The sequence below is a fragment of the Musa acuminata genome, chromosome BXJ2-6, assembly GCF_036884655.1.
Source record: "Musa acuminata AAA Group cultivar baxijiao chromosome BXJ2-6, Cavendish_Baxijiao_AAA, whole genome shotgun sequence".
NCBI lineage: Eukaryota > Viridiplantae > Streptophyta > Magnoliopsida > Zingiberales > Musaceae > Musa > Musa acuminata.
The window spans coordinates 39,679,473-39,740,420 of NC_088343.1; the positions used below are offsets into that span (position 1 = coordinate 39,679,473).

General features: G+C 40.0%; 6 protein-coding genes and 1 pseudogene across 11 annotated transcripts in view; 5 read left to right on the forward strand and 2 right to left on the reverse strand.

The window, feature by feature from the left end:
• Window positions 1-4,061, forward strand: part of LOC103989333 (probable E3 ubiquitin-protein ligase ARI8) — a 14,099-nt gene extending 10,038 nt beyond the window's left edge. For both annotated transcript variants that reach the window (XM_009408144.3, XM_065114215.1), the window contains 5 exons: window positions 1,005-1,052; window positions 1,332-1,403; window positions 1,495-1,594; window positions 1,700-1,826; window positions 3,275-4,061. In XM_009408144.3, the coding sequence (XP_009406419.2) occupies window positions 1,005-1,052; window positions 1,332-1,403; window positions 1,495-1,594; window positions 1,700-1,826; window positions 3,275-3,557 (630 nt within the window). In that variant the 3' untranslated portion in view covers window positions 3,558-4,061. The remainder of the gene's footprint in view (window positions 1-1,004; window positions 1,053-1,331; window positions 1,404-1,494; window positions 1,595-1,699; window positions 1,827-3,274) is intronic.
• Window positions 4,062-8,020: 3,959 nt separating this feature from the next.
• LOC103989334 (uncharacterized) lies at window positions 8,021-10,060 on the forward strand. The gene is made up of 3 exons (XM_009408145.3): window positions 8,021-8,252; window positions 8,388-8,454; window positions 9,559-10,060. The coding sequence occupies exons 1-3, from the start codon at window positions 8,169-8,171 to the stop codon at window positions 9,813-9,815; spliced, it is 408 nt and encodes a 135-aa protein (XP_009406420.1). The 5' UTR covers window positions 8,021-8,168; the 3' UTR covers window positions 9,816-10,060.
• A 2,142-nt stretch (window positions 10,061-12,202) lies between these two features.
• On the reverse strand, window positions 12,203-18,688 carry LOC135615560 (FRIGIDA-like protein 3; annotated as a pseudogene).
• Window positions 18,689-29,240: 10,552 nt separating this feature from the next.
• On the forward strand, window positions 29,241-33,058 carry LOC135581108 (probably inactive leucine-rich repeat receptor-like protein kinase At5g48380). Of its 3 annotated transcripts, none has more exons than XM_065114216.1 (3): window positions 29,241-29,456; window positions 30,843-31,708; window positions 31,848-33,058. In XM_065114216.1, exons 1-3 carry the CDS (start codon window positions 29,303-29,305, stop codon window positions 32,844-32,846), a joined length of 2,019 nt encoding a protein of 672 aa, XP_064970288.1. In that variant the 5' UTR covers window positions 29,241-29,302; the 3' UTR covers window positions 32,847-33,058. The 3 variants fall into 3 exon arrangements, with proteins under 3 accessions (XP_064970288.1, XP_064970290.1, XP_064970289.1); XM_065114218.1 differs by having other exon boundaries at window positions 29,316-29,456; window positions 30,777-31,708; XM_065114217.1 differs by having other exon boundaries at window positions 29,317-29,456; window positions 30,771-31,708.
• A 7,212-nt stretch (window positions 33,059-40,270) lies between these two features.
• LOC135615561 (acetolactate synthase small subunit 1, chloroplastic-like) lies at window positions 40,271-51,579 on the reverse strand. Its single transcript, XM_065114219.1, has 12 exons — window positions 51,265-51,579; window positions 50,507-50,720; window positions 50,026-50,109; window positions 49,414-49,482; window positions 49,220-49,303; window positions 48,930-49,085; window positions 46,728-46,814; window positions 45,479-45,583; window positions 45,276-45,398; window positions 45,042-45,194; window positions 41,895-41,960; window positions 40,271-40,602 (listed from the first exon to the last, which is right to left on the reverse strand). Exons 1-12 carry the CDS (start codon window positions 51,501-51,503, stop codon window positions 40,519-40,521), a joined length of 1,464 nt encoding a protein of 487 aa, XP_064970291.1. The 5' UTR covers window positions 51,504-51,579; the 3' UTR covers window positions 40,271-40,518.
• Window positions 51,580-53,431: 1,852 nt separating this feature from the next.
• LOC135615562 (light-regulated protein, chloroplastic-like) lies at window positions 53,432-54,134 on the forward strand. The gene is made up of 3 exons (XM_065114224.1): window positions 53,432-53,642; window positions 53,722-53,886; window positions 53,974-54,134. The coding sequence occupies exons 1-3, from the start codon at window positions 53,479-53,481 to the stop codon at window positions 54,047-54,049; spliced, it is 405 nt and encodes a 134-aa protein (XP_064970296.1). The 5' UTR covers window positions 53,432-53,478; the 3' UTR covers window positions 54,050-54,134.
• A 538-nt stretch (window positions 54,135-54,672) lies between these two features.
• LOC135581113 (uncharacterized) lies at window positions 54,673-60,303 on the forward strand. Of its 3 annotated transcripts, none has more exons than XM_065114220.1 (5): window positions 54,695-55,076; window positions 56,178-56,279; window positions 58,640-58,781; window positions 58,920-58,999; window positions 59,863-60,303. In XM_065114220.1, exons 1-5 carry the CDS (start codon window positions 54,990-54,992, stop codon window positions 60,082-60,084), a joined length of 633 nt encoding a protein of 210 aa, XP_064970292.1. In that variant the 5' UTR covers window positions 54,695-54,989; the 3' UTR covers window positions 60,085-60,303. The 3 variants fall into 3 exon arrangements, with proteins under 3 accessions (XP_064970295.1, XP_064970292.1, XP_064970293.1); XM_065114221.1 differs by having other exon boundaries at window positions 54,696-55,076; window positions 58,953-58,999; XM_065114223.1 differs by lacking the exon at window positions 56,178-56,279 and having other exon boundaries at window positions 54,673-55,076.
• Window positions 60,304-60,948: the final 645 nt, after the last annotated feature.

A 60,948-nucleotide genomic window follows, 5' to 3' on the forward strand; every position in this document is an offset into this window, starting at 1 on the left:
TGTGATGTATCATTTACTTAATATGATAAATTTACTTCAGAATCCATTGCAGTAACTAAGAGTATTACTTGGCTATGACACGTTGTTCCTTTTTTGCTGAATGTTTTTGCAATGGATTGAATTGGTTTGACTTTATTTTCTCCTGTGTTCCAGATGATTCCATATCTTGTTATTGATGGTATCACATAATGAATTCATTGAATGTGGATTTAGTCCAAGAAATCCAGAAGATTACATGCCTTACAAAATGTTTCTGTGGTTTTGTAGTCAATCATTAAATCTCTCTTCAAATGGACCTTTGTTTTTTCAGCTTGATGAAGTTTGATTAACTAATCCCCTTGTACTAGTCCAAGGCCTGAAGTTATTAAAAGCAACTCGAGTTGGGGTTATTGCCTGGAAAAATTTTACACTATTGCTAGAATTTGTTTCTGACTATCTGCATTCTTGATATATGATCGATCATTGGCAACACAACTTCTTGCCTTGATCCATGTCTTTTGGGGAAGTTTAAATCTTGGTTTTGCTTTAAGCAATGAAGGACTTAATGAAACATCACGTTGTAGTTGTATTGCTAGTGTTTGGATCTTGTGTGTATAAGCCTCCAATTTAGGAAGCTTATTATTGAGATAAAAAATGGGATAGTGTTCTTATTTATCTTCTGGTTTGGCTTTTTTTGCATGTCATTGCAACTCTTCATGGTAATGGTATTCTGTGTATAGTTCATCTCATTTGCTTTTCTCCCTATAGATTGGTACCATTTTCTTGTTATTTTTCTTTGAACTTATGATTGTAGTAATTTTGTCTCTTTGTTCTTAATAAAGCATAACTTTATGGCCTATTTGACATAATACATTTTGTTGCACTGACTACCAAATAGGTGCATCCTTGTTCCCTTGTGTTAGTTTATGCATAATTTTTTGTCCACTCTGCTAGTTACATAGGCTGTCCCTTTAGAAAATTGAATTATCTAGATTGGACTTTACATTATGTTTTATAACCTGCAGTCAAGGCAGAAGGCACTTGCAGATTTACACAGCATGCAAACTGAAAAGGTACGGAGCTGTTTCTACTTTCGAGCACTTATATGTCATGTCAACTGTGGTATTGGTAGACTTGTCTGCTTCTAACAATAATAACTGATCTTGTCTGTTTGAAGCTGACCTCAGATCATCTTTTTTCATTTAAGTACACATTCAAAAAAGGCATCACATATCAACTGAATAAGAATGCCAAAGCCACCATCTCCAAGATGGCCCTTAATAAATATAAAACAATCAGTTATAATACATTATAAGAAGTGCACCCAGTGGCTACTTGTTTCAATTGTGCAGCTTGAGAAGCTAAGTGACACACAAAGCCAACCTGAATCCCAGCTCAAGTTCATAATTGAAGCCTGGTTACAGGTTAGCTTTATGCTAGAAACATGATGTAACTCTAATGACAGGATGTGATTCACCTTCCTTTTCCTGATATATTTTTCATTTCATTATACAGATAGTGGAGTGTAGGCGAGTATTGAAGTGGACATATGCCTATGGTTATTACCTGCCAGAACATGAACATGCCAAGAGACAGTTCTTTGAATATTTGCAAGGTTCGTACTTGCTTCTTTATGTAGCTGTCAAATATATGCTTTTTACTATTAATATTATTTTGAATAATTTTTCATTACTAAGAATCATCTTTAATCATTTTTCAGGTGAGGCTGAGTCTGGTTTAGAACGCCTTCATCAATGTGCAGAAAAGGAACTCCAAGTTTACCTTGATGCAGAAGGTCCTATGACAGACTTTAATGACTTCCGTACAAAGTTAGCTGGTCTGACCAGGTAGCTTCATCTCACATTTTACTTGCTAAGATATAGGGAATTAAGAGATTTAAAAAAGCTACATAGGTGGACCAAGTCATCCATGAAAATTTTATGGTTCCACTTCTAGAGGCCCAACACTCAGGTCTGTGTGAGGATGCCATCACCGTAATTCATTCCACTTAAATATTGGTCTTCTTAGGATTTATATCCACTGCCCAGGTAGGTTATTTGTATAGTATGGCGAGGTTAATAAGAAAAGAACCTTCTCTTTGTCTTAGACTGATTTTTAGTCTGTTATTTTGGATTTTCTTTATTTGTTTCAAAAGCCTCTGATTAGGCTTATGGGTTAGTTGGCATTGAGGCTACCAAATTTTTATGGATAAAAATTTTAGCTATGAAGTAGAAGTCGAATCAGACTGGCTTCATGGTGAGAGAATAACAACATTGACCTTTTTCTTGAGGCAGTCTAGTAGGATGGTTATAGTTTACTTTGTTTTACTATTAAGTGTAAATAGTTATATTGATTGTGTATAAAGTTCACCAGGGAATTTTCCAGGTGTTAGTATCCATGAAATAGAGATCTCTAGTCTAGTCGTGCCATTGTGTTTTTAATCTGTGCCCTGGTTTTGTAAGCAGGGGAGATCTAAGAAAGCATAGGTTCTGATTATAAGAGAGCATATCCCTTGTGTGTTTACTGTCCGTTGAAGCTGTATCAAGTTCTAATTGATTTGCAAAAGGTTTGATGATGACTCCAATTTTCAGTTAGGTTTGTGTCTTTGGCTGTTGGGCTACAGGGGTTTTTGGCTCCGAATTACCTTTTATCTTCTTGATTTTGGCATACAAGCTTGATAAATTCTTCCCTTTCAACGGTGTTAATTATACAAGTTGTGTGCACTTAACCTTGTTGAATACATATATAACTTTTTTGCTCTTGGTTACTCCGCTAGAAATTATGCTTGATAACTTATCATGAAACTGACTAATTCAAGTGCTAGACCAGTTTGGGAATCACAGTTATAGTATGACTAGTACGTTTAGCTTGGATTGTTCTCATTTGGTCACTTTCATGTATATTTTCTCTGCTGTGCCCAGTACACTGGTAGCTTGCAATTTACTGCTTGGTTGTCTGGAATACATAACATTTAACTACTTTTGTTTCATGTTCTACTTTATAGCATTTTGAACTTTAGTTTTCTCTCTGATATACTAGATATGGAAGTTTCAATGTGAGTTATTGAGGTAGTTATTTGACTAAAGTAGGAGGCACCAAACATATTAGGGAACATTTTTGACTCCTTAAAGATCATGGTTTCATTTTATTCATGATACCTAGCCACCTTTTTTTCTCTGTATCTACTGAATGCTAGCATTTACTCTTGCTTGCATTTATTGTTGAGAAATCGATACATTTAACTATAATGATTTTGATATTATTTTCATTGATATATGTGTTTGTCCTACATCAGTGTGACTAAGAACTATTTTGAGAATCTTGTTCGAGCCCTGGAGACTGGGTTGAAAGATGTTGGCACTTCCAATAACCAGGCGACATGCAGCAAGAGTTCAAGCTGCAAGAGCTTGGGCAGCAAATCCAAAAGTGGGAAGATCAAAGCAGTGGCTGGGAGCAGCTCCGGATCCGGTGCTCCTAGCCGCAGCTTCGACGACAGCAATCTCTGGTCCTGCGACCGCTGCACCTACGCCAACCCCAGGTCTACTACCACATGCCAGATGTGTGAGCATCACAGGTAGTGGTCCACCGGTGGTAGATCTTCCTCCAGTTTGGGCATCACTTGTGTGTAAAGTTTGCCCTTGAACCTGTTTCAATGGCCTGTGATGCTAGAACCCATTCCTGTGATGCTGGCTGGCTAGAAGGGCTATTTATTCACCTTAGGTTCCAACTTGCCATTTGAAGGAGGGCAATAGCAGACTGAGACAAGAAAAAGATACAGAAAATCTTGATTGCTGCTGCTGCTGCTGCTGCTGAAGCTGCTTCATGTCATGTAGTATTCTGCTTGTTTGTTGTCGTCAAGTTGACATTGTTCGCTGTTTGTATATATTTTTGTACTCGTATATGCTCAATTCAAGCATAGTTCGGAATGTAGAAGTGCTTGTTATTGTTGTAGCACTCTAATGCTCCGTGACAGTATCATGTTTAGTGTCAAAGGTAGTCGTAGTAAGCTCTGTAAAGTAGGATCAAACTACATGGCAAGCTTAGTCCATACTATACACATCTGTCTCACGTGTTCCCCTTCTCGTCGCACAATTCTTGTATTGAGAGGTCTAACAAATAATCTAAAGGATGATCTGAGAAATATGAGATGTAATCATATAAAAATTCTTGATGTAATCATAGAATTTTTGCCTCGTAATAATTGTTGTTTCACTTTTGAAAGTACACCTAAACCCAAAAAAAAAACTATAAAAGTATCATAATTTAATTTAATCCAACTTAGAGCTGGTTTTTACGATAGATAGATTTGGTTGGTTTCGTATCATCAATGTACTTACGAGATTATTTTGAAAAATAAATCAAAAATAGAATATATTAAATTATTAAAAATGGCTTATATCTAAGGATCAGAAAGAATGGTAGTAGAAGAATTAGAACTAATAAATTTCATAAAATCAGGTCTAAGTTTTTTCCAAAGCCTTAAGAAAAAGCCTCCAAGTCCAATTGTGTTTGCCATGCATAGATAGATAAATTCCAATGATCAATGTGACCATACTTAGCCTTGACTATGCTATCCCAAATAGAATCAACATCACTAAAACATATAAAATACGTTTAGCATGTAAAGCAAATTTGGTTAAATAAAGTTTTGTGTACACCCAAACCACCTATAGCTTTTGGGGGGCAGAAATCACCTCCCGAGATGACATATGAAGACCATGACATGAGAGTGGTCAGCTTTATGCTAAAAGTTAGCTTCAAGAATCGAGTCAAACATCCAACAAGCACTTCAAAGTATGCAAAGGAAGCAAATTGAGCACAGAGTTCACAAGAGTAATGATTAGAATGCTTAGAAGTTAGCTTTCCAAGAGCTTAATCTATTTTTAATATTTTGAGTAGAATGCTTAAGTACCCGATTAAGAATCCGACAATGAGCAATGAAGGATCCGTCGAAAAGAAATTTATCTTCCTTGATACTAAAAAAATTATAAATATCTCTTTTAGTATCTTGACAAGTTGTTTTGGGGAAAAAAAAAATCTTAGACTTTTTGAAGATTAACTTACAATTAGCTCCAAAGCATAGAACCATATCATTAGCATAAAACAAAATTGATAAAAGTCTAAAAAGCATGTTTAGAACAAAATGGTGTAATGTGATTCTAAGCACATTCATTTTTCAAGATAAAAGTAAGTAATTGAGTGACCAAAATGAAAAAGATAAGATAACAACAGATGATATACCATTAATAAGGTAGGAAAAAAAATAGGATAGACAATAGATTTGTCAATTCAATTCATGAATACATTCGATGTCAATAAAATAGAATAGAAGCCTAAGAAATGTTTTCAAAAGCTTTTTCAATGTCGATCTTTATGAAAACATAAGGATTTTTACATTTAGAATCAAATAAAAAGTATATAATTTCTTGCATAATTAAAATATTATCATGAATATTATAACCTTAAATAAAAAGTAGATTGTTCCTTAGAAATAAGACGAGGCATAAAATATTTTATGCAATTAGCTAACACATTAGTTAGTTTACATTGCTAAAAGAAATTGGCCTGAAATCCTTAAACCTTAATAGAATTTTTATTGGAGACTAGCAAGATTGTGAAAAGAGTTAGGAGCCTATAACATGAAAACTTTAAGATTGTGAAAAGAGTTAAAAGCTTATAACATGAAAACTTTAAGATTGTGAAAAGTGTTAAAAGATTATAACATGAAAACTTTAAGATTGTGAAAAGAGTTAAAAGCTTATAACATGAAAACTTTAAGACTATGAAAAGAGTTAAAAGCTTATAACATGAAAACTTTAAGATTGTGAAAAGAGTTAAAAGCTCATGAAAACTTTAAGATTGTGAAAAGAGTTAAAAGCTTATAACATGAAAACTTTAAGATTGTGAAAAGAGTTAAAAGCTTATAACATGAAAACTTTAAAATTGTGAAAAGAGTTAAAAGCTCATGAAAACTTTAAGATTCTGAAAAGAGTTAAAAGCTTATAACATGAAAACTTTAAGATTGTGAAAAGAGTTAAAAGCTTATAACATGAAAACTTTAAGATTGTGAAAAGAGTTAAAAGCTTATAACATGAAAACTTTAAGACTATGAAAAGAGTTAAAAGCTTATAACATGAAAACTTTAAGATTGTGAAAAGAGTTAAAAGCTTATAACATGAAAACTTTAAGATTGTGAAAAGAGTTAAAAGCTTATAACATGAAAACTTTAAGACTATGAAAAGAGTTAAAAGCTTATAACATGAAAACTTTAAGATTGTGAAAAGAGTTAAAAGCTTATAACATGAAAACTTTAAGATTGTGAAAAGAGTTAAAAGCTTATAACATGAAAACTTTAAAATTGTGAAAAGAGTTAAAAGCTCATGAAAACTTTAAGATTCTGAAAAGAGTTAAAAGCTTATAACATGAAAACTTTAAGATTGTGAAAAGAGTTAAAAGCTTATAACATGAAAACTTTAAGATTGTGAAAAGAGTTAAAAGCTTATAACATGAAAACTTTAAGACTATGAAAAGAGTTAAAAGCTTATAACATGAAAACTTTAAGATTGTGAAAAGAGTTAAAAGCTTATAACATGAAAACTTTAAGATTGTGAAAAGAGTTAGAAGCCTATAACATGAAAACTTTAAGATTCTGAAAAGAGTTAAAAGCTTATAACATGAAAACTTTAAGACTGAAAAGAGTTAAAAGCTTATAACATAAAAACTTTAAGACTATGAAAAGAGTTAAAAGCTTATAACATGAAAACTTTAAGACTGTGAAAAGAGTTAAAAGCTTATAACATGAAAACTTTAAGATTGTGAAAAGAGTTAAAAACTTATAACATGAAAACTTTAAGATTGTGAAAAGAGTTAAAAGCTTAAAACATGAAAACTTTAAGATTGTGAAAAGAGTTAAAAGCTTATAACATGAAAACTTTAAGACTATGAAAAGAGTTAAAAAGTTTATAATATGAAAACTTTAAGATTGTGAAAAGAGTTAAAAAGCTTATAACATGAAAACTTTAAGATTGTGAAAAGAGTTAAAAGCTTATAACATGAAAACTTTAAGATTGAGTTAAAAGCTTATAACATGAATGGCCCAAGACTCTTACCAAAACCATGAGAATAAACATCTTCAAAAAGATCTCTTTGATTGTGAAATGAGTTGATTGCTCTCTCGAATAGAGATACCTCAACCAATAGGAATAGGCCAAGACAAGGGGGTGACATGATTGGTTGTGATGGCTTAGAGTTGCAAAGTAATGAACTCATAAGTGATAAGATTATATGATCTTGAACATAATTATCATTAATCCAAAGATGGGTGACATGATGGTAGTATTTGGTATTGAGGTCACGCTCACTGATCCATTTGGCTTTTGATTTAGTTCATCATTTGACATTTATTTGTCTAATAAGAGCCTAAGCTTTATTAGGAACCAAGGCATAATAATACATAATCATCCTCCCAAATAATTTTTGGATTCTAACACAGAAATATTATGTTGAATACGAGCTAAAGAATCCTCAAGATCACCAAGCTTGTGTTTATTCCAATAAATAAAGTAAAAGGTGAAGATTGCACAGGTTATTAAGAAGGTTGAAAAGGTGATGAGAAGTCACTTGCAATGGAGTGCTACCCTTTGATACAAAAGTGTGTCTCAAGTAAAAGAGACTTGATAACCAAAACTATGCTTTGTTGAAAAGGTAAAGGGTGGGAGAGACATCACTTGAAATGGAGTACTATTTGGTAGAAATCTACCAACACCAAAGAGAAGCTTTTGGTCGATCTATTGGACACCCAACAAAAATGTTTGCAAGCCATCAACTGCAAGAAAAGATCTCATCATTGTAACCATGTAAGATCATAAACAAGTGCTGACACATGTCTGTCAGCAGCTCCTCCTGTGAACTCATTGGGATGCAACATCAACTTTGCAACAATTGCTGCGGAGGATCCATCTCTAGATTTCCCATATCTGAAGAGGGAAACCAAGAGAACCAAACCTGACCATGACATCCTCTCTCTCTCTCTCTCTCTCTCTCTCTCTCTCTTGTGTCTGTCTGGTAGCAATTATTTTGGCTAAAAATCTCTTTGTATCCACCACCACCACTCCAAGCCAAAGTCAAATAGTGTTTCTTCTCCACTCACAAAGCCTCCTGCCTCTTTCTTCTGAGCTTCCAGATCTAGCATGCAGGCCTTCCAGACCTACTCCCCCTCTGAGATCTCACTCCACACCACTAAGAAAGACTGCTGGTTGTCCATCCATGGCAAGGTGCAAAACTTCTTCTGTTTTCTTCTCTACCTCATATGAACTTTTGGCTGCTCGTTTTGGAGGATCAAGCATTTCTGTTTCTTTTGTTTCTTATGGTTATGCATGCTTTTGTGCTTCGATTTCATTCTGACCCAGGTTTATGATGTGACCACCTTCTTGGAGGATCATCCTGGAGGGGAGGATGTTATCCTTCATGCATCAGGTGCTTCTATTGCTCCATATCCCCATTTTTCTTTTTCTCTTTAATGTTCCTCTTATTTATAGTTTCTTCTATTGATCTTTTTGTGTTCCTACTCTAATTAGAAGATCTCTTCACTCTTGCTAGCAGACTCATGTTTTCCCCTGCTACTTAGCTTTGATATGCAGTGTTGTTGCAGCTTGCAGTTTGATAGGGAAAACTGCCTGGTATTATTTTTTCTTCAATCTGGTACCCATTGATATATCCTGTCTTTTTATTAGGAGGAGGTATTGCCAATTGAAAGAACTGTAGATCTGGAAATGAACAAGTAATGCCGGGATCTTGAGTAGAAACATCATTGAGTCACATTTTTTATTTGGAAGGAAAGAGAGGCTTCATTGAGCAACAGCTACCATGTTACAGTGATTACCAGAGAAAACCTGATCTGAATGGACTGTGGTTGTGTAGGAATAGAGCTATTATGGCCCTTAAATCACCTCTTAATCATGATCTATGGCCTGTAAAACTGTCTATCTTCTGAAAATTTGGTGAGGGCAGCTGCTGTGTCTGAAGTCTTTGCCCCTGCCTCCCGTCGCTTCACCTGCCGACGGTGTGACTCTGATCTCCGGCTACATTACTATAGAAAAGCCATGGCCAGTGTGCCCAAACCCAAAACAGATCAGTGGTGGGTTCTCTTACTCAACACTCGAAAGAATTGGCCATTTACTCCTTGCACCCAAGCATCCTGAGAGGTAGGCTCATCAAATATTATCTCAATTCGAGCGCTGTCTATGTGGTCATGATGCTTCTGAAGTCTCTGATTTTAAGAGGATTGAGAAGCAAATTTCAACTTCTGATACATTCTAAGGTCATTTCTTCCTTCTCAGGATGAAAGTTTGGCTACCATGTAGTATGCAGCATAGACCCCCTAATAGCCTTTTCAAGATTGAATTAGAAAAGAAATACACCCACATGTCCAACATAGTAAAAGTAACTTGTTAATCAATGAAACCATGTCGATATATTTGTATATGATAGACATTTGATTGGAAAATTTTGTCATGGTGTTCTTGAATTGTTTGCTTCTTTGATGTGGAATATGCTTTGACTCTTCATATTGATCCAAAGCTTCTGGAGATGCTACCCAAGCATTTGATGATGTGGGTCACAGCTCCACTGCCACTAGCATGATGGAGAGCTATGTGATCGGCACTGTCGAGGGTTATGTTTCTGGCATCAAACCAACCAGCAGACACTGGCTTTCGAAGCAGGAGCAGCCACCCCCTTCCTACAGCTTCACGGACTACCTCCTTCCACTGCTGGTCCTTGGTATCGCCTTTGCAGCTTGGTATTACCTCACCTTCTATTCAAAGGCCAAAGCCTGATCAACATACAAAAGCTCTTCTTGTTGTTGAGAATAATCGAGAGCCATATGGAGTAAGGGGGTGCTCAGTGATGATGCATACTTTTTGTAAGAGTGAGGAAGAGTGCTATAATTCCTACTGGATCACAAACCACCCAAATGTTCTGTTTCTGAGAAACTATTTGAAGAATTGCATGATTAAGAACCGATCGAGCTGATTTAATAATCTGGGCAAGCTTATTAAAAAATATCATCCTTGGTACTTCATTTTGTCAGAAGTTTTGATTACAAAATGTTCATGAAGCCTGCTGATGTTTGAGCTATATTCAAATGATTTAAATGTGCTAAAAGCTATTGTTAGAGCTTAGAAGAGTGCTTTATGGTGGTAAAACTTGCAGATCTTTCACTAGATTTCATTAATGGATGGTTTCTCTCCTGTTGAGTCTGTTCATGTATTTAATGATGGTGCCATTTTCATTAGATCTTTGGGTCAGTGTTGTGAAAAGTTAAAGACACATTCAAACTGGAATATCTCCATATCTAGTCATCATGATAGCCATATCCAGTAAGTTTAAACTAGATTGTTGACTGCATCATAATGACATTGTATTCTATCTTGTATGGTCACAGCATTGAGTTATTTACCATGTTGAGTGAAGTCATGGAAGATTTGAATGCTGAGTGAACTCTCATGCTTTTTTAGATCAGACTGTTTCTTTGCAAATTGTGACCAAATATATCCTATATTATTTGCAGAATTGTGATAACTTAACCTTCTTCACCTCCCAGTCTTTCTTTATAATATTCTCTGTAGCCTTTTTTTCGGACTTAAAAGTTTTACCGTAAGCATCTTCGAAGGGAAAAGGTAAATAAAAAGATCTCAATCAAACAATAATCTTACTATTATTTATAAATCTTTTGATTAGAAATAGGTTATGGGGTCTCTAAACAAGTTTATAGCTGATTTAAGATTTGTGAATGGAGGGAGGATCCAACTGTTGCTTAGAACAAGTCAAAAAAGCATGTAGGGAAAAAGTCAATTGGATGTTGTGTTTGTCAACTACTGTCTCCATCCTTGTAGTTGAACTAATCCAATGGCTGACTAATTCTAGCTTTTTTTTCCTTTGTTTTCCTTTTGGAAAAGAGTTGTGGTAGTTATACATAATTGTCATATGAAGTAGGAGGGCTTGGACCCTTAAGGATGCACATCATAGAATAATGTCACATTGTTGCTTCCAAATGGATTAGTTGACATATAAATCCTAGAAACAAAAGTAGTTCCTTAGACCACTGAATCAACAAGCATCATCCAAATTAAATCAGTAATTGTCATGGTGGCAGACAACTTTGGTTTTTTTCGATTCCGCGATTAATGTGAGACTAAATATGAAATATAACGAAAGAACGGTTTAGTATGATCTTAAGGAAATGTTCGATCAAATTATTTGTAGAATGTTGAATCAGTATAACATTGCTTCCACTTTTTTTTTCTGAGTTAATTGTATGATGAACAAGCTAATTATCAATGGAACAATGATAAATTTATGGTTCTACTTGTTTGGACAGATATGAAATAGAACCTAAAAATGCAAAACCACAAGTAAATATAAGCAGAAGATGTTGACCCAAACATGTTCAAAAGCGACCACCCACCCACTCTCACTGACGACTCCACCTGCAAATCCAATCCGATCCACCTACTAATCTTTGGACCATTTCAAACCCACTATTTCTTCTTTTCAAACAAAAATAGAAATTAATTACCCACTGCACCAATTATAAACATTAAAAAAAATATTTATATTTATTTATTCTAACGTTATCAGTTTTATTAACGAAAACACGAAAACAAAAAGTAAAAGATCATCTTAATGTTCTAGTTAATGGTAAAGGACAACGATACTACTGGAGGCTATGAATGACTATTGTGAATGAGAAGAGTAATAGTAAAAAGTGAGGGTCGTATTTGTATTAACGCCAACGCAGTTGCCAAGCAATATTTTTGTCACTTTATATTTATATCAGCGTCGACATAATTGCCAAGCAATAAAAGGACTACTAACGCAGATGCCAAGCGCCACCGCTCTACATATGTGTCAGTGTCGACGTAATTGCCGACGACGCCACTTGGCATCTGCATTGATGACCATTTCATCACTTTACACGACGTCGACACAATTGCTAAGCGACGAAAGAGTCGCCAATACAGATGCAAAGCCACAATATCCACTTATTACCTCCAACGACATTACCATCTGCCACCACCGTCATCGTTCATCACCACCAATTGGAATGGTAAAATTATTTTTTTTTATTTTTTTTTATTTTTTATTTTTATTAATAAAATTGATGGTATTAGAATAAATAAATATAAATATTTCAGGAATATCAATGTAATCTTTTAAAATATAACATCAAAATATTAAAGATAGTTGACTATAAGAATAATCAGTCATTAGCCCAACAAATATCCCACCTCTCGTTTCAAACCCGCTTTTGCTGAGCATGTCTTCTTCTTCCCTTGGTCAAGGATAACATCTACAGGGCTTCTTCCCCCTTCCCCTTCTCCATGCAAGGATGGAGGGACTGCTTCCTTTGATCTACCGAACCATCAAGAGAAAGAAGAGCAGGCGTTACTACAGGTGCCTCTCATCAGGTGATGCAGCAGCAGCGTTCGGCGTCGCTGAGTCGGGCTCCGACGGCAGCACGTGCATGATACCGCCGCCGGAGACCCACAAGGCAGCGCTTGAGATGGCTCAGCTTGACATTGACAAGCGCACGTCGACGACTATCCCCGTCCCATCGGATAAGCTCTGGGGCTCCGACCAAGGGCGCAGCCATGGCCACCATCGTAGGTACGCTTCGCTGCAGGAGTTCTCACATGTCCCGTTCATGGAAACGCCACCTCCGCCGACCAGGTTCTCCAGGGCGAGGAGCCATCGCGTGCTGGCTTGCATCAGTGGAGGATGAGAACTTGGAATCAGATATCACATGCAGAGAGAGCTATCCTCAACGAAGGAAGTGGCAGAAGGATATGATGTTTTCTTACCTCGTGACCAAGTAAATCTGATGAAGGCACGTCTGCAATCTTTGAGAATTCAAAACTATGTGCAGTTTGATGTTGCTAACAAGCTTAGTTCTTCAAATTACCTAAGTCCAATTTGGTTTTGTAGCATGATTTTTGCAAGTCTATGTCAGATGACAGGTATTAGAGTTCTTTGGTTCGATCATGAGAGTTGGAAGTTAATGTTCAAATATTCGTAAACTATACTTTCTAGTTTGTCAAAGCTTCCAAAATTTCTTGCAAAAAATTAAGAAAGGTCTCTAAACTTGTATAAATCTCAGTGTAATTGAATGATCCTTCTGGTAAAGTTATGACTAATTACGATTCATCGAGTTTACGATTTCAAATAACTAAACTAGCATTCAAGATTGTGAATATTAGGTTAGAAAAATTCTTTGCAATAACAAAAAAAAAAAATCACCTCCACAACACTAAACTAGCATTTAATTGTACTCCTTAAATGCTTCTTCCATAATTTCAAGAAACTCGGACGAAAACAAAATTCGATAGCAACCAATAATGTTATGAATATTAGGCCTTAAAAATTCTTTGGAAATAACCATTTAAAACTCAGGTCACAGAAAACACTACCTCCACAACACTGGTAATCAATAATCCATGAACAGAAACTGCAGCATTCTAGAAACAGCAATGTTGGCCACCTTGATGCTGCATCCATGGACAAAAACAAAAGATCAAGTTAGGGATTAGATGAAACATGTCAGCCAAAGGGATAAGCACAAGTTTCCACTGAGCAGGGCGGGCTCCATAGTTGGTCAACGTATTGTACCTGACTGGTGGTCACTAGCTGGTAGGTTGAAGAAATCATGATCACTTAGTCTATTCCATTAGTGTAAATAGGCAGTCTGGTAATGTATCTGGTAGCCATTTCCATGGTAATTGGTATGTGTAGGATTGGCAGTGTATGTAGCAGAGCCCGTGAGCGTCGTCGGATGATGACAATCGGCAGCATAGACATACTGCCTGTCAAATGGATAAGGAAATCTCTCAGTGTGTGCTCGGTAGAAGCTTTGTCAGGCATGCTGGTGATCCGAGGAACGTAGATGCAGCCACAGGCATGGGTTCTCTTGGATTGTGGCTTTGCAGCTTCGTCAGCCCTCTTCTTGTCAGCTTTTGATTTCTCAAGCTGAACAATATGCTTTTGCAGTGGATCAATGGGGTATTGCTCCTCGATGCACTCGATGACAACTTTAAGAGCAGATAGTTCATTCATTTCATTCTGCAGTAGAAATGTTGCCAACAAAGTTTATACATTTGTTGTGATACAAAAGTTTAGTTTGAAGTTAGATAACAGGAAAAACAAAATTGGAGAAGCAAGAGTTCCAAGTTATCAAGTGAAACATAAGATTTTGCAGTCCATGATAAAACAATAGGTCCTACTGATCATAGTGTATCCAAGATGCATGTTTCCCATTTTTGGTTTTCCATTTAGACAAATATGGATGGCCACAAGAATGCTCAACTCCTTCAAATGTAGATAACTACAATAAATTTCTTAAGTCAATACCTGAAACTAATGAATTTACATAATATCCAAGCAAGAACCCAGTTGCTGTTCGTACTCAATTGAACTGACGACATCAGATAACCTGATGCCAAAACGACAATGGCTCCTTACAATGACCAGTGAGGATTCAAGCAGGGAGATGTATCTGATAGATAACTTAAACGAGTTTCTTTTGGTCAAGGATTCAAGCAGCTCAATTAAATCTAAAGAAAGAGAGATGTAATCTCATGTCACACCATACAGATACAGTCTACCATGATGATAATTAAGAGTATACACTCTATTCAAGAGTATGGCTAGCTGAATCAAATATATTCTTAACGAAACGGTTTCTTTTCCCTCTTCACAAACTAGCAAAAGGGACCCATCCTGGCCACATTTGCCCTATATCATTGAGTTCAGAAATCACAAAAAAGAGATTGAAGTTCATTATGGCAAAGCAAACCCTACATCTGTACCACTAACTCGTGTTTTAGCATGAAGACAACTTTGATTGATGGAGATCTGGGTTAACCCAAAGTTGTCAGCACACAGATATTGATAAAACATCGTCACATATAGCAAAACTAAAATCTTTCATAATGAAATTTTTATAAGCTACCGGTTAGAACTCAATAAATAAGCCACCATAACATTTTCTCTGACATCCCATCTTCTGAAAAGTATAATTACCGTAAGTGTAATCTAAAAGCATATGTGATATATGATAACAATTACCATTATATATATCAAATGCTTCTAGTATGCTCAACTGCGTATCAAATATGACCATGAAGGTTCACTTCAGTTCCAGATTTCCTATTGTAAGAAAAATACTAATTTAATCAAACATGAAACCATGGATAATGTTTTGATTATAGACATAAAAAAATATTTCTAGAAAATTAAAGCTTTCAACTTAATTTTTACCAATATTTTCTGACAAATGATGAAAACTGTGAAACAACAGTTATTATGCTATAGCTACCTAAAAATGTAGTCCTGTAATCGTGGCATTGTTAACACTTGTATTCAAATGTGCTTTAGAAATACAGCCTTATGCAGCACATGGTGTAGTCTAAAACATACATGGATGAACTAACCCGGTTTGTTCCCTCATTAAATCAGTTTAGATGTCTCTATGTTTATCTTCTCCTTAGACATTCTTGCCCTAGAATTATTGTGGCATATCCAGCATGCCTACCAACTGAAGAATTGACACATGTGACCAGGTCAGGCACATTGCCATGCCAACACAAGCATGAGGGTGGGATGAAAATGGGGGCCTACCATATGTACGGGCATCCAAGATGTGTGTGTGCCAGTATTGCATATATGCATAGAGCATGGGCAATCATTGCAAGGATACAAATATATGTATATAGGTCTCACAAAAACAAGGATTTACTAAATTAAGTTCCAATGCCAACAAACATTTAGAAAGTACCCTACACAGAAATGTTGCAGGCCTCTCACATAAATTCATCTAGCTGCATATGCAAAATATCTCAGCATAAGTACCTTAAATAATGAAAAAATACAAGTGATTAAAATTTAAAGCATGTGCTCAAGGCTATGGTAAATGCAACATTTCCAACTAACATAGTTTGAACTAAAGTTTTTAATTTCAATGTGTACTGCTCGGTATGGGTGAGACCAAAATTTTGAACTTGTATCGGGCGATACAAGGCTATACCAGGTGATCAAAATTTCGACCGTTACCGACTTATAACAGGTTTCAAACTGTCAAATTGACTGTTGGAGGTAGTCTAAAGGGTTTTTAAACCCTTTTCTTCCTCCTCTTTCAATTCATTTCACTCTCAAACTTTCTTAAACTCTCTCAAACTCATTTTACTCTCACTCTCTTAAACTCTTTCAAGCTCCTCTCAAAACCCGAAAAAGATATGTGAGACTATTCTTACCAAAATTACATTAATTTTGTTATAACTATACTAAATGTATATTTATTTCTAACTTAAAAACTCTATCCTAACTTTTTTTTTTCTATTTTTCAGATATTTTCGGAGGGTTTTATGCTATTTTAGGCATATCGCTTGGTATGCCCTGGTGTACCGTCAATATGCCGGTACGAACCAAAATTGTGAACCCTGGTTTGAACAATTTATAAATGCACAATGTTCGGGAGTGATTGACCCAACTACTTGACAAAAAAAAGAAAAATTAGATCTTCAAGATATTTTGCACCATATGCGAAAAGAATATCATCATGAATTCCTAGGCAGAAATAGCAACTCGAGACAGTATCATGGTATAAATTTGATCTAATAATAAGCCTATTATATACAGTTCCATAGATCTTAGTTGCATCATCACAGCTAGAAAATTCACCAAATGATTAAAGTGGTCGCCTCACTCCATAATTGATAAGACTTCAAATAGAGCTAATTGGCAGTATTAGGGTAACTCAATAAAAGATAAATAGTAGCCCAATACACGAGCCTCCCACTAATGCAGGATTGAGGAATGTCACCATGGCTAGGTAAAAAGATGAATTATTAGATTATAACAAGCTAGCAAAGGAAGAAGACCTGTGCACCAGGAGACATGCTTCCAGCTTTGACCTGTGATAGCTTTCTTGCCTCCCTCATATATGCTTTAAGCAAAGGCACCGGTGGAAATTGTTCCATAGATTTAAATGCATAAGTGAGATTAATAGCCTCAATTTACCTCCCACTACTAAGAAGAACTTTGACCAAACCTATGAATCATGGAAAGGCACATTTAGTCTTGAAGAATCAATTAGTACCAAACATAACCAAGACATAAACACAAAGGTGATTGGATACTTCAAGTGATGGTGACAAACACATGCAACAAAACAGGCTTGAAAAGAACAACTTAGTCATCAAATATATGATACTGGGCAAACCCAATGCATGGCCACCCTAGAATATCCATGACATTAAAAAATGTGATTCTCACAAAGTTTCCAAACCTAAAGGAGATCATGAAAAGAATAGATGAAATCGAAAGGATTGCTTCAATGGAATATTTCATGACGAAGGTCATGGCCCCATGTAAAGAAAATGTCAGATCTAAACTATTGGATGATGAGACTAATTGTCTTCACAACGTCTATGTATAGGGTGAGCTTCTTTCTAAGAAAATGTGAAAAATGTATAAGGATGTGGGAAGTAGGGATAGAAAATTCAACACAAAAGGTGCCATTTTTAAAAACAAGAATTATCAGTCCTAAAAAATGTGAATGCACATTAATATGACCAAACTAACAAAGGACCAACCTGGCATTTTATGTGACAAACCAAGTGCACGACACAAGTCAACAGTTTGACAGTGCCATGTAACAGCTGGAATAAGTTTGCAGATTTCATCTTGATAAAATTCTGATACAATGTCAAAACTCAAAACTAGCCAAAAGATGAAGAAATGCATGTGCTTCCAATGATTTCCCATTGCTAGCTTCAGTTTCCAAATGATCTAATTTTGGTTTCCATCCTTTTGCTATCACCTTTGCTTTCTCTTTAACACCAGCAGTAAGTATTTGCTAATCAAAAGGTGAAACTGGTACAACATCTGCCAACAGTTGTTCAAGAGATTCCATTAACATGAGACGAGACCTTTGCAGGCCCAAAAGATTCCCATCTTTTTTTCCATCAGATCCCAGAATTTCTCCAGCATAGAAGCCCTTCAAGGAATCCAAAACAAGGCTGAAAGGATTGGCTGCACTTCTTTAAGCCACTGAAACTTCCTCACCTATAGAGTTCAAGTTTTTCCAATTATCTGAAATGAACTTATGTAACCCTTCTGTATCCATTTCTTCACATAGTTTCACCAGCTCTGAGGAATGTTCCATGTGTGCATTGCCATTTTCTGCAGGATACACAATTTCCAATCCAGGTTTGGCAGATGTAAAATCAAAGTTATCTTCTGAAGCAGCATTAGCCATGCCATTGCCGACCCCCTCACACTCAGCAATGCGCTTTGGAGAATAGATTTTGTATTTGTCAAACAAAGCAGATAGGGCAGCATCTCTTTTTTCCAGCAATCGTTCACGTAATGCAAGCTCCTTAGTCACAACAGAAGCCTCCTGCTTCTCCAACATCTCTTGGTCCTCTGCAACCTTTGTAACATATTCCTTCTCCTCCTCATCTTCCAATTTATCAAACCTTTTCTTTAAAGACTTTTCAAGTCCATGAAAATGTTCTTCGAGTTCTTTTCATTTCATGTTCAAAGATATGGCACAATGGCCCTCAAGTTCCACGAATGCATGCTGCAGCTGTTGTATCTTTGAGGTTGCAGAATCAATGAGTGCAGCAAATGACGGTATATCATCCATAGCAGTAATCCCTACCAAAAGCAGAAAACAGATACTTACATATCAAGCAGTAAATCATATATGCTTGGCAACTGCTCCTAAAATGCTACAGAATTAAACTAATAATATGCATGGACACCACCAAATATACAAGCAGGAAATTGTCTGATAAAAGAAACAACAATAATATAAAAAGGATGGCTCAGTGAATGGGGCTCCCACCAATGCGGAGCCTAGGGAGGGTCAGTAAAGAATAAACCAAGGTATGTCATACCGATTCGTACCGCTCGCTACCGGGCGGTACACCCAAAAAATATCCTGTATCGGACATTACGAGTAATATCGGGCGGTAACGGTCGAAATTTCGACCGTTACCGCCCGGTACCACTCAGTAACGGTCGAAACCGACCGTTACCACACTGTAGCAGTGCTACAGTGCTCCAACGGTCAAATTGACCGTTGGAGCTCTTTCTCCTCCTATTTAAACCAATCTTCTCTCCCCTATTTCATTATACTCTCTTAAACTCTCTCTCAAATATTTTTTTTTTTTTCATAAACTCTATAAAACAATGATTTGTGAATTCAATCGAGGCTAATTTGAGAAGATTACGAGGAAGAACTTTCTAATCAAGAGGTATGTATTCGTTTTCTTTAATTAGAAAGTAATTAAGATATTTAAGATTATGATTAATGTTTTTCATGCATAGTAAGTATTGAATAATATTTATCATAGTAAAATAAGTTTAATTAAATTTTATTAAAATTATTTAATGCTGCGATTAGTTATTTTAATGATGATTTAATTAAAATTTGTTTGATTTTATATCAATTTAATGTCTTTAATACCTATTAGGGTATTTGTCATGTTTATAGTGGTGAAAGAGAAGTAATTAGTGAAAAATTAATTATATTAATCATATAATTAGTGTAGATAAATTATAATTTTATCATAATTTGAATTTTGAATCATATTGGATTAAAATTACATATTTAATGTTTCTTTTATGTGTTTAACATATATATGATGGTAAAATAAGTTTAATTATGTTTTATTAAAGTTATTTAATACTGTAATTAGTTATTTTAACGATGACTTAATCAAAATTTATTCGATTTTATGTGAATCCAATATCTTTAATATCTATTAGGGTGTTTGCCATGTTTATAGTGTTGAAAGAGAAATAATTAATGAAAAATTAACTATATTAATCGCATAATTAGTGTATCTAATAATTTTAATACTTCTTTTATGCCTGTAACATATTTATGATAATAAAATATGATTAGTTATGTTTTAATAAAATTATTTAATATTGTGATTAGTGATTTATGATCGATATTTGGTCAATTTAATATGTTTATACTTTATAGTTTATTTGATTTAAATTTGATAGGATCATGACACCAAAGGAACAGCCACATGATGATGCATGGGTTCATGCCCGAAAGCTAGATGGAAACCGTCATCGTTGGCAATGTATTTATTGTGACTACATTGGTAAAGGTGGAGGAATAACTCGAGTGAAAATGCATTTGGCTGGTGGGTATCCTGATGTTGCAAAATGCAAGAATGTTCCAACGGAGATCCGTAAATTATTTCAAAGCAAGCTTAAACAAGCAAAGGAAGATACATTAAAAAAGAAGGCAAGAGTTGAGGAAGAATATCATAGGGCTACACAGGAACCAGTTTATGATCAGTATGAGGGTTGCGACGATGAAGTCGACCCGGATCTCACAGTTGGGATTCGTGCATCATTGGAATATCAGTATACGGTCGATGAAGCAATGAGGCATCGACGACCTGACTCACAATTAGAGTATGGCAGTGGTAGTGGAATCCAAAGGTCAACCAGCATGAGGCAACCAACTGCTCCTTCTCAGTTAGGCCGAACTAGTAGCATGAGGTATGGTGGACTCCGTGGTTTTATGAGAGGTCTTGGCAGGAGATCCGCACCAGATATTGTTGATATTGATCCGCAAGCCTATCCCCCACAAACAATGAAACAGACACGGATTGACGATGCATACACAAAAGAAAAAAAACGGGATATTGGGAAGGCAATCTCAAAATGGTTCAACTTTCATAGGATTCCAACCAACACAGCCCAAGGTCCATATTATCAGAGCATGATCTCCTTTATTCAAAAGTCTGGCACGGGGATCCAACCTCCGACACCGAAGGAGATTTACGGCGTGTACTTAGATGAGGAGGTGGCAGAACTAAAGGATTGGATCAAATCCTTCAAGAGGCAATGGGACGAATATGGGGTGACATTGATGTGTGATAGTTGGACAAGACCAACAAGAATGAGTATCATCAACTTTCTTGTTTATTGCAATAGAAGAGTGGTGTTTCATAAGTCTGTTAATGCTTCTGAAAAGATCCAAGATGCAAACTACATTGAGAGCTTGATGGACACTATGGTAGAGGAGATTGGACCACAGTATGTTGTCCAAATAATAACCGACAATGGAGCGAATTTCAAAAAGGCCGGTTTGCAATTGATGGAAAAAAGAAAAACTTTGTTTTGGACTTCATGTGCAGCTCATTGCATAGATCTAATGCTGAAGGATATTGGTGAGTTGGATGCGGTCAAGAAATGTGTAGCTCGAGCACAATCAATTACAAAGTTTATATATAATCATCATTAGGTCCACGCATTAATACAAAAGTATGTAAACGGTGAGATACTTCGACTTGGAATTACTCGGTTTGCTACCAATTTTATTGCATTAAAGTCATTACAGCAAAAAAGGCATGGCTTAAAGGCAATGGCTAGCTCACAAGAGTGGTCTGAATCCAGATATTCGAAATTGAGTGATGGAAAGAAGATAGAAAAGGCCATTCTTTCCTCTAGATTTTGGGAGACTATAGCAGAAATCATAAAAGGTGTGGAACCACTTTATATTGTCCTCCGTAAGGTCGATATGGACAAGCGTCCACAAATGCCGTATCTTAAATATATGCTGATTTCAGCAAGAGAGGAGGTCAGGAAAGCATTCAAAGATGATTTTAAGGCCGACCAATACGTACGAATCATTGATCGTCGGACCGAAGTTCATATGGATCAAGATATCCATAATGCAGGTAAATTCATATTCAGAATAATTTAATTTATTATTATTTAGATAATAAAAAATCATACTAACAAAATTATATTTTGCAACGTATTATCTAAACCCGGCAATTCAATATCGATATGCTCTCGGAACGCAAAATAATTTCCTAACGACACTACGAAATGTTATATATCGGCTCTTGCCAAACACTACCGAGGCAGCCGATGCTCTTATGGAGGGTTGATTATTTCGAGAAACAGTTGGTTCATTCTCCGACGTTGTAGCTGTATCATGCTGTTACACTATGGATCCTGGTGAGGAAAAGTTATGCATATTGATTATCAATTATATTTAATATTAATTATTTGTTATGCTAATAAAATCTTATTTATATCTTTTTGCAGTCGAGTGGTGGCTACAATTTCGAGGCGATGCACCACATTTAAGGAAGGTTACCGTTCGTGTACTTTCACAGACAACAACATCTAGTGGTTGCGAACGTAATTGGTCAACGTTTGCATTGATTCATACGAAGGTCCGCAACAGACTCTCCTACAGACGGTTAGAGAAACTAGTATATGTCCATTATAACATGCGGCTAAAATTGCGATGTGCTGAGTTGGATAAGGAGCCAGAGGAACCAGATATTGATCCCATTGACCTCCAATTCTACAACGAAGATTCAGAGCCAATGTTAGATTGGGTTGAAGCAACATAGAACCAAGAGGATCCTCTACTTGATGAGGCGGGAGATCCTCAGCGTCCTTCACGTTTTATCACCGAGGCAATAGAAGAAGAAGAAGCACAACCCCAACAGGTAGAAAATCCCCCTCGATTACAACATGGTAGGAGTCAAACTGCTCGAGGAACTACCGATACCCAACGGTCACACTCGTCCGCCCAACGTGCAAAGGCAAAGGGGAAGGCAGTAGCATCAGTTGCATCGTTGGAAAGAATCGAGTCGGGCGACGAGACACCTTCACAATCACATTCTCTTTCTCGCTCGGTCCAGAGACAAGACAGCAACACGGACAGCAGTGCCTCGACAGATGATGGCGGTGATGCCGGGCAGTCGTTGGTCTCGTCTACACAACTTGAGGGTGGTGAATGGAATGAGGAGCAATATTTTACACATGCCACTCAAGATTCAGATCATGGAACTCAACAAGGTACTGGTCAAGTTTATGCGCGGAAGGGGAAGGGGAAGGGGAAGGCAGTGGATGAATATGAACAAATGCGACAGAGCATACATGATATAGACATAGAAAGAGACTCATCGTATTCACAGCAATCGTATTATGGAGAATCATATGGGCAACAACAGTATGGTGATAGTTGGTCATCATTCTCTGAGCAATAGCATGATACAGAACAACATCAATATATGCCTCAAGAGTTGCCTCGGACAAATATGATTCATGACGATCAATCTATGATCAGCACCACATTGATGCATCAATGGCATTCGGTGTATCAATACACTATGTCATGGGATCAATTTCATGATTGGGTCCAACAAACGTATCATATTGATATGTATCGGATCGAGGACCCTGATCCACCACCCGTGGAGGCCCGTCGTTCGTTTTGGTGGTAGAATTAACAATCAGGTATATCTAGATATATGATTATTTAATTCATTTGAATTTTAGAGTTTATATTGTAACAAAATAGTCTAACAATTCAACTGATTTTTCTGTAAATATTTCAATCTATAACGAGCTGAAATACGAACCTCGAACAAGACTACCTCAAAGCCCGAAAAAGATATGTGATGCTATTCTTACCTAATTTACATCGATTTTGCTAAACTTATACTATTACTATATTTATTTGTAACTTGAAAACTCTATCCTAACTTTTTTTTTAATTTTTAGGTATTTTCGGAAGGTTAAATCGGTGAAATCGGGTGTACCGCTCGGTACACCTCGGTATACCGGTCGGTACACCCGTACCGTACCGTACCGAGCACGGCTCGAAACGCCGGTACGGTACGGTACGGTACGGCGAACCTTGGAATAAAAAACCATATGACCACCTAAAAATTCGAATAGACGAATGATATTGCAGAAGGCTCTCAAATTTATGCTTTTCTGAAGGTTGCTCTTTCACTTTGTGAAACCGGGATTCTAATGCAGTAACTGATGATTGCAGACTGCTTACCAATTCATGTTTCTCCAAGAGATGTTACTTTGTAAAACCTGGGGTCTATTTGTTCAAGAATAAAGAATTAAGTTGGAACATATGAACAACACCATATTGGATCCCCAAAAACCTGCTAGCTAGGTTAAGCTGAAGAGTTATGTATATTAGTGTTTTTTATTTATTTATTTTATGAACCTAAATCTGCATAGGTGATAGGACTGCACAAGGTCAATGTCACAGGCATCTTCATAAACAGTGACTCATACTCTTACTTGGATTATTCAAAAGAACGACCTGATCAAAAGTTTTTTTTTAGTCCATTGGTAATAGAAATAGTGACTGCACCAGAAAACAAAAGGTTTAAATGTTCACCAAAACATTTGTTTATTCTGCAGCAACTAATTTTACTGGCTCATGAAAAACACCAAAGTACTTGGAAGTCTGGTACCGATTTATGGTAAGCAAAAAAGGACCTACCAAATCACAGAGCCTAGATTGGGAAAATGAAAAAGGACTTTCCAAACATGCATATGAATTGGGATCGAGCAATAAAAACCTATAACATCTGCAATCTACCAAAATGGATGTGCAAATCACTGCCAAAAGATAATAAAAAACAGAAAAAAAAAGAGTTGAGGATAAAGGTCTACAAAGATATGAAAAGGTGAAAAAATGATCTTGGGGATAAAACACCAAAGGACAACCCAAAATGTTTAAGCTGGCAAACATGCAGTGTATCTAAATCTCAAAATGTAACTTCAATAATTACAGGCTATCAATGTGTTTATGTAGAACATCAGTCAGGTTGAAATGAATTTAGGTTATAATATAGACTAACTAATCGAGTCCTAACTTAATCGATTCCAGCCTGAGTCATGATTAAGTAAGTCTAGGTCAGCCAAGCTTAGCGAGTCTTATTTCTAAAATAGAGAAGATTCAAAAATCATTTCTTGACTTTCCTCATATTCCATATTAATTAAAAAGAAGTTGGTCCTAGGGGAAACAAAATCTCCACAGCAACTATAGTTTTTCTAGACTTTGGCTATGTTAATCACTAACATGTTCGTATTGTATAACAGATCCATCTTTGTTGGAAATCAAATTGACACATCCTAAAGTCACTTCCACCTGAACTCATCTCCCTATGATCCTCCCAGAAAAGTTCCTAACAAAGTACAAATGGGAGCATAATTAAAAACCTAAGTAGTCAATTCAGACCATATACATTAGCATCAGGTTCTTTATTTTCCTAATTTGGTAAAAAAAGTCGCTGATTCAACCAGATTCCATAAAGTTATCAAGATCTAGTATACAAGGTTCTTCAGCAAAAATAGGGCTGTAAAATATTCTGCTAGCGAGTTTATACATAGTCATTAAGAACCCACCACCTAATACAGTGGCAGGTTCTTTAATATTCCTAATTTGGTTATACCTTATCTCATTCAAACAGAGTCCACAGAGGATTCAAACTCTAGTAGATGGAATTCAGCAAAAATGGAATTGTGAAAGAATCTATTAACTACTGCACATATCAGTGTCCAATCTATGGTAGTAGGATTAGCGTTTGAACATAAAAATTCTGAACATCCAGATCATTTTAATCCTGATCTTGATTTCTAATATGAATTCCAACCTCCATCCTGATCTTGATTTCTAATATGAATTCCAACCTCCATCCTGATCTAGATTTCTAAATCTTGATCAATATGTGAAGTGTCAGAAAGTTCCAACAGAAAGGTATGTACACCAGAATTTTATTATGATTGTTTTCAACATCAAATCAGCAATTATGGATGAAAGAAATGTAGAGAATTTGGAAAGCTTTTCTTGAAAACCAAATGCATAAGTATTCATCAATAACTCATCAAATTGAGATCCAGGCTTTTACTTCATAACCATCAAAACATGTGGCAAGAGACCATAACTAATGATTCACAACACATCAAAGAACACTTTTCCCTTATAAAAAAACAATTCCTTTTCTAGTGTCATTAAAATTTTGGACCACTCAGAACAGGCTCCAAATAAGCACTTCTAATATTATATACTTTAATGTCCTTGCTTCTGACTTTGTTTTCCTTCTTTCACACATCTTTTAGGTACAGTGAATGTTTTCATGTAACACATTACGGCATCAAAATACATTAAATATTGTATGGGACAACCAATCACATGGTTAGTGACAAAATTAGAAAGCCTTAACAATAGCACTTACCACCCCAACATAACAGCCATGCATGGAAACCCAGTATAAGACGTTACCCTTCAACAAGAAAAAAAAGTCCAGATGCAATAATCTTATAAACTTACATTCAATAAAATCTCCTAAAGCATCAAATTTCATGCGTAAAACTTGTTTAAACTTCCCACGCCAAGACATAGAAAGCAAAGCATTAACATATTGCAATAACGTACACTTCAAAACTACTTGGCCACTACAGATTAGCTTATCAATGTCACTTTCTTCCAACACCCAAACGCTACTACTCATCAATTTCTCCACGAAAAGTTTCCAATTTACAGTAATATGCCCATTCGAACACCCAAATAAGCTTGCAATACGATCAAGAGGGAAAAGATAGCCTTAATCTGCATCCCAACCTCAATATCTGCACCATCATCCACCTAGACTATCAAAAAAGAGATGTAAGACAAATTCAACCAAGGAAAGAAAAAACTACTCAAATTCCCACCAATATGGTTTCACTCGCAACTCATGACTAAACGATAGAAACCATACAAGACAACACCGGGCCAAATTCAAGCGATCAAAACGGCACATACCAGAAAATTCCTATTCTCCGTCATCCAACCGACGATAACCCCTATTTCACGCATCAGTGCACCGAAAATGGCGATCCAACCATGAATCGGACGAAGGAGAGACCAATTAACAAAGAAGCGAGAGGTTGAGGAGGAGAACTCACAGGATTACGCGGCCGGCGGGGATTACGGTAGCCGACGGAGAGGAAGCGGCGAGGAGCGGAAGTGAGCGACATTTAAAAGCGATGTCTCGGATGATTCACTTCATTGAAGCGCGGGTATATCGCGGGATCTAAACCGTCCATTCCTGGATCGACGGATCGGATGATCCTACACTTCAGCCGTCGGACGTCTGCTTTACAGCAGGGGCGAACCAACCCGAATAAATTTCAGGGGTGATGTTGCATCCGACATGTACGACGGTCAACGCGTCAAATAAACTTTGTATCTTCCGGTGAGAAAACGAAATGTTGACTTTGACCCAATATAGTAAAAAGGTCAAAAAGGTCGCCGCCAACTGTCCCGTGCTCGACTACTGATGACATGGGAAGGCGTTTAAACTTCTCATCCTAAATTGGTTTCCAAAATTTAATTTGTGGCAATTATTTTTTCTGTGATCGATATATGTCGCTCTATCTTATTGTGAATTCATTAATCAACGTGACATATGTGATCGTCGCTTTGAATGAGCTCTTGATATGCTTTAATTTTCATGGTTCGTGCAGCGCGTGCCTCGTGATTGTTGCCGCGTACCGATGCAGAGAACAGCTCCAACTGGTCAAGTCAATTCAGTGGATTTGACCTAAGAATGTGGAAATTGAAGTCGATCATTGTTAGATTCAACTCACAAATCAATATATCCAAAAGAATGAGGACGAGAGAAAGGCTTTCGAATCAATATATGCCCCACACGGTTTGGAGGAGATAATATTTGGTTTTTCAATAAATTATAAATATATATATGATTAAAATATTATATATTTAATTTTTTTTGGGAGAAAAAAAGTATATCACTTATCAATCTAAACAAATGTGTTGGGTTGAATCAGTCAACTCTTTAAGATTTGTGCATGTCTTCGGGTATGTTGTTAATCTTCTCTGTATCGTACCATTTTAATTTTATCGAACATAGACTTCAATATGTTTACTATAAAATAATATTTATTAAAAATTAAAAATAATAAGAAAATAAAAGATGAGCACAACAAACTAACTCAAATCAATTGATCTATTGATTTAAATTTCCAAAGTAGTATAAGATTGAAACCTAAAATGAGGACAACAATTATTCAACTCATAACTATAAAAGGTTTTTTTTTTTCTTTAAAAATGACAATAAATGGTTGATTTATTCAAGAGTTAATGTCTATAAAACTGCTATTCAAGAGTTCTTTCTTAAGTGCATGTTTTAATCATCAGAAAAGAAACCTGTCAATTTATTCTAGATTTGAAAATTTTTTCCTACACAGTCTCCATCATTCATTCATAAGCTATCAAAATCATGATTTTAATTATTAGTCATATTTTTTGATTGATATAGAATGATATATACCACTTATATATTAACACTATATCGGTCGTCCTAATCTTCTCTGTATTATTTTAATTTTATTAAAATTTATGCTAACAATTTTTAAAAATATTTATACTTTACAAAGGAAAAAAAAAAATGACACAACTCATTTCCATGTCTGAATACCAACCAAGGAGGTCATACTTGGCCCCCTCACAAGATAAGAAAAAGCAGAGAAAACAAGCTCTGATGAGGCCCCACACATCTTTGACTGGAAAAGTTCAAAGCAATGCAATGTGTCCCTTAAAGTCTAGACTCTTTCCTTCCATGGCCAACTGCTTGATGGTCCAAGCCATCAATGCTCTCACTCTCATAACATGGGAGGGAGTGTTGTCCATGTGAATGCATGCATAGGGATGGAGCAATGCATCCTTTTCTTGGTTGCTTAACCCCAATTAGGCCACATATTAATCAAATTTTGGACTGAATATAAATTAAAAATAAATATTCGAGTTGAGTTTTGGATGAATAATTTAGTGCGTCCATTGATGCGATTTATTGCCTTAAGCTCGTATGAGCACTACCGAAATGTTCCTGTGTCTTTCCTACCTGCGTTGTTACCCGCCTTGTGATTGGTGAAACCCGCGCTGGGGCCATGGAATCGTCGAATCACGAGGCAGGAAGGGGGGGCAGAAAGCACACGTGCGATGCAGATCGACGTCACGTGATTACGGTGCGCCACTCGGACGCGCATTCACCGTCTATTGGCGGCGTTAGGTGGTTGCTGTTTGATGCGCCCCCCCGGCGCATTTAAGAATAGATGCCGCTTGACTTTGACCGGAGTCCAAGTCAATGTATGAAGCCACCTCATACCGTTTTGTATGCGGTTGATGTAATCTACCGTGGGGATTGAGGATTAAATTGATCGGAGGAAGAATCGTCGGCTGGATTTTATTCTAAGCAGTGATCGCAAGATAATTAATTGTCGTGCTCTGTTGGTGATGATGGAGGGGAGAAAAGAAGTGTCTTTTGGATTAGGGAGGGATTGGTTGTCGTGATAGATGTGATTGCTTTTTCTTTACTGCTGTTGGTTGTGGTGTTTCTGCCTTTGAATCCTGGCACAGCCGACTCCTCTCTCTCTCTCTCCACCACATTCTTTAATGTTAGTATTTAGACTGGAGTGGAGAAAACGCTGGGAACAAGGAAAGTCTCCTTTGAGCTCCGCGTCCCGATTGGGGGTCTCCGGAGAGTGGAGACTGGGGGTTCCGTGGTTGCTCTCGGTCTCGACTCTGCGTCCTTGCCATCGTGTTCTAGGTGAGTGATCAAAATGAGATCTTTTTAGTGTTTTTGATTGTTCTCGGACGACTTCTTTCTCGCTTGTTATCTGTTCATTTCTTGGTGATTTTTGGTCGGTAGGTGGATGATCTGTGGATTGATTTCGCCCAGCGCATGTGTTGGAAAGATTTGGTTTTTCTTTAATTTGGTTTCCATGGATCTTGCTGAATTTTGATGGGTGGGAGTTGTTGGGTGTGTTTGGTTCTGAGTTTTATCATGAAACTTGGGAAAAAGGAGATCTTTAATCCTTTTCGCCCTTTCTATTTATCTAACGTTTCCAAGTAGTGGCTCTTCATATAGGAAGGCCTGCTACTTCTTGATGGTTTTTATGATGTCTTTTAGGGACTAATAGAACGAGTCTTTGCACATGTGATGGTTTCCTAGAAATAATCCGTGGTTGCTTTTGGGGGTTATAATTATCTATATATCACGTTTGCTTATTGATGATTCTTCTGGTGAAATTTATGGGTGGACTTATAAATTGCTTGGCTGGTTTGTTCCTTCTACCTCATATATTAGATTTAGATTTATGTTTGGATCCAACTGGGGTGTTATCAGTAAAAGTAATTCATCAGAATTTCCTATCTAGTTTTAGCTTGGTAGTTTCTGTCTTCTAAAAGGGAAAAAACACTAAAATTATTGCATTTTATTGAATGTTTGGTGCTTATGATACAGAGGAATTATATTATTAGGACTGATGTTGGCTTCCTTAGCTTCCAGTGGTGTGATTTAGAAGGTAAATTACTTGTTCCAGTATAGATCCTGCATTTTGTAGGACGTTCAGAATATGAACTTGGTTCCATGAGATGAGATTTGTGGGAGTAGAGTAGATTTTAATTATCCGATCATACTACTATAGTACTATGACCGTTGTCCCTGTAATTCTTTTTCATAAGTTATTTGTCAGAAACTGCATATTTGTTGCAGGTCTGTGTTTTGTAGATCGTGAATGAAAATAAAGTACGAAAATGAGCATTTTGAATTAAAACACAAAGTAATTTGTTGTATTGGCACATGCATTAGCTGAGCTAGCGAAGAAGATTTTCTTTGTTTGGCATTATGAAAAGTAGCATTCCATGAATCGCTTTCTTGCTCTAGATTTATCTTCTACAAGCTGGTGGACAATTGGTTAAGTCACCGTTAATGAATCATGATGTTACCAGTTGATAATTATTCTTGAATCTTCAGAACTATGCTCACATGATATGAAATCTACCTTTGAATTGGTACAAGTCTGGGACTTTCTGTTCTTGGAGAAATCTGTTCCTTTTATCTAATGCATTTCTCATTTAGGTGCAGCTGAACAGTGGAATATATAATGGGCGACTGACGTTGTATCTGATCGTGTTTCTTGTACTTGGTTAGAGAAGGAGCTTGGAGGAATTTGCATGTTTACAGCCATGAAGTGCAGACCATCTGTTATTCTTCTTCACACACTCTTTTGGTTTTCGCTCCATGACATATGCTATAGTACTCCCAGTGACATTGAATGTTTAAGACTCATAAAGCTATCACTAAAGGACCCTGAAAATAACGTATTCTACTCATGGAACTTTGACAACACATCAGAAGGGTCCATATGCAAGTTTAACGGTGTCGAGTGCTGGCATCCTGATGAGAACAAAGTCCTTAACCTGCGGCTTTCCAACATGGGACTTCAAGGCCAATTCCCTTCAGGACTTGAGAATTGCACAAGCTTGACTGGGTTGGATCTCTCAAGCAACAACCTCTCTGGAACTATTCCTGTGGATATTGCAAAAAAAATACCTTATGTCACGTCACTTGATCTTTCATTCAATGATTTCTCAGGCCAAATTCCAGTGAATCTCTCTGACTGCACTTATCTTAATTCACTTAAGCTTCAGCATAATAATTTGACCGGACAGATTCCCGGGCAACTGAGCTTCCTTTCACGACTAACAGAGTTTGATGTTTCTGACAACCACTTATCCGGCCCAATTCCTGCACTCCAGGCTAAGCTTACGCAGTCAAACTTTGCAAACAACCCTGGTCTTTGTGGGGCGCCTTTGGGTGCTTGTGCAGGGACTTCGAAGAAGATTAATGCTGGTGTAATCATAGGTTCAGCTATTGGTGGTGTTGTGATAACCATCATCATTGTTGGAGTTGTTTTATACTTCTGTATGCGTAGAATGCCCATCAAGAAGAAAGAAAAAATTGACATAGAAGAAAACAAGTGGGCAAAATCTATAAAAGGAGCAAAAGGCACCAAGGCAAGTTGACTTTACTCTTCATTTAGTTAATGAGTTGAAATTTCTTTATTATGATGATTGTTCTTTCTTTTCTTTTCCCCTTATTCTGTATTGGTGCTCAACCTATGTGAAGTTTAAAGGACAAACTTGTTATTTGTAGGTCTCTATGTTCGAGAAGTCCGTGTCAAAAATGAAATTGAGTGATCTCATGAAAGCAACCGATGATTTCAGTAAGGAAAACATTATCGGTACCGGTAGGACAGGGACGATGTACAAGGCAACACTTCCAGATGGCACTTCTCTTGCTATCAAGAGGTTGCAGGACTCACAGCAATCCGAAAACCAGTTTGTATCTGAGATGGCAACGCTGGGAAATGTGAGGCACCAAAACTTGGTTCCCCTGTTGGGTTATTGTGTTGCCAAGAAGGAGAGGCTCTTGGTGTACAAGTACATGCCCAAGGGGACACTCTATGATCAGCTACATGGCTCAGGTGCACAAGGGAAGAGTATGGAATGGCCGACAAGGCTCAAAATCAGCATCGGAGCAGCAAAGGGATTGGCATGGCTTCACCACAGCTGCAATCCACGCATTCTTCATCGGAATATTAGCTCCAAGTGCATCCTACTCGATGAAGATTACGAGCCTAAGATATCAGATTTTGGACTTGCAAGGCTGATGAATCCCATCGATACACATCTTAGCACTTTCGTGAATGGTGAGTTTGGTGACCTGGGTTATGTGGCCCCCGAGTATGCTCGCACACTGGTCGCAACACCAAAGGGTGATGTTTACAGTTTCGGAGTAGTTCTTCTTGAATTGGTCACTGGTGAAAAGCCGACTCAAGTGTCTAAAGCTTCGGAAAACTTTAGAGGCAGTTTGGTGGACTGGATAACCTTCCTTTCGAATAACTCTCTTCTTCAAGATGCAATCGATAAGTCAGTAATCGGAAAGGACTATGATAGTGAACTACTCCAGTTCATGAAGGTTGCCTGTGCTTGTGCTTTATCTGGTCCTAAGGAGAGACCTACCATGTTTGAAGTGTACCAGCTTCTAAGAGCTATCGGGGAGAAATACCATTTCACCGCCGATGATGACATCTTTCTGCCACCACTCAGCAGTGATGCTGATAATCTGGATGAGCTTATCGTGGCAAAGTAACCAAGAAGTTAGGTGGATGGTGGAGACGGGAGTCTGTAGCAGTAGTACATCTGAAGGAAGTAAAACAACAGGATGATCATCACTCGTTTTACTTCAGATCTCTCGCAATATATTTCTTGTACATCAAGTTGCTCAAGTATCGTAGATGAGTTCTTACTTTGTCGCCCTTATCCTTTCGTATACATTATATTGGATAGTGGTTTGGTTTGCTATTTTCCCTTCCATGCTGAATGGTTACTGCATCATCAATGAGTTCAAAATTCCTGCAGAAACTCACTGTGAGGTTTCCGCTGCTTTCGATATTTGGATCGTGTTGATCTTTAAGGTTTGCCATGAAGTTGTAGAACCCTCCCTACTCACTGCCGTCCACCCAATTGCTCACCATTTCTTCATCAAGGAATGTACAGATGTTGCACAGTTCACTGGGAAGACATCATCAAGTGGCACACGAAAAGCTTCTGAGATAAAAATGGGTTCTTGCCTTTCAAACCACTAAGAGTGGAACTCCATGCCATGCTTCAGTTAGACATAACTTGATCATCATCATGTAATGAAGCGTTGAAGCGATTCCCTTCTTCAACACCTTCCCCGTCATTTCATCGAGCACCATTGCGCTCGTCGCAATCGAAAAGCACGCCAACTGTTTGTTCTCGGCCACTCGCTCTTTGCACTCCTGTATAATCATGACACTTTGCACACTCGGTCGAAACAACAGCATAGCTTCCATCATGGTTAGTGATATGGCAAAAAATGGCAATGTGACACGTCATCCCCCTGACCAACGCACTGCCCGAGGCTCGCCATACCCTGCAGCAGCTCGGCCTCCCACGCAACCAAAGGTACAGTCCTGCCCTGCAGACAGCTACATCAGGTAACATTAAACCTCCTCTATAAAAACCCCCGAGCCCTAAGCAAAAGAGGGGATCACACACTCAACAGACGGAGGTTTCTCCTCCTCCTAAACCCCCTCCGCATCTTTCTCTAACTTGATCGTCGGAGGGGTCGGGTCGAGCACCCCGACCCGACCTGTGTGCAGGTGCGAGACGGTGTCGCCTCTTCCTTGCGCTGTGGCGGAGCTTCCTCCCGACCAGGACGACCCGACCTCCCGACCCGAACCACCGAGCTCGGCTGCTGGGAGACCCCGAGGAGCGCCCCCAGAAAGATCCCGTCATCCGGACCCGAACCAAGCCGCGACGGCCCCGAGGCCACGGCTAAAAAAGTTACTTACCGTAACATAATGGCGCTAGAAGGAGGGCCCGAAATGACGGTACGTTAGCTTTCTCCTTGGTTGCTCCACTGCAGCCGACCTACACCAGCAGCAGCAGCGACTTCCGGGGTCGGTCTCGGCTTCTCGGCCCCGCGCGTCTCGGCCACTCGGCCCCACGCGCGCGGCCAGACCGCGCGCCTCGCCCCCTCGGTCCCACGTGCGCGGCCAACCCGCGCGCCTGGGCCCCTCGGTCCCACGCGCGCGGCTAACCCGCGCGCCTCACGCGCGGCCAAACCGCCCGCGTCCCACGCGCGCGGCCAAACCGCCCGCGTCCCATGAGCGCGGCCAGCCCGACCGCGCCGAGCGTCTCGGCCACTCGGCCCCACGTGCGCGGCTAACCCGCGCGCCTCACGCGCGGCCAAACCGCCCGCGTCCCACGCGCGCGGCCAAACCGCCTCCCATGCGCGCGGCCAGCCCGACAGCGCCGAGCGTCTCGGCCACTCGGCCCCACGCGCGCCTCGGCCCCTCGGTCCCTCGCGCGCGACCAGCCCGCGCGTCTCGGCTCCTCGGCCACGCGCGTGGCTCGGCCACAAGCGCCTCGACCCCTCGGTCCCACGCGCGCGGCCAACCCGCGCGCCTCACGCACCGGCCAAACCCCCCTCGGTCCCACGCGCGCGACCAGCCCGCGCGCCTGGGCCCCTCGGTCCCACACGCGCGGCCAACCCGCGCGCCTCACGCGCGGCCAAACCACCCGCGCGCGGCCAACCCGCGCGCCTCACGCGCGGCCAAACCACCCGCGCGCCTCACGTGCGGCAAAACCGCCCGCGTCCCGCGCGCGCGGCATAACCGCGCGCGGCCAGCCCGACCGCGCCGAACACCTCGGCCACAGCCTACCCGAGACCTCGGCCACAGCTTACCCGAGACCTCCTCGGCCATAGCGTGCCCGAGACCTCCTCGGCCACGGCTTACCCGAGACCTCCTCGGCCATAGCGTGCCCGAGACCTCCTCGGCCACAGCCTACCCGAGACCTCCTCGGCCACGGCTTACCCGAGACTTCCTCTACGCGGCCTAAGTAGCTCCTCGGCCATGGTATGCCCGAGAGCTCCACGGCCACGGCTTGCCCGAGACTTCCTCTATGCATGTGCAAGTAGCTCCTCGGCCGCGGCATGCATGAGGAGAGATATGGCGTCGCTCGAGAGACTTGGCCCATGCGCGGCCAGCACGTAGCCTTGCTGCCACGCTGCCTCGCCACCTTGGCCCCTCGGCCTCATGCGCAGCCAGCACGCTGCCTCGGCCACTCGGCCTCGTGCGCAGCCAGCACGCAGCCTCGCTGCCTCGACCTCATGCGCAGCCAGCACGCTGCCTCGGCCACTCGGCCTCGTGCGCAGCCAGCACGCAGCCTCGCTGCCTCAGCCTCATGCGCAGCCAGCACGCTGCCTCGGCCCCTCGGCCTCGTTCGCAGCCAGCGAGCGGCCTCATGCAAACACGCCGCCTTGCTGCCTCGCTGCCTCGGCCACTCGGCCGCATGCGCAGCCAACACGCCGCCTCGCTGCCTCGGCCACTCGGCCACATGCGCAGCCGGCAAGCAGCATCGCAGCCTCGGCCACTCGGCCACATACGCAGCTGCCTCACTGCCTCGGCCACTCGGCCACATGCGCAGCCGGCAAGCAGCATCGCAGCCTCGGCCACTCGGCCACATACGCAGCTGCCTCACTGCCTCAGCCACTCGGCCTCGTGCGCAGCCGGCGAGCAGCATCGCTGCCTCAGCCACTCGGCCTCGTGCGCAGCCAGCGAGCAGCATCGCTGCCTCAGCCACTCGGCCTCGTGCGCAGCCAGCAAGCAGCATCGCTGCCTCGGCCACTCGGCCTCATGCGCAGCCAACGCGCTGCCTCGCTACCTCGGCCCCATGCGCAGCCAACACGCTGCCTCGGCCACTCGGCCACATGCGCAGCTGCCTCACTGCCTCGGCCACTCGGCCTCGTGCGCAGCCAGCAAGCAGCATCGCTGCCTCGGCCACTCGGCCTCATGCGCAGCAAACACGCTGCCTTGCTGCCTCGCTGCCTCGGCCACTCGGCCACATGCGCAGCCGACACGCTGCCTCGCTGCCTCGTCCACTCGGCCACATGAGCAGCCGGCAAGCAGCATCGCTGCCTCGGCCACTCGGCCACATACGCAGCTGCCTCACTGCCTCGTCCACTCGGCCTCGTGCGTAGCCAGCACGCAACCTCGCTGCCTCGGCCACTCGGCCACATGCACAGCCAACGTGCTGCGCGCTGCCTCGGCCCCATGCGCGGTCTATCCGCCCACACCGAGCACCTAGGCCAATCACTTCCGAGATCCACCTCGGCGCGGCCCGACCGCCTGTCGTGTTCCTCGGCCGCGTGGTGCCCGAGGCCACGTCCTCGCGTCCTGCCCGCCTGATCGTGCTACTTGGTCGCATGACCCTCGCGACCACGCCTGCGCGGTCACCCCGCCTGCGTCGTGCTCCTTGGCCCCATGTTCCCGAGACAGACCAGTGCCGCCAGTACGCCCGCGTCGTGCCCCTCGGCTCCATAAACCCCGAGACACGTCTGCACGGCCAGCCTGCCCGCGCCGAACTCCATGGCCCTACCCACCTGGTTCACGTCCCTCGGTCGCAGCCTGCCTGCACCGAGCACCTCGGCCAATCTCTGCCGAGACCCACCTCGGCGCGGCCCGACCGCCTGTCGTGTTCCTCGGCCGCGTGGTGCCCGAGGCCACGTCCTCGCGTCCTGCCCGCCTGATCGTGCTACTCGGCCGCATGGCCCTCGCGATCGCGCCTGCGCGGTCTGCTCGCCTGCGTCGTGCTCCTCGGCAGCATGATGACCGAGACCACACCTGCGCGGCCTGCCCGCCTGCGTCGTGCTCCTCGCCTCCATCATCCCCGAGACACACCTGCGCGACCAGACCGCCTGCGTCGTGCTCCTTGGCTCCATGTTCCCGAGACAGACCAGTGCCGCCAGTACGCCTGCGTCATGCCCCTCGGCTCCATAAACCCCGAGATACGTCTGTGCGGCCAGCCTGCCCGCGCCGAACTCCTCGACCATATCCATCGCCTTGCCCACCTAGGTTACGTCCCTCGGCCGCAGCCTGCCTGCGCCGAGTGCCTCGGCTCCATGCTTGCCGAGTCCACCACCTCGGTCGCGTAATGCCCGAGGCCGCCACCTCGGTCGCATAATGCCCGAGGCCACCTCGGTCGCATAATGCCCGAGGCCTCCTCGGTCGCTTAATGCTCGAGGACACCCCCTTTGGCTCCGTACCAACCCGAGACCACGCCAGCGCGACCTGCCCGCCTGCGTCGTGCTCCTTGGCTCTTCGGATTTACGCCACCCGAGACCTCGCCAGCGCGACCTGCCCGCCTGCGTCGTGCTCCTCGGCAGCATGATGACCGAGACCACACCTGCGCGGCCTGCCCGCCTGCGTCGTGCTCCTCGCCTCCATCATCCCCGGGACACACCTGAGCGGTTCACCCGCCCGCGTCGTGTTCCCCGACCTAGCTCTCGGGACACACCTGCGCGGTCCACCCGCCTGCGTCGTGCTCCCCGACCTTCAGCTCTCGGGACACACCTGCGCGGTTCACCCGCCTGCGTCGTGCTCCCCGACCTTCAGCTCTCGGGACACACCTGAGCGGTTCACCCGCCCGCGTCGTGTTCCCCGACCTAGCTCTCGGGACACACCTGCGCGGTTCACCCGCCTGCGTCGTGCTCCCCGACCTTCAGCTCTCGGGACACACCTGAGCGGTTCACCCGCCCGCGTCGTGTTCCCCGACCTTCAGCTCTCGGGACACACCTGAGCGGTTCACCCGCCCACGTCGTGTTCCCCGACCTCCGGCTCTCGGGACACACCTGCGCGGTTCACCCGCCTGCGTCGTGCTCCTCGCCTCCATCATCCCCGGGACACACCTGAGCGGTTCACCCGCCCGCGTCGTGCTCCCCGACCTTCAGCTCTCGGGACACACCTGCGCGGTTCACCCGCCTGCGTCGTGCTCCCCGACCTTCAGCTCTCGGGACACACCTGAGCGGTTCACCCGCCCGCGTCGTGTTCCCCGACCTAGCTCTCGGGACACACCTGCGCGGTTCACCCGCCTGCGTCGTGCTCCCCGACCTTCAGCTCTCGGGACACACCTGAGCGGTTCACCCGCCCGCGTCGTGTTCCCCGACCTTCAGCTCTCGGGACACACCTGAGCGGTTCACCCGCCCGCGTCGTGTTCCCCGACCTCCGGCTCTCGGGACACACCTGCGCGGTTCACCCGCTTGCGTCGTGCTCCTCGGCTCTTCGGCTTTACGCCCCCCGAGACCACGCCCGCGCGGCCAGCCCGCCTGCGTCGTGCTCCTCGGCTCTTCGGCTTTACGCCACCGAGACCACGCCTGCGCGGCCAGCCCGCCTGCGTCGTGCTCCTCGGCTTTACGCCACCCGAGACCACGCCTGCGCGGCCTGCCCGCCTGCGTCGTGCTCCTCGGCTCTTCGACTTTACGCCACCCGAGACCACGCCAGCGCGGCCTGCCCGCCTGCGTCGTGCTCCTCGGCTCTTCGGCTTCACGCCTGCTCGGCCTGCCCGCCTGCGTCGTGCTCGTCGGCTCTTCGGCTTTACGCCGCCCGAGACCACGCCTGCGCGGCCTGCCCGCCTGCGTTGTGCTCCTCGGCCCTTCTACGCCATCCCGAGACCACACCTGCGCGGTTGCCCCGCCTGCGTTGTGCTCCTCGGCCCTCGGCTCTACGCCTCCCGAGATCACACCTGCGCGGTCACCCCGCCTGCGTTGTGCTCCTCGGCCCTCGGCTCTATGCCTCCCGAGATCACGCCTGCGCGGTCACCCCGCCTGCGTTGTGCTTCTCAGCCCTCATCGGCTCCATCGGCCCCGAGTCTTACCCTGCTCGGCTTCCTGACTAAATTACGCACCACGGCCTCATGCTCCTCGAGACGCGCTCGCGCGACCGGCCCTTCTGCGTCATGCCCCTCGGATCCGCATGAACAACCTACCTAAAGTAAGAAGCCATGCATCGGACTCCCTGCATGCAAGAACCGACGCATAGCTCCTTTCGGGGGGGCATATGATATGGCAAAAAATGGCAATGTGACACGTCATCCCCCTGACCAACGCACTGCCCGAGGCTCGCCATACCCTGCAGCAGCTCGGCCTCCCACGCAACCAAAGGTACAGTCCTGCCCTGCAGACAGCTACATCAGGTAACATTAAACCTCCTCTATAAAAACCCCCGAGCCCTAAGCAAAAGAGGGGATCACACACTCAACAGACGGAGGTTTCTCCTCCTCCTAAACCCCCTCCGCATCTTTCTCTAACTTGATCGTCGGAGGGGTCGGGTCGAGCACCCCGACCCGACCTGTGTGCAGGTGCGAGACGGTGTCGCCTCTTCCTTGCGCTGTGGCGGAGCTTCCTCCCGACCAGGACGACCCGACCTCCCGACCCGAACCACCGAGCTCGGCTGCTGGGAGACCCCGAGGAGCGCCCCCAGAAAGATCCCGTCATCCGGACCCGAACCAAGCCGCGACGGCCCCGAGGCCACGGCTAAAAAAGTTACTTACCGTAACAGTTAGCATCCAGGTTTCAGGACGCTCTTCGATGTCCGGACTACAAGTCACAGCTTGAATCTGAGCTCCATTGCGCAGCTTTAGAGAGAGAAGCGAAAAAGACGACTATCGACTAGATGGAGTGCAAAGAGCACCCTAGTAGAAGATTAGCCTTGGATCAATGACAGAGATACCTCCATTGCGATCTGGATAGGTAAGATTCAAGTTATGAGAATAACCTTCCTAAACCCTTTTTAAGGTAAGAAATTATCGATTGGAACCTCACTTCTCCAAATCGAGACCATATGTGTAGCACTTGCTAGCATGTTCAAGTAACCAAGTGTCTCTTATAGTTTGTTTATCTATTCATTGGTTTATTGGATATCAAGTGTTTATGAAACAAACATCATGCATCTGAACTTGGAACTCTGGGCAGGAAACATAGTTAATAGATTTCAACTCTAACATATTGCTTAGAAAAACCACAGCTGCTACACCTTTCAGTTTCTGTGAGAATCTTCTTTTCTTTTTTACTTGTTCATGAAATGTGAAAATAATTTATGAATGAGCAAAGCAAAAGATGAACTTTGGAATGATCCTTGTTTAAATTTGCGTTTAAATCTGCGTTTAAATCTCAATATGAATTCATGACAAAGAGGCAGAAAGAGAGAGTGCAACGAAAAAAAGTCCATTTAACTCTCATTCATCAATGTCAACTAAGGTGGAGAACAAGATAATTTTATGATAGATTACATCTATAGGAGCTAATCACAACAATTTGTGATAAAACATGGAATAACTGATACATGTTTGTTCTGCACTAATTCAAAATTTTTGTAGAAACTAGTAAAAGCAAACAAAACGCCGCGAAGCATCTGCAGATGCGAGTTCTATTCCTAGGGATTTTTTGCCATATCGAATTACAATGGAAGGGAGTAACCGCGTAGGTACTTTGAGTCCACCCCCGACTCTCTAACCAAAGCAACTCGCCCAGTTCGTGCCACCTGCAGAGATTTGAGACATTTTTCACATCAAGATGCTTGTGTATAGAATGATTAGGTGTTCTTGTTAAGAAACTACAATTTCCAAGTACCGATAACTACTTTAAAATTCAGAGTGCAGTACATCCGATGTTCCATAGATAAAAGGGATTTCCATATGGTGGCTCTGCTAGAACCATGGAAATGGAGCACCAAATAGGTTCTTAATAGTATCCAAAGGCACCTTCAGAGTGTGAAAGATGATTATATAGAAATCCAGATGGCTCGAGGACTTGAAACACCACAAGATTATTAACAGAAACTCTAGATTCCTCTTAATATCAAAGATTTAGGAAATTTAAGAAAAGTGAGAAACCTCACTATTGATGGTGCAACATACAGTACTTCTCCTGAGGCTAATTGTATAATACAAGAAAAGGTGATCAAGGCCGTAGAGAAGATCTACAATAGAAGGAAGAATATACAGGTGTGGGTTACACCAAAAGCTAGGGGAAATCCCAACATTTAGTTGGATGCATTCAGACAGAAGAAAAGGAGTAAACTAGGCATGAAAGAAGACCGCAATAGATGAATCTAGAACATGTTGGATTGGCCATGAGTCAGTGACTTAGGCATGTGACTTCCAGGCCTTGCTACAAGTGATTTCTTTAGTGCTGTAAGGACATTGGCCAACTGTGTCATGAAGAGAGAGAGAGAGAGAGAGAGAGAGAGAGAGAGAGAGACTGTCAAGCTAGCCACTACTGAGATATTTGGAATCCTATGGATCATCACCTGAACACTGTCACTTTGCTATTTGTCCAGGGCAGTTCCGTAGGAAGACCAAGGTCTTGAGACCAACACAATGTTACACTGGGAACATTGTGCTCAATCTACATCAAGCTAACAGATGCTATAAAGCCTGGCATTACATGCTGAGCAGATTTATCTTGCAATCTATTTGCTGGACATTACTAACATTAGCCCCAATACTTGTCCTAATCGATGTGCATTAATTTGTTCAGTTGATCCAAAGCATCATGACTTAGACTTTGCTCACTAATAATTTTTCACTTGTAGGTCATACAACATCAAGCAGCTGACAAAAAAAAAATGACAGCAAGTATTTGTCAAGGAAAAAACATCTGGAAACATCAAGGTTGCCATGACAAGCTTCCCTGCAATGTTTGTGAAAGTATTATCTCTGTGCTTTATATAAGGTGATAGTGAAATGTTCATAAGACTAAATAAGTCAGGTTAAAGGCTCCAAACCAAGATAGCAGAAACTCTTGATCCTACGATAATGATTAGAAACAAACCTCACAGATGCCATATGGCTCCAATAACCTTTGCAGTGCAACCATCTTGTCCAAATCTCCCGTAAGCTGAATGCAGATATTGTCAGATCAATTTGCAGAACACTCAGCATAGTATAAGCAAACAAAGGAAAAAAGCATTGGCGTCCACAAGAAATAAACTCCAAGAGTTGGACAACCTTGTTAAGAGTACAGGGAAACCATTTCAAATTCCACAACATGGTATCCATTTTGAAATTAGTAAAATGACATGGTAAAAGTAAATAGCAGAATTCTGGGACAAATGAAGACTGACATTGTGATCAATGTGCTGAATGACAAACTTTCTGTTCCTTATTTTCAGAAGGTTCTTTAATAGTTAGGAGTTTCCAATAGCTTGAATAAACAAGATTTCAGAAGCACTATACAGATAAAAGGTTCATAAAAAAGCTCCTGCATAACATGGATAACCCTATGTGATTGAAACATATGTGAGCTTTTAATAGCATTTAGGTAGAAGAGTTGACAGTCGACTTCCATTATCCATAGAGAGATCCCAAGACAAATCACTTCTCCTTTAACCTTGTTAGTTGTTCCACATTTTAGCTAGAAATACCTTTAGCAGTAACTCTGCACTAGTTCTTTCTGCATATTTTTCCACAAGAGATAACATTTATTTTCTTAGAACAAAGGTATGAAAACTTTTTCTTTTCTTTTTTTGAAGTAGGGTAAAAAGTTGAGATTCAAGATTGATTTATCAAGGACAAAAGAACATTAATCAGCTAAACAAGAAATGAATTCATGAACATTAAGGAATGTGAAACCATCAATAGGAAAACAAATTAAAACAATCAATTAATATTTAAATTAAACGTATTAATAATAAGTTTGCAGCTGAGCGGTAACTACAAGTTGGAGGATATGCACCACACTTGAAATAAATTACTGCATGGGTTCTCTTGCAGACCACATCATACTGTAGTTTCAAGTGAAACCGGTCCATTTTCTCATCATGCAGTATGGAGGATAAGCACCTCACCTAAAGAAAATCACTGTACAGTATCTCTTACAGACTGTATCATTCAGCAATATGCATGAAGCTGAACCACTTTCTCACAAAGTTCACAACAATCTTTCTGTCTGGATGTTTGAAGAAGTTGTTGTACATGCATTATAACACTGTTTTGTACGAGCATTACATAATTAAGGGCAAAGAAAGCGAGAAGGGACCTATAGATGATATGAACATGTACTATAGATATTGTGTGAAATTAGTGGTCCAAGGAGAGAGAAAAAGTCCTAAAAGGAATTTTCTGAAAACTACAAATAAAGATTTAAATATTCTTAACTTAACTAAAAATATGATTTTCTATGCAGTTCAATGGCGGCAAAAGATCCAAGTAGTTGACCCACATAGTTTGAGTCCTTTGGGACACTATGGCTTTGTTCTTATTATTGTTGTTATAATTATTATCGAAAGTAAGCGAGGAGGTTGATGCTGATCCATTTGACTATAGCTGAAAACCAGGCTGATCCATAGCTTGATGAAACAGGTTTATCAAATTTATCAAAGTTTATTTCTGAACAAATCAAGGAAGACTGATAGGACGATGTGGCTTGATCAGAGGATAAAAATACTATATCAAAGAATCAAATGTTAGGACATGGTCAGGGGCAGTACTATATACTCTATAGGTCATGCAACAGAAAGTCAGTCTTGGTCATCCTTGTAGTGTGTTAAGGCCAAGAGCAGCTCATTACAATCAGATGAATCATTAGTAACCGTTGATGAGCAAGAGTTTGAGAAGGATGACAAGATTTTTCTCCCTCTAATGCCAAACTCCATGAACAATGAAAACGATATGGACAATAATGATGATGATGAACATAAATCATGTCCTTGCAGCACAGAGTAAGAATTTACACTAAGACAGCTCATGAAGCTAGATCCACCATAAAAACTTATGAGGGCAAAGTCACAGACAAAGAGAAGCACTCGAGTTCATGTCAGACAGAAGTCCCTCCAAATCATGTCTTCCTGCCAATATGAATTTCATAGACATGATATGTTGTAGCAGTTCTACAGGCCATCAGTTAATGGTCATAATACACAAAACTAGTTCCGTATTAGCAACCAAACAGCTTTACTTGCTTCAACATACCGACATAGTGGTAACATCAGAACCAAAATTAACGATAAGATGCCATGACTATTACTAGTTTAATTGATGGTGGCACACAATCTATCAATATCAAATGTTGTGAGAGCAGTACCATTCATTGGTTCTACAAAATTATAATACTGATTTTCAACCATGTGACTTTGTGGACCTAGACCCACCTCCCAAGGCAGTATAGCATTTGTTTTGTTGGTAGTAGGGATGACTAGTAATAAGGTATGGCTTATATCACATATAACTCATGCATTTAAAGGTTTTCAACTTATATATTATGTATGGGTAAAAATAGGTAAAATAATAATTATAATAATCATAGTAGGTCTTAAACACATATCTTGAGTTATTATTGAGATCAACATACATTAAAACAGGGCTTGGAGGGGGATGCATTTAGAACCACCAGTCCAATGTTGACATCTAGTGACCCATATCAACACTCTGTATGGGTCAGTAGACTCAATAGTCAGTACGATTACCATATTGGACCCTACCCCAGACCACTAACAAAACTGGATGAGATTTGTAACCAAGCTGCAAACATCCTGATTTCATGGTATAATAAACCAAAACAAAGTTCAGGAAACTATTAGTTATTTACAAAGGTCAAGCAAATATGATTTTGAAACTACTAATAAAACTGAGCAAACAGTGCATTACACATGAAACCTACTAGGTCACCTACAATAACTCAAAAACTCAAGAGAGCAGTGAATCGGGCTTCAAAACAACCGCTGATTGGGACTCGTTGAGATGATATCAGTGTTTTGCACAAGAATACCATCATAAACAGAGACATGAAGGATTTAAATTGATAGTCTACCACCGAGTTGAGAGTGGTATATTTTTATTGAATCTTCTCAAAGTTGACATATACAAGAATCATCTTACCCCTAAAAATACACATCTTAATAAGAATAAGCAATTAATATTAAAAGTCATCATCAGAATTGGACAATTCTGTCAACCTACAGAAATGTATCTGAAACCTTACCTGAAGTGTAACTGTATGATCAGAAACATCTACAGCTTTGGCTCTGAAAATGTCAGCTATATCTAGGATGTCCCTCCTAGCAGTAGTGTTTACAGCAACCTTTATAAGCATTAGTTCTCTTTCAGCAAAAGGCAAATGAGTTATATCTTGAACCTGAGAAATCCGTATGACTTGCTTTTAGATATGTAATTGGTCCAAACATATCAATTATATGAATATGTTTATGCAATATACCTCATGAACATCAATAAGCTTGTAAAGCTGCTGTACTAACTTGCCAATAGATCCATCAGTTCCAGGAACAACAGTAGTGATACGAGAAATGCCTTCCTTTTCAGCTGGGCCAACAGCAAGACTCTGTGGAACCAAGGAACTATTAAGCAAATGAACCAACTTCTTTTACTGACAAAAAAAATGAAGATTTGAACAGAAGAAACCTGAATATTGTAGCCTCTGCGAGCAAACACCCCAGTTACCAAGTTAAGAACACCAGGAAAATCATTTACAAGGATGGATAAAGTATGTGAACAGAGACCGCTTGGCTGGCTCAAGACAAATCATTAATAGTTAGAATCTGCAAACTGCAATTGAAACAACTAGAGACCAAGATTCTGCAAATAAGCATCCCAAAATAACCATAAGAATGATGCTAGTCAGTTACCATGATCAAGCATCAAAATCACACATATCCAAGAGTGAAAATTGACAAGAAAAAAGGGCAACACTGGAATAAATAAGGGAAGAAATTTATAATGATAATCCTGTGGAGAATATCAACAAAAAAAGGGTGTTTTGCTTTTATAAGGAGTTGACAAGCCACCAACAAAACTCTAATTGTTGCTATCATGATTAATCAGACTCATTGTTAGAATGCAAAATTTTGAGTGGTTTCCAGAAACCTAGAGATCCACAAAAATAGACATAATAAAACAAACTGATATACATGCAATATAACTTCTCCAAGGTGGTCCAGCTACTGAATTTCTTTTTATGAGAAATAAGTAAAAATATTTGCAAAATTCTGATAAATTGATGAACTAATTTATCAATAGTTCTAATTCTCAGTCACCTTTTCCACTGAATCAATGGAATTTCAACCTTCTAAATGACAAAAGAGAAAAAAATCTAAATAAAAATTTGGTGAATTATGATACAACACCATAATAATCAGATCATGACAAAGTACAAAGTAAGGAGTGTTAAGCCACATGCCAACAATGTGTCTGCCTGAATTGGTTCCACAACCCACTTGTCATGTGAGACACCATGCAGCTGCATCCTGGCCTAATATCAGTGAACACACCCACTTGATAACTGGCAGGAACATAGGGACACAATACAACATGCAGGTATCTTGCCCAAAAGATGTGTCATGCAACATCGTGGGCATTGGAATACTTGTCAGAAAAAGATTGTGAACACTCCTACCTCAAAATAGATGCAGCAGTAGCCACATGAAAGCAGCCTGTGCCAGCATATAAAACTTCAAGTATGCCAGATGCTAATGATAAAATTTATGTGATTCTATAACTTAATCATTTGTGATCAAAATCATGAAATCCATTAACCTGTATCCAATGACACAATTATGCATACATCTCTATTATTTCTTCTTATTCATAAGTTTCCTAGAAGATTAGCATAAGTCCATGCTGTAATGATTAGGAGAAAAGATGAGACACTCACATCTTCATCATCGAGGATGCCCCAATGTGCATCTAGAACTTGATTTACCAAAAAACCTTCATATGGTTCCACTGGATAAACGTCTCCCTATACGAAATCCAAAACAATAGAAAAAATAATAAATAAATGAGAAGCAAGCAATGTAGCCCAGAAAATGAATATACATAGAAAAAGATAGAAATTTGATTGTGATTTGATGTCACATTTGTACAAATATGTAAAGTGTGTCTCCAGTTGCACAGATCATATATCAAGAGATGGAGCAATATCCTTGTTGAAACATACTTTTCTAGCAATTTTAATTGCAACTGTTGTTAGATGCCGAGGTAATAAACCCACAAAGCACACAATTTTTGTGAGTAAAGCAAAACATATAAATCATTAGAAAAGATTATAGTTGATGCTTTGTCAATTTAAAAAAAAAATGAAGATAATTGCTGGAGGATGTCATTAGCAATACTCTATATTAGAAAGATATTTAGAATGCTGCATATCAGCTAGGTTTAGGGCTTATACATAGTAATATACATTTTTACGCCTATGCACAATTGCATATATGTGCACATGCATGCACATATTTGGAACCTTGCTAGAAATTGGACATTGGAGACACATTTCAATACATAGAAAAAGAAGAATAACAAAAGAAATTTTCAATTTTGTTCCTTTCTTCTTTTGTAATTTGAAATTTTTGCAATCTTAATAAGTTATAATATCCAAGATTTCTAAAACTAGTCCAACAAAAAATCGGTAGTAGACCATATAGCTTGTAACTAGTCAATATTTAATTGTCTTATTTTCTTTAACGAAATTGGATTGCATAGATTAGTATATCATTTGGTATACCAGTACTTTGATGATCCAACGAACTATCAGAATAGGTATTTGACCAAGATTTTAAACTTGATGATATCTACATGTACAAGAGACAATTTCTAGATCACAAAGTTTGTGTCAAGATGTACACTCTTGGCATGTCGTGAATAAGAATCAACAGTTACAGATTTTAAGTCCATGTTTATGGACCTCCAGAACTAGCATTGGATCCAGCAAATTTTAGTAGACAGTCAACTTATGATATCTTCAGAAAATGTATAAACACTTTTCTATAAGCCAAATGGTAATTCTAAAGGGACTCATGAAGCATAAAAACTCAAATATGCAAATAATAAGTCAATGGCATTTGTTCTTCTAGTTTCATCAAGGTTCACTTCCCTATCCTCCTCTAGAACTTTTCCATTGAGAAAACTAGTATTATTTAGAGGAGGATATACATCAGGAGTCTTGTCTTCTATTCTACCCCATAGTTCGTCACATGCTAATGGAAACTATTTTGATGATGACACCATTGCTCAAATGGTGGTAGATAGATCCGCTTGTAAATTTGCTTTTGATCATGGTAGTCATGTAGATATGTACCCCGAGGATCTTACATGCTATGGAAGAGTCCCCATGCCAGTGGTATGTGACACACAGCTTGCTGTCAGCAGCATGGAGAAAATGGCAAAAAAATTGACAGAAAAATAGAGTAAAACAAAAAGAAGTCTTTAACTCCAGCTTAAGATATAGGCAAGGTAGTAATGTAAGATATAGAGTCATCAAGCTAGTAATGTAACATGCTGTGATGGCAATTTGCATGATGGTCCACACATCCGGAATGCAATTCTTGAACTTCACACCAACTACCCATTTCATTAACACATAAGTCCCACAAATGAGAAAGCAATCAACAATACTGAAAAGTGGTCATTATGCATTAAACTTTGGTCATACACATCATTGTATCTGGCTGAAAGTGTACACTCCAATTCTGTATCCACTTCCCTTTAGATTGGACTATAAAATACTAGTCAATGTCTATCCCATGATATTCAAAGAAATTATCTGGCCACTGTAAACCCTATGTAAAATTTCAAAAAGTTGTCTTTTATGTATAGACTCAAAATCTGTGGACCAGTTTTTCCCATTTATTCGATCTCTTTAGCTTAATTTATTTACAAGTGATTAAAAGAGTTCCAGGGTCATGAATGAATTTCCAAAAATATATCATTCCCTATGGAATGGAGGCTTCTTGTTTGTCGGGTTCATTATTTCCAAATAGTCAATCGTGATAGAGTTCAGATGAAAAAATGATAAAAACCAAGGAATTTGCCTTCTATAATCTATTTTTGATTAAAAAGTGAAAAAATCACAGTCACGTACTCCAGAAGATTGCTCCAAGTTGCCATTAAATCTTGTATTTGTTGTGGACGTAAACAGAGGATTTGAAGGAATTGTGCCTTCAAGGTCTGGATATGAAGCAGCAGAGAACCTCCAGAAAGGAGCTGTTTGTCCCATCTTTTCACGCCTCAATGCAATCTGCAGCATAAAATATTCAGAATCCAATATTGGAGAGTATTTGTTGCTGCACAATTGAAAGAGGAGATTGATGGACAAATATATGTATATATGTAGAGAGAGAGGTCCATTCATCCAGTCCATATAGTGATGACCTTGCCAGTTCTAGCAATTTCTTTGATTCCAAACTTGCTCAGATTTCTCTGAACTGCAACCATTTTCCCAGGATCTCCTGTTACCTGCATGCTTGTAAATTAATCACAGATAAGACTTTAAGTAATTATAGAAGTCCCATAAAGACAGCAATATTATATGCAGTCAAATAAAAATAAGGTTAAAAATTCTTGACCTCAATGGTTAGTGAATGTTCTGAAATGTCAACTACTTTTGCTCTGAATACATCAACCAGACCCATAACCTGCAGATTGAAGGTGACAAATATAAGAAACTAAACAATAAACTATACAGTTTGGTACCAATTAAAACTGATTTCACAAACTCCAGATGGCAATTGATATCCTCATTGAACTTGTAACTAGATTAAAAAAAAGCACCAAAATGATCACATTGGTAAAGTAACTTCTAGGCTCCAAAACTTTATAGAATGAAGTTAGGTTGATTCCTCAGCCAAAGTAATGCAATAATGATCCAAAATTTAAAGCAAACAAAAAGATATATATATATATATATATATATATATATATATATATATATATATATATATATATATATATATATATATATATATATATATATATATATATAAGGTACAAATTCTTGCAATCTCAAGATAGTGGTTGGATTGCTTTTACCAAGACCCTCTCCCTCCACCCATTCCTTTCTGAATATGCTATGCACCTTATAGGTCATGTCATCTTACAATATATGCCACAGTTAAGCCTATAAGTTTCTTAGCAGAAGAATTTCTATTAAAGATGAACAAAAGTTAATAGTGGAATACCTCTGGGCGTTTATCTGGATCCACATTGAGTTTTATAAGCATCAATTCTCGTTCAACTTGTGGCTCTCGTGATAGATCTTCAACCTAGCAATTGAATGAAGTCAAATACCAACACAAACAAAGATAATGACAGGTAAAAAGGGGCCCCCTTGACAGATGTTCACCCTAGTAATTACAAGAAGTCATATATCAAAACATTTTTCCCTTTTTTGATAAATAACTGAGAGGATGAACAAATACATTATAGCTCAGAACACTTTCCGCCTTCAGTTAGTAATGCACCAAATATGAAATAATATCATTGGCTTGTTCAAATAATCTACCCCAACAACAGATCTGGCAGCATACAAATAAAACCAAATTTGAAAAAGAAAGTATTGGTCCATGAGTTGTACATGGCAAATATCAAAAAATCATCTGACAAGAAACTTATTTGAACAAAATGAAATCAAGCATTATAACTGGTCCTACAGAAACTTACCTTCAAAACATTTACAAGCTTATTAAGCTGCTCCATGACCTGTTGCAATACTTTATTGGTCCCAGAGACAACTATCGTGAACAATGCTTTGTCCTTATTCAAACCAACTGCAAGGGACTCAATATTGTATCCTCTTCTAGCAAATACCCCAGCAATGCGATTTATCATTCCACTTTCATCTCCAACGAACACAGAGATAGTGTGTCGTCTCACCCTATACTCATACAAGATGGCATTTTATCAATAGTTTCAACCGCTTCTACAAATAAGTGGAAAGTCAGAACAACTCATTTACAGAATTAGAATGGCAAAGTTGCTCTAATACATCAATCTTAAAAAATAATGCTACAAGAGTATCAAATCAGACACGCAAAACGCTAACATCCTCTTTGTAAAAATGCCTGAACATTTAGACCAAACCAACTAAAATCCACACTAGTACAATAAAATCCATTCTCAAGTGCAAGAATTCTAAAAAATATAGTGATCAGACACGCTGTAACATGTCTGACAAGGCCAATAGGCCCGATGGGGAAGAAAGGCAACATCAATTTCTCCGCTGATCATCAAGAGTTCAAAAATTAAGTGCAAGCATCATGTAAAGACTATAAATCACCTAGAATGCTTGGAAAATGCAAAAAAAAAAATGACAATAATGACAAAAACCGGACAAAACTTAGGAAAGGTGACAGCTTTGAATATCCGCATAAACACTAACACACTAACAGCAGTAAACGCAACAAAGGAGGGCCTTTTACTTATTCCTAGGATTAGTAGCCGGCGAATTGGTCACGGAAGCGACAGCATCACCGCTGTGCTTATCGGCGCCGCACGCGCGGATCTCCAGAGCCCGGTGCTTCTGCCTCGTCGATCCGAGCGCGAACCTGGAGAGATCCGCGGTCCTCGACAGCCCCAGGCCCAAGCCTATCCCGCGGTGGGTCCGAGCGAAGGGTTTCGTCGACATCGAAGCGGGGGGGTGAGCGGGAGCGGCCGCCATGGCAAAGCCGAGCGAGCGAGGGTGACGCGACGGTGGAGCTCGGAAGCGGAGACCAGAGACAGGCGGTATAGGGTTTTATTGGATTACGCATTCACCATATTACTCACTTTCCTTCACTAAATGACCGGTAATGGACTCAGCGTAGGACGAGATTGTCATGGGCAATTTGGTCATTTTATCGCTGTCGAAATTTTGTGTGGACAAGAAAGAGATATCACGGGTCACGTGCGGTGGAAATCGAAGGTAAGCAGAAATCTGCCTTTTTGGAATCTTAAAGCATGATTGATGACAGTTAAGGCAGTTGGAATCTGACCTACCCAGGGTGGAATTTGGTGTGCTCCACTGAATCATTTAGGATATGCAATTTTAGCAACCAGAAGCATCTTTCTTGCATGTAATTTATAATTTTTTTTATATTTCAATCCACAAAAAAAAATCATCTAGCCAAGAAAAACCTAATAGAGAATGAGATGGATGATAATGGTTACATTAGAAAAAAAATATTTAACCTATGTTAATATAAATCATGGATTATGTCTCATCTATTAGCTTATAGCAATTAGTCAGCTTCAAAGGATAATTACTATTAATTTTATTAATTATTGATTCAAAAATACTAAAATTTGTATTAATAATAGGAGATCCATCTAATTCTTATACGGATATTCAAGTCTTCTGACTTGATGTGCAGCTAATCCCATCCGTAAATAATTATTTGTTATTCGAACATCACTACACCAATTACTATATTAGGTTTGATGTCATGTGCCATAACATGATTAGATAAGATAATTGACTCATTAACTTAATTTATTGGGTCAGATCTATTGGTTAAAATACTTAAGCTTAGGTCAATGATAGTAGACTCATCTATCCCTTGCTATAATAGCCACTTCTTGTAAGAAAAATGTTATAGTGAGGAACACATAGTCCTCTTGTTCCTATCCTTTTATCTGTTGCTGACATTGCAGAGAATCTACCAAAATGGTGTGGAAATTTTACTGCATCAAAGGCAGCAGAGATATCAAACACTTGTTCAAGTATTGCTACATCAATTGTCACAAACACATTACACTGCTGACACCTTCATATCATACTGAGGTAATGCTACTCTCGACTCCATGAGATCTTTTGTTCTTCATGTCAGTAACATTTTAGCTGTAAGATGCCGACGTTTCAAGAACTATTCACCTGAAGATTACAAATTTGATCCTTCCTAACTCCTGTAGTATGACTCTCGAAAGTTCGATGAACTCATCGATACGGTGGCTGGTCAAAGAGCTACTGATCTTCCAGAACAAGAACAGGAAGATTCAGATATCAAAACATGTTTTTAGAGCCACAACAGGTTGAGCTGGTAATCAGTGTCACAGTTATCCATCAAAGCTTTGTTGGTTTTATGGCCTTTTGTCTACCTAAATGTCAAACAGGAGGAAAGTTTGAGTTAACAAGATATAAACTTATCTGGAGATGACCAGAGAATTGCAGATGTGATTATTGCTGATACATGGCAGTATTTACTTGGAGGAATCAGTAGTTCTTTAGCGACTCCCATATGAGTTATCTCCAAGGATTTATGTCTCGGTCTGACACTAATCTCAGTAATCTTTGGATCTATAAATACTAATCTGTACTGACTGAGACAATCGAAAATTGATTGCTCAAGCTCTTTCCAACAAAAACATCAGTTGCCAACATGTGGCAAAGAATCTCTCATCCAAAGAAGAAAAATATCTGAAGATGATCCAAATTACTTGAGATAAAAACAGCAACAAATGGTCCAATGAGGTGCTACAATGGAAGAAGAAAGAAGAAAAATCTACATGGTGGTGGGCCTTAACCTTGTCGTCTACTGGGGAAGTCATCACCAATGGATCGTGAAGGAACCTTATCCTCATCCTCCTCCTAGTACTGTTAAATGGCTGTGTCTTCTCTCCCTCACCAAGCATAGCAAGCAAACCACCTCCCAATTAAGATGCAGGCAGCAGCAGCTGTGTGTTTCGCTGGTTCATTGCCCCTCAGGAGCACCAAGGCAATCGCGCCCAGGTCATCCAAGCCACGCAGGACCTTCCACAAGTCCAGGGTGGTCGCCGTCACCGCACCAGAGTCCTCGACCATCGATTACAGCTCCTCCACCTCGTGAGTCTCTCTCTCCTCGCTTACAAACTCCGTTTTCTTCATCAAGAATTATATAGCTTCGAGCGGTGCTTGCATGCAGTGTGTTTCCGGTGGAGGCTTGTGATGTAGTTGGTGGAGAGGCGTGCAACGCGAAGATGTATCCTGAAGTGAAACTCGCCGCGGCGGCAGCGAGCAGCGCCGACTCCAGGGCGGCTTCGGAGGAGGCCGTCGACAGAGACTACCTCGAGTACAACGATCCCAAAACGTACCATCTTCCGTGCTTTGCCGACCATTAAGATTTTGCTCTTCTGCTGAAACATGCTGATACTAAATGGATTGTGCATGCTCGCAGTGTGTTCCCCGGAGAGGCATGTGATGATCTCGGAGGAGAGTTCTGCGAAGCGGAGTACCAGGATGGTGTTTACTAGGGTTTCTGTAATCGGAATCACAGCATATGAATGTGAAGCTCTGTTAAAAGAGGAACAGAATAAAAGCTCGAACATGTTCATGATATCCACTGTCTGCAGCATTCTTCCAAGTAAATATGGCATGCATGGTTGAAATGCTAGAGAAAATAGATCAAATGATGATGATGATGATGATGCAAATGGTTGCTCTCCATAATATGTCCACAAGAAAAAGAAAACATAAAAATAAAAAGCGAAAAGAAATAATCTGTATGTATGTGGTAAAAATAATATAGAAAAATGGAAGCTTAATTTTATTTGATTCAAACATAATCTTTCACTGTACTGCAACACTTTTAGCATACGGATGCCCGCATAGAGACATTGCAGCAAAATCCAAACTCGCACGTCTCTGCCTTCAAATGTGTCGGCTCCACGTAACGTCCGTGGGCCCGAATTCCATCTTCGGATATGAGCCGTCCGATCATATGCATATGTGCGATAAAAATAATTGAATTGGATCTAGTCCCCCTTCTGCGTGATCCCCTGTATTGAGATAAGCAGGGTACAGATATTTGAACCCAGTATTTGGACGTCGTGGAACTCGATTCTGACGTGACGTGTGGAGAGTGGCGGTAAAGGAGGTGTTTCCTGTGTCGTACGATACAGAGAGTTGACCTCCACCCGGTTTATTTTCTTGCTTCAGAAACCTTTTGCTATATCTCTTCTCGGCTTAACCATCGTTTTTGCTCTGTGTTGGTCGTTTGTGGAGTTGGGCGACCCTCGACACCCTTCGCTTGGACTGGGCGAAGGTTTTGTGGAGATTCACCCAAAGGGAGGCGGATTTCCCAGTGGCAGTCGTGTCTTCCGATAACTCGTACCTCCTGATCGAGCCGATTCGCTCGCTTCCTCGACGTTCTCAGTGGATTTTCTTTCGATCCGGGCGTGTTTCCCGTCCCTAATGGGTAAAAACCAGGCTTACAAGGCGATGCAGAGGGCGAGGCTGGGGTCGTCTTCCGCAGGGCCGGAGGAGGTCGAAGACGGAATGGTTTGTACCTTTTCATACCAAACCCTTCGCTGCTTAAAATTTAGATTTTGCTGGAGGATTTTTTATGTTTATGTTGCGGTTGAGCGACTCCCCCTTTTGGTTGTAGGAATCGACCCTGATTTGAATGTTAAATGGATATTTGTTTTTTCTGGCCCTTCTGGATTATGCTCAATTTGCTATTTTCTAGCTTCTTTGTTTTATCTGAATCTTTGCTGCTGTAAAGTTGTAATTTGGCTAGTTTTATTAGTTCGATAATTTGTTTGGTATTTCAGTTACTTTTCATAGTTGTTATATAAGCAAAAATATGTTTAAGGTGGCACTGATTTGTTATGGTCCGAACATTTGAACTATTGATGTAAAGCGGAGATCAGAAAGGTGTTCTCTTGAGTTTGATGCATTTTATTTGCTTGCAACATACGGCTTACATGTATTTTGTATCAAAAACCTTAGTACCCTGTATTTGGTAGTAGTATGTTTCGGTTTGCATAAGGTCTTATTAGTTCACAATTTGTCCCATCAACTTCACTTTGAATAGAGTATACGGGTTTTGGAAATCACGTTTAGTAATTATGTGGCTTTTGCTGAACTAAGCATAGGACTTCAGGCCACTGAAGTGCATTTCAGTGGTAAAAACTTTTGGTGAACTTGAAAGACCCCTAGTCATAGTTAATTGCATCTATTGAAGGTCTTATATATGGTTGGTCGAGTTCTGAAAGTACAAAAAGTTTAGGGCTTGAAGCTTTCCCTTATATTTGCAAATTCTTTTGAATTTATTCTTCTAAAATTTTTTCATGCTTGTGGACCTTGATCTTCCCTGTGAGTGATTAGGTGACTTTCTTGTAAATACACAAATTGTATATGCTGTAGAATGACTGGCCTCTTCCATGGATAATAGCTTTGTCAGTCATTTGCAGTAATCAGCAACATCTCTTAATTTCTCCTACTTTGTAGGCTTGAGGGTTCTTATTTCTTTTAGATCTTAGTACATTATCATTTGCCTTTGATTTGAGTAATAATTCTCATCTGGTAACATCCTTTGAATTAACATGTCTCTATTTGGTGCTTTTACCTTGTATTATTTACTAATGAGGACCATCACAGACGGATGGTTCATTTCATACACCAGAGTGGCATGCTGCTCGTTTGGCCAACCTAAAAACGTCTCACACCATAACATGGGAAGAATTTAAGAGGAAACAGAAGGTAAGACATTCTCGACAGGGCTACTACATTTCCTTAAGCAGTAATGCAAGATACATTTTTGACTCTTTCTTTTCTGAACTTGTTCTTCATGTTGTGTAGATTATCATTAATATGTTGCTTACTTATGTGCACTTATTTTGGATCACTAAAATAAAAGCTTTTTGATCTAGATCATCTTAAAACTAGATCATAAGAGAATATGAAAATTGCAACAATATGAAAATTGACATTTTACAGATCCCAATAATGGCAAAAGTTCCATGTAGGTGATCCCAAGTAGTTGGGACTTACGTTTTTGTTGTTGTTATCGTTGTTGAAGAATTACCTTATTTTCTTGGATATCAGGGTCTAGTTGCAATTTGTATAGTCATTCTTTCATTACTTGATTTATATCATTATATTACTTTTTTGAAGATTTTTTTTTAGTTTTCAAATTAGACTTGCACTATGTTATCATTGTTATTTAATGGATTCATTATATCCTTTATGACAACTAGCTTGTTTTTTCACATATTGTTGCAAACATAGAATGATATTTCTGTTTTATATTTTTTTATTTTTTCCTTATCAAGCGTAAAATATGGAAGTATCTTACTTTTTGTATATGCTCTTTTAGTATATTTCTCATTGTATTCGACTTGTTTGGTTTATTTGAGAAATTTTCGTCCCATTTCTCCAATGGCTACAATTTTTTTCCAAGTTCTTATCATTCTACTGGAATGGATGAATTCTGGTTCTGGGTTTTTGTCCAATGAGGAGCTGTAATGCCTATTTTACCAGAAAATTACTCATTATTGTGCATGACCCTATTGAACATCAAGGACCATATTGATGGTTCCAACTTTAGGCAATCATAGGTGATAGGACTACTAAAATGTAAAGTAATTGCTTGTTGTACTTCCTGATTCTCATATACAAGACTTTGTATGACAAATAACCACTAGGAAACTCCAAATGCATTGTGATTAGGTCGGTTTTTACATTGTTTGTAAACTTCTTTGGACTATCATCTGATAAGATTTTTTGCTGCAAATGATTCTGTAGGTTTTTTAATTAACTTTATGAATTTAGCAAACAGTATCTATGACGTCTTCTTTACTGTTGAGGATTAGCACATGCAGAATGATGGTGTCTGACATTGTAGATATGGTCACTCAAGTTTTTCATATTATTTCATTGATTTGACCTAGGAGATCAATTTATGAATGGATGTATGAAGCACCTGGATGGAAAACCACTCCATTAACAATGTGTATGTATGAAGTGTCTCCAAACAGAAATTATTTCTTTCCATGATTGTTTACACTTTGGAGAAGGGCTTCTCTGCTTGGAGGAAGAGAAATTCCTTTAACCATGAGCTATTGGGACTAAGAACTATATTAAACTAATATTGCTATTGAAATAAAAAAGCAGCAGCATGTTTGTACACCCTGGAGGATACAGACATTTATAGTTCAAGCTAAGAAGTTAGCGGCAGAAAGCGGGAAAGTCCCTAAAATTCCCTTTGAGCTGGATTGATATCTCAGCTTTCTCCTATTACATATAAGAATCCCTTTGTGTTAGAAAACCCCAGTGAAAGCTGTCCCCTGGTTAAACCAGGGCCTCCTTGGAATATCTCCTTTTGCAACTTTTGTGTAGAAATCTGCTCCACATCTGGTAGTTCTCTCGATAATGTGTTTGTTCTCAACCTTTAATATAAGTTTGTTTGAATTTTCTGTTTGCTGGTTTCTTGTTTGATTGTCCATTAGCTATAACTATGGTTGATTACTCCTCATGCTTCTACAATCTCCCAAGGAGTTGAAGTTGTGACCCCTATATGTGTTTCTATGTACAAATACTGAATACGGAGGTATCTAAAATCTTGTTCTGTGCAGTATTCTTAAGCTAGCTGATTGAATCTTAGAGTTTAGGAATCAATTCACCTTTTGTTGAATCCTGTTAATACGTTAACTCTTTTAGGACAGTCAAATTAATTATATATAACCTTATTTTGATCCTTCCATGCTATCTTCTACATCGTAACCTATGAATGAGATGTGAAAAAAGTTGATTAGGATTCTATGAAAAAAAGTAATGCATAGGTTAAGAACCAGATGTAACATAATATGGCTCAAACTTTTACGTAATATTAGTTGAACTAATTCTGCAATAGTTTCAACATAAATATGATCATCAGTAAATCTGCTGTCTTACAATAACTTTGATTTTGATATGGTTTTCTGAGTTCAATTTCTTACTTAAGTGTGTCATGAATGCCCAATGAAAATCTTGTTAACAATATCATGACAGTATTTCTTAACAATATCATGGCAGTATTTCTTCTTGTAATTCTGGTGACAATATGTTGCTCTTGTTTTTAGGAAGATGAACTCAAAAGAGATGAGCTTGAGGCTGATAAGGATAGGATGATGAGAGAATACAGAGCTCAGCTAGACGCTGAAAGGGCCAGGAAGCTGTCCCTTGGAAAAAGCCACTCTGCTAGCAAGTCACATCGCAAAAAAGGTAGGAAATGTGGTTTTTGCAATGGTATGGGGCTTCATTGTCCTGACTGTATGTGTTTTTCGTTGTCTCTGGTAATAACAAAGTGGACTTTGTTCATGCTATTCTCTTCTTTTTTTTTTGCTTGGCACATTTTTCAAGGAATATCATCATTGCCTTGTCATCATGATTCAGACAGGAAGGATAAAGATTCAAAGAAACGAAGTTGCAGGAAGAGGAAGGTACTTCTGATTCTAATTCACCTTTCTATGTTCACATAATTTTTTATTTCCTCTTGAAATTGATGTTGCTAAGATTGTGCATCCAGGCCCCGGATGATGCTTGTTTCTTTTCTTGTTCTGGGTACTTAAATCATTCAAAGTGTATGTGTACGAACTTCTGATAACTTGTAGAAAACATGATCTAAGTAGAGAACATTCAGAAATTTTGTTTCAGTTTTGGAAAACAATGATATTTATATATGTGTATCAAGAACAATAGGAATATATGGAAGTTACTCAAGGTGCAAACTTTTTTGTGAAAATGCAATATGTAGGGTCTTAGTTTGATGACCGTAATTAGCTAAGGAGTCTTTGATGGCACTATTTATTATTAATTAACTACTGTGTCAGATATTTCATTTAATCTTGCTATATCTCCATTAATGTTTCATTACTTAATCATGCATTAGATTGATTGTATAACTGGTAGAAGCTTCATATACAAATTGAGACCTGTAGACAGGTGCGAGGTTTTAAGCATAGTTGAAATTATCAAAGCTCTGTATATATAAATGTATAAAATCCAAATTTGTTTTGCTTTTCCTTATAAAGGGACATTTATGGGCAATTTTGTTTTGATGTCCACAGTATTTTCTCATTGATAAAATCAAGAATTTTTCATTATAAGCTCCTAGTGTGTGCTTTCTGGTTTATTGCTTTGTTAGTAGTTGAAATAGTGAGAAGCATATCGCCGTCTTGCTCATCATATTTTCTCACATGTTTTGGATATCCTTCATTCTTTATTATCACCGTGTAAGATCTGCATTATAATTGCCATCGAGTAGCTCCTGACCTATCCTTCCATTCGGATGTAAATTCCATAGCACAAAAGGTCCTCCGAGTCAAGTTCCTCCGGTTCATCATCTGAATCGTCAAGCAGTGATGATGATTATGACGGCAGTGAAAGGGAACCAAAGAGATCAAGATCGAAGAGATCAAAGAAGAAAAGGAAGCATAGGTCAAGGGTCAAGCACTCTAGCAGTGACCACGAGGAGAATGGTGGACCAGTCCGACTCTCGAAGTTCTTTGGCAGTGTGAAGAGATAGAAACACAACGTATATCTATTTTGGGTCATCACTTTGCTGTAAGGATGGCTTCATTTTCTTTGAAATTTGTTGGCCTACTCTTGTATTACTAACTTCCAATACTGTGTTCTCATCTTGGATGCTACCTGAGGAAAAATCGATGTATGACTCTGCATGTAACAAACACCTATCCCATTGCTTTACGATTGGAAGTCCTTTAGAAGTTGCTTGTGATGGTAACTCAGCTAGTGTTTCTTGTCCCTATCTATCATTAGGGCATGTCAAGTTTTTGACTGCTTTGGTTAGCTAATATTGTACCTCCCACTGTGTGTTTTTGGAGCAAAATCGAATTACAAAAGAAAAAAGTCAACATTAGACTTTAAATAAACCAACCATTTAGTTAGTCTAGTAACATAAAATACATAAATATATATATGGAAAGAGAATCTCCTTGTTGATGAGATGATGTGAGGTAATCGAACAGTGAAGACTAACTTAATACCTTGGAGAGTACGAATGGTGTCTACTAACATCGTTGGGAGCTACGGATGATTGTTGTGGAAGAGGAGAGTAACAATAAGAGACGAGGATCGTTTTGTATATGCATTGATGCTGATGCAGTTGTCGAGTGATCCTTTTGTCACTCTGTATTTGTGTTAGCGATCTTTACATCGCTCGATAATTACATTTACATCGATGCAGAACGACATCACTCGATAATTACATCGTTACTAATACTAATGCAAAGCGGCGAAAGAGTCGCTCAATAACTATTTCAACGTTGATGCAAATGTAGAGTAGCTCTCATCTACTCTAGGATAAATAGACATAAATGTTTCACTTTCGTAATTATAGAAATATCAATGTAACTTTTTAAAGTGTATA

What these genes read in the sequence shown, in the direction of transcription:
- LOC103989334 (XM_009408145.3), top strand. Translation starts at nt 8,169, where the DNA reads ATGCAGGCCTTCCAGACCTACTCCCCCTCTGAGATCTCACTCCACACC. An exon ending in GGTTGTCCATCCATGGCAAG is followed by an intron (nt 8,253 to 8,387) that starts GTGCAAAACTTC and finishes ATTCTGACCCAG; the next exon opens with GTTTATGATGTGACCACCTT. An exon ending in TGTTATCCTTCATGCATCAG is followed by an intron (nt 8,455 to 9,558) that starts GTGCTTCTATTG and finishes ATTGATCCAAAG; the next exon opens with CTTCTGGAGATGCTACCCAA.
- LOC135615561 (XM_065114219.1), bottom strand. Translation starts at nt 51,503, where the DNA reads ATGGCGGCCGCTCCCGCTCACCCCCCCGCTTCGATGTCGACGAAACCC. An exon ending in AGCTTGTAAATGTTTTGAAG is followed by an intron (nt 50,110 to 50,506) that starts GTAAGTTTCTGT and finishes TTCAATTGCTAG; the next exon opens with GTTGAAGATCTATCACGAGA. An exon ending in GCAGAGGCTACAATATTCAG is followed by an intron (nt 45,399 to 45,478) that starts GTTTCTTCTGTT and finishes TTGGTTCCACAG; the next exon opens with AGTCTTGCTGTTGGCCCAGC.
- LOC135615562 (XM_065114224.1), top strand. Translation starts at nt 53,479, where the DNA reads ATGCAGGCAGCAGCAGCTGTGTGTTTCGCTGGTTCATTGCCCCTCAGG. An exon ending in GATTACAGCTCCTCCACCTC is followed by an intron (nt 53,643 to 53,721) that starts GTGAGTCTCTCT and finishes GCTTGCATGCAG; the next exon opens with TGTGTTTCCGGTGGAGGCTT. An exon ending in GAGTACAACGATCCCAAAAC is followed by an intron (nt 53,887 to 53,973) that starts GTACCATCTTCC and finishes GCATGCTCGCAG; the next exon opens with TGTGTTCCCCGGAGAGGCAT.
- LOC135581108 (XM_065114216.1), top strand. Translation starts at nt 29,303, where the DNA reads ATGTTAGTATTTAGACTGGAGTGGAGAAAACGCTGGGAACAAGGAAAG. An exon ending in TCCTTGCCATCGTGTTCTAG is followed by an intron (nt 29,457 to 30,842) that starts GTGAGTGATCAA and finishes GTACTTGGTTAG; the next exon opens with AGAAGGAGCTTGGAGGAATT. An exon ending in AAGGAGCAAAAGGCACCAAG is followed by an intron (nt 31,709 to 31,847) that starts GCAAGTTGACTT and finishes TGTTATTTGTAG; the next exon opens with GTCTCTATGTTCGAGAAGTC.
- LOC135581113 (XM_065114220.1), top strand. Translation starts at nt 54,990, where the DNA reads ATGGGTAAAAACCAGGCTTACAAGGCGATGCAGAGGGCGAGGCTGGGG. An exon ending in AATTTAAGAGGAAACAGAAG is followed by an intron (nt 56,280 to 58,639) that starts GTAAGACATTCT and finishes TCTTGTTTTTAG; the next exon opens with GAAGATGAACTCAAAAGAGA. An exon ending in GAAGTTGCAGGAAGAGGAAG is followed by an intron (nt 59,000 to 59,862) that starts GTACTTCTGATT and finishes TAAATTCCATAG; the next exon opens with CACAAAAGGTCCTCCGAGTC.